This window comes from Ammospiza caudacuta, chromosome 7 (assembly GCF_027887145.1).
Source record: "Ammospiza caudacuta isolate bAmmCau1 chromosome 7, bAmmCau1.pri, whole genome shotgun sequence".
Lineage (NCBI taxonomy): Eukaryota > Metazoa > Chordata > Aves > Passeriformes > Passerellidae > Ammospiza > Ammospiza caudacuta.
The window spans coordinates 30,358,942-30,431,030 of NC_080599.1; the positions used below are offsets into that span (position 1 = coordinate 30,358,942).

At 39.1% G+C, this 72,089-nt stretch overlaps 1 protein-coding gene across 1 annotated transcript; it reads right to left on the reverse strand.

Annotated features, from left to right (window-relative positions):
• Window positions 1–6,252: 6,252 nt before the first annotated feature.
• Window positions 6,253–35,383, reverse strand: SNX7 (sorting nexin 7). The gene is made up of 9 exons (XM_058808676.1): window positions 35,045–35,383; window positions 29,160–29,342; window positions 27,232–27,342; window positions 26,661–26,825; window positions 25,493–25,694; window positions 23,411–23,610; window positions 19,969–20,055; window positions 14,404–14,556; window positions 6,253–6,638 (listed from the first exon to the last, which is right to left on the reverse strand). The coding sequence occupies exons 1-9, from the start codon at window positions 35,216–35,218 to the stop codon at window positions 6,558–6,560; spliced, it is 1,356 nt and encodes a 451-aa protein (XP_058664659.1). The 5' UTR covers window positions 35,219–35,383; the 3' UTR covers window positions 6,253–6,557.
• Between the last annotated feature and the right edge of the window lie 36,706 nt (window positions 35,384–72,089).

Genomic DNA, 72,089 nt, shown 5'->3' on the forward strand with positions numbered 1-72,089 from the left:
TACCAATAAATTTGTAAAATAGCTGTACTGCAAATAATGAATTAGAACAATCTAACATCTGGATCCGTGTTATTGGACAGGGGCTCCAAAGAATAATCTTCAAAACCCTGCTGTGTGTTTGTTCTGAATAAATACTTTTGATAAATGAGATGACATATTACGAAGCAAAGAAGAAAAAGTACTTTTGTCCATAAAGGTCTTTCAGAAGACAAATGTTTCTGAGGGCAAACGAACACATATAACAATAGCATTGATGAGCTTTGTCAAATTGCAGATGATTTTCCAGGCATGGAAGCCAGAATTCCCATGGCAACCCTCACAAACTTCATATACACATTCAGTGTAGGTAGCAACCCATATAATATAGGAACATTTCAAGTTAAGTGTTAAAAACTAAGCTAAATATAATTTAAACCATGAAAGCAAATATCCTTCTAATTGTACCCAAGTTATTCTTTTCCTTCTGTCCTATTTTCTGATTTTCTGTATTCTGAAATCTATGTCTAGATTGCAATCCAAGTGACTGCTGCCAGTTATCTTTGTACCACTCCCAGAATGTGAGTAAGAGACAAAGTGCAGTTCCTCCTTTTGCTCCTCAGCATCTCCTGGCAGTGGGGTGGCCAGGAGAAAGGGATTGTCCTGCCCAGTGTGTGCCTGGCTCCCAGCCCTGCACACCCCTCTCTGTGCCACCTCCTCAGTCTGGGTCCTGTGCTCTCTGTCCTAGCATGGCTGTAAAAGTCCTTATTAAACTGGGGCCAGAAGGGGCTTTATGGAACAAGGGGAAAAGGGGATGTCTTCTATTGGCATCTCGGCATTTTAACCAGATAGGTCTTTTCAGTTTGGTTATAAGAACCTGGCTGAGACTGGCCAGGTTGACCCAGTACTGCCATTCTGTATTAGATATTCTGGATAGGGATGATGATCATCTGTACTGAGAGTCTCTCTGCTTCAGCAGGAAGTCCCACATGAAGAAAAGGCTAATAGAAATAAAAGGTTCTAGGTGCAGCTTGTAGCAGGAGGGTATTTTTCATTTGCTGTAACACTATGTGACAAAATGAGGCACAACTGTATTTGTATAATATTTTAAAATTCTTCTAACATTTATGTGTCACAGTGTACAGTCATCATCACAGATTAAAAATGAGTTGATTTTTCTGCTTTAGTGCCTCCCCTTTTATACTTCTCCATTTATTTTCTTTCCTACAACAAGATGCAACAAAATGAGATACAACCTGTAACAAAACAGGTGCAATCATAGGAATAAAGGAACATCTGCAATGCACCAATAAATATTGAACAACTTACTCTACAGTGTTAAGCTGTCACAATGAATTCATTTATAAAATTTGTCCTGTCAGTGAATGAACTCTCTGATGAGCTATTGTCATTTAGGTATTTTCTCTCAAACCAAATTACAAATCTTCTTTTGACCTTGCTTTAGATTTGCTTTTACCTCAGCTGAGTATCTGCCAGGTTGTTTTGTTTATTGCAAAAGGTATTGCTGGTGGACAAAAGCAGGAGAGGATGTACTGAATTCTTGTAATAATTTTTCTCTTAATAATATAATTACTGTCAATTTCCACTCTATTTCATAGACTCTCATAATATTTTCTAGGTTCAAAAGGACCCTCACACATTTCCCTCTTTAACCTTTTATTAGATACAAATTTTGGACTCTTGTGTTATTGAGGAATCAAGCAGTGAAAGGAGATGAAAAAGGAGTGATTCTGAAACTTCAGTGAGCTGCTGCTCCTTTACAGACCCTGCCAGCCTTAAGGGCTCAGGGCCAGCTTTGTGGGGCCCAAACAATTTTTATAGGCTCATGGGCAGGAGGTCCTGATGTTCACAGCAGCTCTGGTTTGTCTTCTAACCTGACAAATAATGCAGTGCCTGAGTGAAAAAACATTTCTCCACTTAGAAGTGAGGAGCTTTGTGACAGTTGTACATGTACAGAGCAGCTTGCTCAGCTCTTATTTTACGTATTATTTCTTTACTTCCTGGTGAAAGCTTTATTTATTATTTAAATTAACAAACTCCAGAGTACAAATTAAAAAAAAATAAATATCTTATTTGTTTTCATTTGGAAAAAGAGCCTGGTGAGATGCTTCACTTAAAAAAAAAAAAAAAAAAGAAAAAAGAAAAAATCATATTGTAACATTGCAACTACTTTCTTTTTTTTTTTTTAATTAAGGAAGTTAATTCAAAAAAGCCGTTCAGTTGCTCTTTAAGCTGCCATGGTGTTAAAAACATTATTTAAAGAACAGTCAATCTTCCCCACATCACATATTTACCGTTACTTTGATTCCAAAGAAACTTTTTAGTTTGGTTTTAAAAGTTAATGGCTTTCTGGTAACTCTTGGTTAAATATTAATGCAGACATAATAATGCTTATTCCTTAAGTAAACTTTTAAGCAATACAACTTTCAAATTAATTATTCCTGCTGAACACTTACTGTCATGTCCCAATCTAGGTAAAAAATTTTAAACCTCACATATGACTTTCTGCCTGTAGGAAAATGAATACAATGTTTTTTGCTATAGTTTTTCCAACTAGGTTTTGGACAAGGACATCCTCTTACTGTTCATTTCTTCAGATGTGTGTGTACCTCACCTAAACCAGGATATACCCTCATTTTCCAGGTCTCCAGAACCTCCCAAATCTGCTGAAAGTTTGTGTCCATCCCTTTCAGGTTCAGATGAGTTGTTGCCTCTTCCTCCCAGTGAGGCAGTGGCACCAACACTGGGGGCTGCATCCAAACACTGGTGCAGCTTGAAAATTGTAGCACAGGGGGTTTTCTGAAGGAGTTCATGGTTCATGCTGTTGGCCAGCACTTTCAATCACTCTGTATTCAATAAGGAGCCTCTGGGGATTGCATAGATAAGGCTTCTCTGTCTTCATGGTGATTGCAGGAGTACAGTAAAGATGCTGCCTGTGTGACACACAGCAGTTAACAGCAGGTCCACACAGCAAGAGCTGCAGAGCTGGCAAGTGCTTTATGAATACTTTGCTGTCCAGGTGCTTTCTGCAAAGGTTTTACAATCTCATCCTCTTCTCACTCAAGTCAGTTGCACAGCTGGCAGGTAGGAGCTCCTCCATTTGTTAGAAACAGGGTTATTTAGCAATTTTCTTTGAGTAAATTTAAAACATATCAGAGTAGCTAATTTTACACACCTCTACTTTCATCTGTTCTTCATGAAGTTGTAAGGGACTGTTTGTCTAAAATAGTGGGCAGTGCTGATGTGTGATATTAAAATATTATTTAGATATATGAAACAAAACCACTTGATACTCCTCATGGCCTTCAAAGCTCCTGCTCAAAGGTTGATTTCATGATTAATTTATGCCAGCATTATCCTAATTTTAGTGATACTAGAAGTGAAATCCTGTCCACAGCTATCAGGAAAATGAATAGAATTCAATACATAGTGCACAAACCTTTTTGAATGATCATTATTTTAGGCATAGGCTGACAGCAGCAGGGGCCAGAAGAACCTGTATTTATTTCCTCTTTCTCCAGACAAGCATGTTGCCATAGATCAGTTGTGAAGAGTTGGTATCAGGCAACACTTTAAAATCATTCAGCTTAGGGCCACTGATTTTTTACACACATCCTTGTTTTACCTTTACTGCCAGCAATTTGCTCTGGTGACAGCTCCCCTGTTAGGTACCACAGAAGGCTTTTGTTCTTTTCTTTGTATGTGTTTTCAGTCTAATGAGAGGGAGGTGCATTGTTTACAGGCCCTGGATATGAACCACTGAAATACACAGAGCATGAAAATCCAGTAAGGGGCAGACTGATTTTCAGTAATCAAATAGCTTAAGCACTTTCCAATCATAAACCTAAGGAAGGCTCCACAAAAGAAGAATCTTTGGAAATAAGTCTAAATAGGCAATAGATTTTCTAAAATTCTAAGTTTCAGAAGTATTTCCATGACAAAAAGACAATGTTTGATCTCAACAATAGACCTTATTATTACATGATGATAGAGCTACTAAAAAATCAGGAATTTATGGTCACAAGAAGGCCTCTATAAAACTGACTGCTAAAGTCTTTCCCACATAAGTTACGGCCTAGCTAAGAGAAAAAGAAATGAAAAATACATCATGAACATAATGAACATTTTTACCTAGAATGCAAAATGTCCATTGGTGCTTCTCATTTCCAAATGTCTCAGGTAATAATGTTCTAGTCATATATATACAGGTAAAATCAATGTAACACACATTGGCACTCCCCAGCTCAGCTAACCAGACATTGTATGTCCTTAGAGGTGCCTAAATTAGCAGCATGGTCGTAATTTTTGGTTACACTCAATAATTTCTAGCCTTCCACTAAGCCTCTTCAAGCTCAATTCCTTGAACCTCCACTTATCTGGTATTCAAAGTGTTACTGCTGTCTGTCTTGTTGCAATCCTGTTTATAGAACTGTACATTACAGAGAAATTAGGAGCTAAAAACAGCAGGCTAAATTGAGTATTAATAAATGCAAATAAATGCTCACTGGGGAAAAGCCAATTCTCCTATATATACACACTGATGGATATTAAATTATTCAGTAACCTTCAGAATAGCTCTGTGGACAGTTCTGTGGAATGGCAGCTCAGCATTCAGTGGTACTTCAAAAAATAAATTAGGAATATGATGACAAAAATCAAAGCATAATTATGACAACATGTCCATTTCTGGTGTGTCTGCATTTTGATCACTGGTTGCAGCGGAACTAGAAAATACAGAGAAAAGCAGTAACAATGAGCACTGATGTGAAGTGCCTTTTGTACTATATGGTATTGAGCTATGGCTTTTCCTCTGGGAATAGAGGCAGCACTTGGAAAACATGCTAGAGCTCTGTAAATTCTTGAGTGGCACAGGGAAAACAAATAGGAAAGAGTTGTTCATCTCTTCTCACAATTAAACAGGCAGGAAGTGTTACCTAAAGTTGTTGGGCAACTGGTTTAGATCACAAAATTAATTGATTTTTCCTACATATTAAGTTGTGGAATTCATTGATATTCATCATGGTAAATCCTATGAATTTAGAAAAAAAAAAAAGAAAGGGAAAGCCATTAAGCATATTGAAAGAAGCTCTGGTGTTAAAAAAATCCTCAGGAAGGTACAGTGGGAAAAGAGCACATGGCTGGAGAAGAGCCTGTGAGGCACAGCCCTCCAGCACTGCACTGCCCTGAGCACAGACTCACCTCTGCACAGCGAGTTGTCCACTTTGGGAGAGATTGATGCTCCCTGCAGGATTTCAGGAGCACCTTAACTGACACTTCATAGATGAAAAAAAAGAGCTGAGCTTTCACTACCACTTCATGGGGCGGCAGCATGAGAGCACTTTTCCTAGCATTGCTGAAAAGGTCATGCTGGTAGTCAAGGTCTTACTTGCAATATGCATTTTTTAAGATGAAAGCCACAAAACCCTTGCTCAGCTTAGACAGCTCCACAGCCACCCAGGAGCAGCAGCCATGTGCTCTGGAATTGTCCCCTGCAGCCATTAGGAGACTGACCACAGCAAGCTCACAAAATGCCACCACAAAAGGTGCAGGTGATGGCTGAAGCCCTGCTCTTCTGCAAGGCCAGAGCCCTGGTTAGGCTGTCTCTGATCCCTGGACCTCGTTCTTTCCATATAAAGCCTGTGTCTTGCTCAGACCTTAACCACCAGGGAGAACTGCAGAAACTACAGCTGCAGACTGGATGACCTTCTGGGTGGAATAATTCAGTGACTGGAAGACTTTAATGCATATTGCATGAGTGAATCAGCTGATCATTTTAATCCAAACCTCTTATTTTCTTAACTCCTCCTCTTCCACACTGACTATCTAAAGAGTTTCACCCTGCAAACTCCAAATGGAAGTTCTTGTGTTGGCAGGATCGGTGCTATGACTAATGGTATCACTGTACATACAGTGTTTCATGAACTGTCACTTTTTTCTTTATCCTTTAAAAATGTCAAACTGAAGATGTCTAACAAACATGTAAATAATGCAAACTGAAAACTAAATTATCAACACTTTAAAGCAGCATTAATCTCACAGAACATGTTGGGCATCTTTATGTCCTATGTTGCCATTGGGCAACTAGAAAGATCTATTAAAATAATACTAAAGTACTAGTCCTTGAGGACTACATAGCATAATTCTGTAAGTACAAGAAATTACTCAAGAAAGAGAATCTAAAGAAGCAGGCTAAAATACCAAAATACTTCTAAAAAGACAAGGATACAGACTGATGACAAACTTTCCTTAGTCAACTTTTTATTAAAATGGAGCTATTTTTACATATTTAAAATACTTTATATCAAAATTACTCAATATTTATGAAAAAAATTGTATGCAAATGCATAAAAATATGTAAAATCACAGCTAACCAATATAAAGCAATATATAGCATGTTTCAAAATGTATTTCAGGACTAGAATACCTGAGTGTACAATAAGCTGGTTTCTTGCATTTCACTGATTTTAACAGTTAAATTTAATAATATATCTGATCTCATATAAAGCACTTTGGTTGGGAGAAACTGCATGGAAAAGGCAGAGATCAAGCAGAAATATTTCTCAAGGCCTGTCTTCAGAATCTTCATCCACATGAAGATCCACTGTTTGAGATGCTAGGAAGGACTCCCATGTAGCAAGGCACTGAAAAAACCAAAGACATTTATGTGAGTGCAGCAGAGAGATTTCTGTGAACTGTTAGCCAAGGAGAAAGAGAATGAAAAAAATAGCAGAATAAAACACATTGTCACAAGCTGCTTTTGTAGGATCATGGTAAGAGCAAAATACGGTTTCCTAGGCAGCTCAAAATGCAAAATGTTAGCTAACATGCTGAGTGAGCTGTAAAGGTCAATTTTACATAATGACAGGCACACACTGTGAGCACTGTAATTGTATGTTGTAGCATGGAAGATGCTATCATTAATTATGCTCTTCTTTAATCTCTTCCTTTAGTTACAGGCAAAGATCTCTTCCAAATAGAAAGCACATTGTCAGGCACTGTTCTCTTGTAATCTCTGTGGATTCCTAATGTATACCCAATTTTCCTTCCAAGTTAAATTAAACCATTTTTTTTTTCTAAATAAGGAGAGAATTCACTTTCCCCCAGAGTAATGGGAAAGAAATAGAACCAGAAAGACAGAGGCTGGGAGTAGGGAAATTGTTATCCTTAAGTGGTATTTCTCGGCTTATGGAAAAATGTATTTACAATTGTAAAAACTATTTTTTTAATCTGAAGCGTCCTGCAGGCAGTAAAATGAAAAAAACAGAAAACCAACAAAACCCCCCAATTACTTTGGTTCAATTTAGCTTAAATGAGTGTTGGCAGCTTGGCAAGCCATTCTAAATCAGAAATTACTGTTGAGAGCCATGGCAAGGCTGTCACAAGGTAACCTGCAGTGAGTTGATGCTTGTTACCCAAAGCACCAGGTTTCTACTATTTCAAGTCTGTCAGTAGAACAGGACAGGCAAATTGCTGCAGTAATTTCCTTGTTCTCAAGCTATTGAAAAAAAGCCCTTGAAATGGAAATGTTCTTAAAAAAATTTGACTTATACATTCATACCTATTGTTCTTGACAATGCAGCTGATTTACTACTTCCTCTACACAGTTTTTTTTCCATGAAGAATCTTTATTATGCACCATAAATAAGTCTATTGAAATTTCCCAGGAAATATATATTAAAACCTGGACAGCACACTCCATTTACCTGAACTTTCAATTAAATCAGTACCCTGAAAACAGTGTTATTTGCTAACTGAAATCTTCTGTCAACAACTATTCAAGCCACAGCAACCTGCTAAGCCCAGCTCATTGAAGCACCTTGTATCCATCTGTCATTGCTTAGGAGACATGAAAATGACCCTGCTTGAACTTGCAGCCACCTAACTCCATTAGACATTTCTTGTGAATGACTTCCAATCTCTGCCATGAAATATGGAGATTTAATCATTCTACACTGAAGAGCCAGGTCCTGGTATAACTGCATGTCTGTGTGTAAGCAGATGAGTGGGAGGATCTGATAATGTTAAATATAAGCTTGAAGAGAAAAACAAAGAATACAAACAGGATGACTGGAGCTGGGGGAATCCATGATGATTCAAGGATACAGAACCAGGGATACCCAGAAAATTAAAGGTGACAAAAGTAATAAGAAAAAGAAAAAAAAAAAAAAGCAGTACCTTTGTCTCTAAAGACATAAGAAAGTAGAACAAGTGGGTCTTCAGGAAAATGAGAGCAGTTAAAACCCCAAGCCAACTGAACTAAAAGATCACAAAGAATAAGCATGAGCTTACTATTGCACGGGTTTTTGGCTATTATCAGGCACGAGATCATTCCTGCTATTCACATTTAAATTCATGGATACCATGAATTTACTGCCCCAGTCTTTCTCTTCAGATCTTGCTGACAAAAGCCCCAAGTAACTTCTGCTGCTCTTGCACACAACATTACTGTTCAGAGTGTATCTAAGGTCTGAATTACTGTGAAAAGAGAGGACTAACAGGATAAGATTCATGTGGAAATCTGCTTTCTTCATTGACTTTTTGGAGAAATGTTATTTAGAAATGGTACACCAGGGAGAAACAGTGACGATACTGCCAGCCTGAACAGTGAAATACAATGTTGAAAACTGACTTCTGATTTAGAAGGTCTTTTTGACCTTTTGTATAAAGCCTTAAAGTTTGATCATTAGATTCTCCCCTACTTCACTGTGGCATCTGAGTCTATCTGAGAGGCTTGAGCTGGAATGTGGCCTCTTGGTTTTGAAATGTCAGTGAGGCAGCTACTAGCAATGTGTCTTCACTGTGCCTCTCAAACTCCTCAATTTCTGTTAGTTAGAGCCCAGCCTGGATCACCATCCTAGAAAGCTGCAAGGCACAGCTGCTTTTCAAAGCTTTTTCTAGGTGTGGTACAAGAAAACATCACTTTTTCTTGAAGAGTCTTTCATTGGAAATGACAGATTTTTTTCTGAACCACAGTTTAACTGAATTACCACATAAGTCCAAGTTTTGTTATTCCATAATTTCAGTAATGTGAATTAAAACACATGTATTGTCATTGGCTGCAATGTAAAAATGGCTTTGTGTTATCTTTGCAACACTGAGCCAAGGTGCACATGTTAAAATGCAATAATACATTGCTTGACCAGATAGATATGATCTACTCAAGTCTGTCCAGACAAAGATGCAAAGCATTTTTTTCACACAAGTTATTCAGCTTATAATTTATCCCTCTTTATGGAACCAAAACACATTTTTAAAAATGTAAGAGCAATGGTGGCTCATTTCACTGTCAGACATCACAGTGCTCCTACAGCTGACAAATTTTATAATTAACCACACCAAAACAAAACTAGATCCCTGTGCCTTAGGGCCAAGCTTTTCACATTGTGAAGCATGAACTGCATTAACAACATTTTGTTAGTGATGTATACTTCAACATTATTACCAAATGATTTTACTCCATTCTCCTGGGAGGTTGAAAATGGAGATCAAAATAGAGGATCAGCCAGTTTTCACAAAGGAGACAGAAATGAAAAAAACTCCAGAAAATCCAAACAGAGGAAATTAAATGTGTTTGCACAGGATTGAAATTCATAATCCAATTACTCGTAAAAGCCCAATGGAAAAAATAAAAAAAAAGTCTAAATACACAAAATGAAATAGCAAGAACTTAAATAAGGCTACTTTACCTGAAATATTCTGATTACTACTGGACGACACATATCTATTCTGCAACATCATTCTTAGAAAAAGCAGCAAAAAGTTTTTCATACAGTATAATTGCATATATAATGAAAAGGAGATATAAAATTTGAATATGTAGTAAGGATGCTAGCAGAAGCAGTGTGTGACATGCCATGTGTGTTTCTGTTCCAGTTCCCAGTTATCCATGGCTGATACCTTAAAACCAGCAATTGTGATGGAATTTTTTGGAGTAGAATCTGAAAATGAAGTCTTGTTTGTGTCTGAAAGTATTTTCATTATTTCTGTGTGCAGGGGAACAAAAACTAGACCACACAGAAATAGTAATTCTCACACCAAAAAAATCTTCCTGAAATTATTAAAAAAAAAAAAATTAAAGGCTGAAGTGAATGAGGGTTCGAAGATGGACCTGCCTTTGAAGCAACAGGGACAAAGAGGCTCAGATTTTCAGCTTTTGAAAATCTCATGAAGTTTGGTAGCTGAACTCCCAGGCATGGCTAAGGTAGGATGTGATCAACACACAGGAGCAGCCAACTTTCTGCTACACGACTAAATGACTGCTTAAATGCATCACTACAGAGGCCTATAGGGCAAATAAAAAAATCTCATCTATTTTTCTGTAGCTTTTACAAGACTGAGAGGTTCATAAGGGCTTTGGAGTTAGAGGGAAGTTGCTGTAATGGGGAACAAGTATTGCTTTGCCCTAATGAATCTTTTGGATCCATTTATGCCTGTACAACAAATTGTGCTTGAAACACTTAAGAAAATCAGGAAATTATTTATTTTTTTGAGAAATAGTAAGATGTGCCAATACTAACAAGAATCTGACTATATCAAAGGTAACTAATTATCTGATTAAGATGCGGGGATTAATTACCCATGCAATAAATAAAATCAAATTATATGCCTTAAAACCTTAAAAAAGGTTCATCCATGCTCAAGAGAAAACAAATTCTTTCAATGCCAAAACTATCATCCCATTTTAGGAAAAACCACCAATCTGTCTGCATTTCCTGGAGTACCCAACAAGCAGTGGAAACCCAAACTCTGGTATATTTGCTGGATTTGCAATCTATAACTAGTCTTTGGGTTGGACTGTAACCTAGCCACTTATTCTGGTGGTTTTCCTAAAAAAAATAGGTTGCCAAAATTCATTGGCTGCATATGTACTAGCTATACTAAACACATGAGAAAAAAAAATGAAAAATTTAGCACATGTTGAATTGCTTCTATTCTTTGAAGCCAGAGTTCAACAGGGCCTGGTTTGGTTCTGCTAGTCTGCAGCAGCAACACTTCAAACCTGCCAGCTAAGTAACACTGCCAACACCACCACTAACTCTGCATCCTGCTTTGGATTTAGTGATGCTCCATCTTTAGAATATCTATTTCTAAATTTAACAAAATATTCATGGTGGCACTCAGTTTCTCAGATGAAAGCTCCACCCTGTGGACAGTTTGTGATTCCAGCTGTTTGGCAGATACCTCTTCTGGACTAGGCTGTCAGACCATGGTGTCATGCCTAAGACCTCATTAAAAGGAACAAAATAAATGGTGTGGTGTTAACACATGCTGAATCAATGCCATTTATTTCAGAAATAGAAGTAAATTGATGAACTTTTAAAAACTAAAACCGTTTCATTTTGTTTCAGAAAATCCTCCTTATTCTAGCAACGCATTTACTGTCATTGTAAGTACAATATTATTCTGGATTTAAGACTTTGTGGAATACAGAGAGACTTAAGGATGTTTTCAACTCTTTTCCAGAGCAAAGAAAGTACAGAACTGTATGAAGCACTGAGACCAGCTACAGGAATACCAAATGATTGGTCAGTCATGGTAATTCTTGGCTCCTAAATGATTTTAAATATATTATAACAAACCTTGCACATTATCAATTGAAAGCTTTCATTTTCACAGTCCTGCACAGGAGCACCCTGTAAATCTGCAACACTGGGATTTTATTCATGTCTTTGTTACCACAGCATTGAGAGACACAAAACAGCTGTAGAAACAAAGGAACACTTCCTATTCAAGTTTAATAAATGCAGATAGCCAGTGAACTGGAAGACTACAGGAATAACTTCTAAATTGTAAATCTGGAGAAACATAATTACATGTAACACTTTGGAGTAACATTTAATTCATGTGAACACTAATTCAGCTTAAGGAAGAGGTACTCTTTTGTGCTAGCTAAGTGATGCTTGACAAGTTGACAGCAGAATCCTTAGGAGGCAACTACAATTAAGCTAAAACCCAAACAAATGTAAGGTCATATTCTTTGCCCATTGTGACAAAGATGAAATAATATTTTGGAAATTCTAGTGTACTTTGACACGCTACTGTGTTGTGTTTGACCACACTGGCTTGGGTTTATAGTTTTGAAGGGCTGCATTCTGTACTGCATCAGCCATCAGAAAGTACAAGATGCCTGTCTCTCAGTACTTTGTGGTTCCCAAAATCTAAGGGCTGCAGGGAATCACTGTGAACAGAAATCTCTCCTCCTTTAGTTGTGTGCCTGGTAAATGCACTCAGCAAGGGAAGTAATGAGAAGCACAGTGAAATGCTGCTGTAGAGAAGAGAATGGGACACTGCTCGTGGAGAGGCACAGACAGTTTAACTGAGGGTAGGGGGAAGTTGTGGAAAGGATGAGAAGCAGGTAGTGACTAAGTTAGAAAGCAGGAGATGATTTCTTATAGGAGCTGGACAGAAGAACTGGGTGACTGAATCACATTCATAGCATCCATGGTGCCTGGGAAAATGCACAGATCATGCTTTGGGGAAGAGAAAAGGCAGGAAATAACATGTGGGATGTTACAGAAGAAAAGGCTTAGTAAGCATCAAATGGTGCATCAAAAGTCTGAATGAGTAACTTCAGACATGTGAAAGAATGCTAATGAAGCAAGTAATAACTGAACAAGTGAAAAACACTGTAACAGACACTGTGTTTGTGCATGAGTTTAATGAGTCAGACTCTAACTATTACATTTAAGGCTGGATTCTCTTTCCTACTGAAAGCATAAAAACAATATTCCCCTTCTCAGGTTTCTGAGATTCCCTTCCTGAAGTTTCAGTCCCAAACAGCAGGAGCAGATGCCAGAACTGCTTTTCCTGCTGCTTTCTGAAGTATACACTCTTGTAGTTTAAATACACAGGCCTCTGACAGTAATCAGTAATCACTTCTCTAATAATTAACCACCACTGTTAACCATGGGTCTCAAATAAACAAATTTTAGGTGAAAATTCCCAATCAAAATATTAACTTTATCAAGTTCTTTTGAATATCATGATTGTGATGGTGATTTTCTGATAAAACAGAAAGAGATTGGTAAGCTCTATCTTTGCAAACAAGGAGTGATAGAGTTAGCACAATTGTTACTTATTATTGCAACTGCTGTAGTAAGATAAGGTGCTTTTTCTAAAATGTAGATCTACAAAGATGTAACAGCAAAACCACTTAATGAAGATTTCATTATTCAAGAAAAGCACCAATAAAAGATTGTGCCTCAATATAAACCAACTTGTCTGGTATTTCAGAGGCTATTTAAGAACCTCTGGCAGTTAGAGAGAGAGCTGAATAATTTTCTACAGTTTGTGGCTTAAGAACAGTAATTTAATGTATAATATGTGCTTTAGTGCTCTGGATTAAACTTCTAATTCAGCAAAAAAACATTTCTAGACAGGAAAAAGAACCAAATAATTATTTTTATATTTTAGCTAATCATTCACAAAGAAAATATTCTAATATATTCAGCATTGTTTTAACATACATATTGCTGCTATAGAAGTCAGAGACCATCAATAAACGAAGACAATGTAAGAGGATGCCAAAAGCTTGCTGCCTGATTTCTGAAAATATTTTGATCTTAATATGTAACAACAGATTGTCAATGTCCATGCATCTCACAGACTGCATGTTAATTAATTAGACTTGATAATCAAGAGCTCTGTCTTTTCAATTATGTTTTAACAAAATGATTTGTAAAATCAGAGCACTGCCATTGGCTAATGTGCAATCCATAAAAGGCTCAGACTACAGGACTGAAGTTACACATATCAAAATATATCTGTGAAAATGACTAATTTATGATTAATATATAGCTCGGTGCATTCCATTTTTTCCCCCAAAAGTAAGGAGAAATTCTTTTAAAACCTTCAAGACATGTGGGATATTTTCAAAATGCGCATTTCAATCAACAGGGTGTTCCCCATGAGGAAACTTCACAGAATGCTTAATGTATTTTGTTATATGTTTTCAAATTCTCCTTCCTAGCATATATTCTTGGAAATTCTTACCAAGAATATTACCTGAGGCGTTTGAGCTGAAAATAAAAATCTGATGGAATCACACTTAAATGTTTTCCTCATACAGGTCTGAGCCTTTCAGAGGGCTTCTTCTGAAATGCAGCAAAATGTTTCCAAACTGAAATACAGCAGCTGACACTGAACCAAAAATCATGTTCCAAGTTGTTGTGGTTAGTAAAACAAGAGTGCCCTCTGTCGATGATGAACTCAGGATCAATGACTTGGGCACAATAAAATATATTCTGCTTGAAATCTGTCAAATTAAGCATAACTGCCCCACTATTCCCACAGAAACTGATTCCAAAGTTATCAAATATTTGAACTAAAATGGAAAAATTCCTCTTTACCATGGACTTCTTCACTGAAATAATAAAAAAATAACATTTTTGGGAGAAAGAGTTTTACCTCTTCATAGTAACGGAGATTATTCTCAGCCACATTTGTGAATGTTGATCTCATATCCCACTGCATGTTCTGCTTCCATCTGTCCCAATCCGCTTTCAGAGCATTATTGGCACGTTCAACTTTGTCTTCAAGTTTCCCAATCTCTTCTGAGAACTAAATATTAATTTTAAACATTAAAAAATATTAGGAAAATCACCATTTCCAAAATTATTTAAACCAATTGACTGTAGTGGAGATGAAGAGAACTGCAGAACCAAGGCTAGTATTTAACTTAGCAAAAAAAGTCTTTTCCCAGGGATAAATTTAAAATTAATTCTTAATTAATAACTCACTACAATTTTTGAAATATTAATAAGAGAAAATATAGATCAGAATGAAAGTATTACTGGAGATATATTTTATTCCTGAAAGAATTACAGACTCTGGCACCTCTTTACTAGCACTTGACATTAATGCATTAAAACAGAAATACATAGAGGGCTTTACCGAAGCAGAATCAATTGTACAAATTAGATTTGGCGAGGAAAACTGAGAAAATCCTGTCAGAATCTTTGATAACAGGAGAAAACAGAATGGGGAGAAGACAGCAGAAATCAAAATCACAAGCTTTCTGATTTCTTGCCTGTCACATTACCATCTTTTCTTGTGGAACTGTGTGTGACCATATGAGGGAAAAAGAAATACAGAAGCAGAGAAAGAAATTAAATGAAAGGACTCCTACAGAGAAGAAACTCTTTCACAGCAATCCAGGACTCAAAACTTTGAGGGCTACTCTTCAGATATTACTTGCTTCTCATTACTGTAGATGCACAAGCTGACTTGCCAGCTAATGGGAGTAAGTGGACAGCAGCCCTGTCTTTAATGAGTTTTTCTGGTCTTCTCAGTAATTTGGTTACCTATAGTCATTTACTCATCAGCTGCATCTGTTCTGGCTGGCACCAGGTCACAGAACATCTCCTGTCACATCTCCTGTCACATCTCCTGTGGCTACAGTGCAAAATCCCCTGCTGGGACTGCAGAGCCACTGTCTGCAGCAGGAGGGAAGGCAGGCACAAACACCACCAAAATAAGGAACATCAAGCAGGAAAACTCAATTCCTTGGATTGCTTCCATTGCAACTCAGGTTCATACATTTCTTCTTCATCCTTATATTCTGCCATAAAGCAAATTGTTTCCTCCTCATACCACACCCGTGTGACGTTGGATAGCTACTTTTACTTTCTGCAGAGCTAGTGTTTTCATTGATAGGAAGTTCAGGATTCCAGGACTAACTTCCAGGATTTTAAAGGAATGCTTATGCTCCTGGTAGAACACAGAAACCTCAGAACTCAGAGCAAGACATGGAAAGCCTGGGTGCAGAGCCTCAGCTTGGACCATGCAGGGGAGAACAGTGATCGAGCGCAACAGCAGTGATGCTGCCATCAGACACAAACTGAATCATCAAACACTGCCTGAAAGGGTCACAGAACCTGGATCCCATTCTGCTCTTAAAGAAGCCAAGAACTCCTTAGCTAGTAAAACTGAAAATTTCACCTGAATCAATGTTATCCACAGTCAATAACAAACATTTTTAGTTAGATTTGATTTCCACACTGATTTTCTTTGCCACACTTCTAGGTTAATGACATACTGGTTATTAATGAGGAAGAAAATGAAAAAAAAAATTTCTACTTTACTGAAAAGCCCAAGTTTAGTTATCTGGCCAAACCACTAATCAAGCTACAGACTATTAACACTGCGTTCAAAATGAAAAGGCTAATCCAAAGCTTAAATGTGGGGGGATTACCTTTAAAGGAATTACAGACAACTGGATTTGGTATTTTGACCATGTTCCATGCTAACTGCCTTTCCTTCAAATACCAAAAAATGAATGTGCACAGAATACTGAAAATGATGATATTTTAAAGATGATTTAGAGCAGGAAAGGCAGTTGAATCCATTCTCTGCTTTTTCAAAAAAAAAAGTTCCTATGTAGGAATACACTACTCTACACACATAAAGAACTTCTCTGACTTAGAAGTCCTGGCTGGAGCTTCCCCTTACCTTGGTCTTTACAACTTTACAACTTTAAGTTATTTTACAGTTTGTTTTTGTCTAACCTTTTCTAGGAACTACAAACTTCTTCCATACTGCAGTCAGAACATGATATGGACAGGCAGACTGTTACACAACTCTGCCTGGATATGCAGTTTAAACATCCCACTCCAAAGCCCCAAAGAAATCACATGTTGTATTAAGCAGGGGTTGGACTTATGGTCTAAAGGCAGCATTATGCCACATGTCACCATGTCAAGTAGACACATTCAAGGTCTACTTCTTCAAAACTGAAAAAACCCAGCAATGCTACTCTCTTTAGCTGCCATGACAGCAGAAATTGAAGAAGAATGGTTTGGAGTTAACTAAAACATCTAGTTTTTGTTAAGTCCAAACCAAACCACACCTGGCGTGTTCCTCATTTACAAGGTGTAAATTGTTACAATTCATCCTGCAAATTAAACAGGATTCTGAATCCATTTTCTTACAAGGATCTCACTGAGGCAGCCAGTGTGAGAAATGAAATCTCCCACCACAGCACTAATCAGCCAGGGGACCAGAGCTCAGGAAGGTGGGAGCCAGACATTGCTAGGGCAGAGTGCTGCAGACATGGACTGTGTGACTGTAGCCAAGGAGACATGGCCCAATGGACAAATTACATGGTGACAGTATTTTACACCATCTCACTAAGCAAAATAGCACAAATTTCTAGCTGCTATGTGAATTAATCCTACAGCTTGGTGATACTAACCCCTTTTTAGCCTGGAGTTAAAACACAAAATATATTCAGAATGTAATAGATTCAGCATTTCATCTCTTTACTACTCAGTTTCAAGCCTGAACACTAGAATCCTTAAGTTGGCATTTAATGCTTATCTTGCTTTGTCAGAGCACATTAATACCAGCCTTTTTTTCAGAATTATTATCAGCCCTAGTGGCAAGACTAAAACCATTAAAAATGCCCAAACCATAGAGGGATACACCAGCATTGCTGTGTAACCTTCAGGATGGAGTGAGGGAATCATGGAGCAGCATATTCCACTATCTTTTCAGCCACAGCTCTGGAGGTAAGAAATGTCTGGTTAAGCAGGAGGGTACCAAAGTTGGGCACACTCTCTCTGTCAGAGCCTGCATCCAAAATCAGAGTCTTCAAACCACCCATACCTTGAATAACAGCCTCCTTTGTGGACCAAATTTGGGAGTAGAAATCAAGGTTCTGGCTTTTGTAGCAGCACCAGCAGCAGCTGGTTTCTAACACAGCTAAAGAAAACATTTTTTTCCCAGCTGATTAGACTAATGTCCCATAAGGTTTAATTTGCAATTTCAGCCTATTTCATCTGCACTGACCTTAGGGATGTTTTACATTCTTCTGCTGTACAACCTTGTATTTGTTAAATCATTTAATGTTTGCCACGACCAATGCTAAATATCTCACAGCCTTTTATCAGCTCTAATGACAGTCTGAGACTTCTTATCTGTAGTGGAAATGTATTTCAAATGAGATTAGGGTTCATGCCACTCATTGTCAGCAAAATTTCTGGCTACTAGATTGCACTGACAAGTTCAATCTGACATCTGTGAGATCATTAGAAGCTACAGGAGGTCTGCATAGGAATAGATATGTACAAATATACCCAAACTTGGTGTCTGAGACCTGTTCCAACAACATACTTGTGTTATGACCACCTTTATAAGAAATAAGTCCGATTAGAAGTGGTAGAAAATATTTCAACACATAATAAAAATGAAAACATATTAAAAAAATGACCAAGAAAATAGTTAAGTCACTTGAATGGTTAAAAATAGCAGTACACCATTCTCTGTTGCCAAACTATTCTTACTAGAAAAAGGCTTCAGCTTCTAATTAAGAAAAAGTCTTCAGGATACAGCTGCCACTCAATTAGAGAACACAGGATTTTATTATCAGATTAGACTAACAGACATCTGTTTTACCGCTCTTCTGAGACTGCAAGAAGAACCAGACTCTCAAAAACAGGATTTTCTGAAATTAGTAAGAAATAGAGGGGTTGGAAAGATAAAGCAAAGATCTGAACACCTGGGGAATCAGAGTGTCCAAAGCCTTTACCAAACTGTAAATGCAGATATGGAAACATACACACAGTGAAAAAAATAAGTTTGGGCAGACTGATTTCAAAATCCTCCTGGAAGCAAGTACAACCATCTCATGATGGAGTAAACCATTGTCAATATCAAATCAACATGGTATGATCAGTACTATGCTAAAATAAAGATATCCCTTTTTTATTTGTAACAGTTCAGGAAAAGGGAGTGCATGCACACTGTCTGAGAGCTCCATCAGATTATAACAGGAAATGCATCCTGAAAAGAGAGCACATCCTGCCAGGCTATGGTGTCTTTTCTACAGTAAACAACAACGAGTCTGGCTGCTAAACAAGCTGTATGGAGCTGAATTCATCTCTGAGTGCACCTGCCATGGCTATCCAACTCCCAGCCTAGGGGGCTTCTCCAACTCACCATCCTCTGAGCATTTTATAAGAGCTTCAGGCTTTAAACTAAGAAAAAAGGACAGGAGAAATAGCAAATAAAGTAAAACAAAAAAAAATTACAGAACACAAAATTTCTGCTTCAGGAAAAAAAAAAAAACAAAATCAGAGATATTTACTTAATGTCCCACTGCATTACACAGAGGCAAATTGTTGTATAATATACCATAGCCATTGCAGATATCAGAGTTCAGCAATATATTCTTATTTATTCATCTCAGTGCCAAAAAAATCAAATGAAAATATGCATTTAAAGTGCCAAAAAGTATCTAAGCAGCTCATCTTTACATGGAAACTAATTAGAACAAGCCCAGTAAAAAGTATCTGGAATGTTTAAGATTTTCTCCTTTGATGTACTAAAATGGTATTAGTAATTCCTACATATTATTTACACTGTATAACACTTGGTGTTAATACTGTGCTAAAAGGACATTATTTAGACTGGAGAGTTTAACTATCAAAAATTTTTAAAAGGCCAATTCTCATCCCAGAGGTTGTTTTTATTTGGCTGCTGAGTCTTGCTGGTGGTTTTGGGGATGCCTGCCCAGTTGGAGTCTGACTTAACTGGAATGAATGAAAGTTTCATATTGGAAGACAAAAAATATCCCTGGGCCCAACTAGAAAAACCAGAAACCCGTAAGAACAGAACATTTTACTTTGAATAAGTTTAATGAACAGTTTTGCTGATTCTAATCTCCTCCTCTACCTCTCCTACATCAATGAAGCAGCAGCTATGAGAGCACTGCAGCAACTGTTACTTTCTTTTAATGCAAAAATGAGCCGTGGTCAGGTCTGTGTTGACAAAGGCCAGTGGTTGCCCACCATGACCAGCAGCCCAGCTGCTCAGTGCTGCTTCTTGCTGGTGATGGCCTTTGCCTGGCACAAGAGCTGCCAGAGTGGGGACAGCCCCCAGTCCCAGCCCTTGGCCTCAGAGGACAGCGTCCTTCTGCGCCTCCCTGCTGCTACAACACGGCCTGGAAGAGGCCAGCCTTCTGAAAACACTTACCAGGTCCTTCTCTGTCTTTTTATTGGCTAAAGCATCAACTTTGGAATCCAGCTCGCCTTGAATTTGGTCTCTCCTTTTCAAAACACCCTTAGTAGGGAAGGAAAAAAAAATAAAGAAGTAAACTGCACCAAATTTTAGCTCTTTCAGAAAACAATCAAACAAGTTGGCTATTTGATAAACAAGACCACAGAATGATACCATTTAATAATTTAGAAATTATATAAGTTTTATCAAAAAAACTCCAAACTTAAAATAATGAAGACTTATTTTTCGAAACATACCTGTATTTTATCTTACAGGTTTTTCAATAATCTTACTAAATCCAAAATCAGTGCCACAAGAATCTGCCATACACAATATCACTGCCAGCTGTATAAACAGAACTGCTACAGGAGTTTACTTGGTATCAACTTAACTTACAATATATTCATTTAAAAACAGCAACATGAGTTTACCAAATCTCATGAACAGAAGTATCTTCTTTGAGTAAAATTTACAAAATAAAGCAGAATGACTAGAAACAGTATACAAGGCATTATTGAAATTGTGACTTTAACCTTTAATATTATTTTGTAAGTGCCAAATATGGTTCTGGCAAATCAGAAAAAAAATATCAGAAAAATCAGTTAAAATTATCACAGGAATGAAAGCTTTTCTACCATTAATATATGTGCTTATTTTCAGAATACATAATTTTTACCTTTTTTGAAACTATCTTATCAGGTATTGGGTTTTTAGCATAATGTCAAAAAATAATTAGAAAGGGGAAGCAATATTACTCATTAAGCTACAAAACATGAACAGCATTTCCAATGCTCATTTGCTCTGAGACCTTGATGAAGCATTACAAATGTCTCTTTGCCTTAGCTTCCTCATCTGTAAAAGCACACTCAGGTATGCTTTTCTTCCAGAAGTGTTGCAAGGCCTTAGTATTTTTGAAAAAATCAGAAGCAGGACATATATAATTACAAATCTCAAAACCTTCTTTTACATTACCTTGCCACAACTGGTTTTACTGCTTCTTCTGTAGAGATGTTCAGTATTCACCTCTAGCATAGGGCATGTTGAAACAGCACAGGGCACAAGCAGCTCTACCTTCTCTAGCTCTCTTTTTGACTGAGTTCTCTCTGAAATTTTGGCACTTTATCAAACATGATAGAATAATTTAAGAGCTTAATTTTCAAGTAATTTTGCAATGTTTCTTTTTGAATAGGTAATCACTATAAAAACCTGGTAAATCTGACTTTGGGTTTTTCTGAGCAACAGATCAGCAATATAGATGAATACTCATCAATACCTTGGAATCTTTTGGTTAGATAAATACAGAAAATGTTTATCTGGAAGCACAGAAGCAAAAAAATCCAAACTGTCTGGAATAGCTTTTCTTCATAAAGAAAAGCTATTTCTCTTTTTTCCTATTTCTTTTGCCTCTTTTAAAGCTTTTAATGATAGCTTGGCAACATTTATCACACATACACTTTAAATTACAAGACAAAACCAATTAACATTAAGGTGCTACATCAACAAGTGCCGAGTTCTAATTGCAAACAAAGGCACTATCCTTTTAAAACATATTATTATACTTCTGCAGGGTTTTTGTACAATACTTAATGGTATCTTGCCACAAAATACACAAATAATTTTATGTGGACCCATAACTAATTAACGCTGTAATTTGTACCCTGAGGGACAGCAGATCTGTTCTGTGGGTCAGTTAGGAAGGGGTTGGTCCAGATGTAAATATTTTAGTTATGAATCCAACTCTTTTCCTAGTTACAGGCTGGACTTTCAACACTGGAAAATACAAGGATTGTATTGTATTGATCACACCTTGTTCTGCACATTTGCAAGTGATCTTGGCAGCACTGCACCAAGGTCCCTGTGATGAGGGGTTAAACACACCTCTGAACGGCTTACTAGTGGGTGACTTCCATAGAGTATTTTGGGTATTTTATTTTAGTGGCTAGCATTTCCCTGGGGAAGTAAGCAGTAAGTAAAATAAAAATCCATGGTGAACGAAGGGAAAGGAACAGTTATGGAATAGGAATGAGCTACTGAAGGAAGACTTCTCCCCTTGACAGGACCTCATGGCAGCCTAATACTGTGTTGCAAGTGCTGCATCAAGAAAGCTACAAGCAGAAAAATTATGCAGTGGGCAACAGTAAGGTGTGCAGGAAGAGCTAGGTAATCATCCTGGGGCTTGCCCCCAGAAATCTTTCTGTGCTCCGCACAAAGCAGAACGCCTGAGAAAGGGTGAGGGTGAGCCAGGCTGCAAAATAGAAGGCAGTGGGTAGGCAGCATCTCTTCAGTAGCATAAAGACTACAATTGCTTTTGGGTAACATAGAAATTCTGAAAAATAAGATTGGAAGTGAGGGAGAAGATGACCTGCTAGGACAGTAATCTCTTCAGATCTTTAAGCAAAGCAGTACCTACCTCCATCTACCAGAAAAAAATGAGGACTGTGAGATACAGGACATTTTTGTACGGCCCCTTTTTCTGTGAAGCTTGTTTTAAAGACAGCAGTCATTGCAGCAGGAATTCCTAACTCTCAGTAGCTAAGCCTTACTGAGAAATTGGCAATACCTTGCAGAGAGCCACCAAAGGCTCAGTTAACTTGGGTCTTGCTCTATCTATGGACTGTAAGACTCATGCAGCCCCTACCCAGAAACCACTACAGCAGGAGCTGGGTTCCCAGCAGTAACACAACAGATTCTGCAGCTGGCATTGCTCAAAACCTAGACAAAGAGGGGTTTGTACACATGTTCTGCTTTCTGTAGGCAGCAAAGTGGGAATTATGACACACTGAATTCGGTTGCTTTATTATGCTGATTATCCACCAGCACTGACTGTATCAACTCTGGAGTCTGATTTTTTACATCCTCTCCAAGTGTAAGCAAAATACATACATAAAGGGAACTGAGAGCAGTAGCTTATGGCAAAGACTAACACATGCTTATATAATGGTGCAGGGACTGGAAGTTCCCAGATGTTCAGGAAAAGGAAAACATACTTAGGAAGAGCTCCTAGAAAGGGAAAAACCTCTCCACTCCTTTTCCCACACACAATCTGTTACTCAATGAGTTCATATTTTGGCAGTGCCAGGGAAGGTCTTTCTCAACTGCTGTTCCCAAACCCTCACTGCTACAATGCAGAGCTCACTGAAGATGACAAAACTAGATACCCTAGCACAGTTACCCATGGCTGCCTGCCAGGCAGAACTATCAGACTTTTCTTATTTGGAAGGAGCACTTCTTGCCTGATTAGCAAGAGAAACAGGACCAATTGGATTCCCAATAATGGACAGGTATCATATGCCGTGTATGCTTTGTACCGAGTAAATACAGGGACATTTTCATCAGCTACAAATTCTCCCCTGGACGTGGTCACTGGCCTAAGTCAAATTTTATACTGAGCCATCAGGAGTCCTTCAGGAAAGCTTACCATGAGAATGTCACTGTAGAGGACGTACTCATGCAGCATGGGCAGCAGGTGCTCTGAGAGCCCTGCCATCCTCCTCTCTGTGGCCCTGCAGCAGCGCTCGATGCAGCCGGCCAGGCCCTTCAGGGAGTCACCTATGGCCTCCTCCGACGCCGACCACAGCGTGTGGATGGGGCCGTACTCCTTCATCTCACTGCAGTAATCTTAAAAGGAACAGATACACCTATTACTCTTCATTCATAGAGATCTAAGGGGTACTAAGTGCAACTTCATATTTACTGTGAACCAAGCAAGAGACTGACACTAATTTTCAATTTGCTCAAATGACCAAGATAAGTAAACTCCAGTTCACTGTTAATGAATAAACTAATCAATTAATGTATTGTATTTAAGTAGCTTTGAGAAATTTATCAGCCAAAGTGCCCCGCACATTTCACAATGACACACATACTCAGGCAGACCTGAAGAGCTGCATTCAGACACCAATGACCTGCATTACCTTACACTGTCTTCAAAAAGAGCAACAGGAGCCACGGCAGCTGGTCTGACTTGATGACTTCTACTGCCCTGAATTCCTCTGCTTCTTGGTAACAGTAATGTTCCAAATACAGTCTCAGTTATTGAAACTAGACGCTTTGTTATGTCCCAAAAGCTTCAGAAGAAGCACTGAAGTTCACTCCTGCTCAACAGGTATCTCCTTCAGTAGTTTTTATTAATTTAAATACAGAGATATCTTAATAATTACTTCTCTTATGTAGAAGACATAAGAGAAGTAATTTTCTAGACCAAGTGATAATCCATAAACAGAGAAGGCCCACAAATCACTGTGCCATTTGGTAGAGCTAAACATGGGCAAGTTGCAGTTCACAGGAGAGACTGTGAACACATTGGTCATGCACTGAAAATGCAATTTTGTCACTACTAGATTTATAATGAAGAAATGTCCTAAGAGACAAGAAAGCAGTTGTGTGGAATAAAGAGTGTAATGTTTATTTTGAGGTTATTTGGACAAAAAAACCCTCTATGGAAGATGTAATCAGGAACCCCATGTTAAGGTACCACAAGCAGGAATTCTCTGTATCACAGCTATCAACAATTCCTATTCACAACAGTGTAGCCCCGCACACAAGTGTTCTGACAAGTGTTGTTTGGAAAATCTAGAAAGAAGATATAACCTACCACATTTGGGAGCATGTCAAAATTCTTAAGCTTTCCCAAGAAATATTTTGGTACTGATACCTTGAACCTACAGAACTCGGACAGCTACTTTCACTGAAGGAACAATGTCAATTGTTCCCTCCAGTGAAAGAGTTCCTACTCTTTTCACCGACGTGTATTTTTCTTTTATAACACCCTTTCACTGATGACACACTGAGATCTTCAGTGAGGACACACTGAGATCTGGTATTGCACAAGAAAGCTATAGGACTCAGTTATTAACACAATGCAGCTCTTCAATTTATATTATATAGACAAGTAAATACTTTAAGTGCTGCCCAGTGGAAATTCTACTGAGCAGGCATTGTCTGAGATCAGGATCATCTCAGAATCTCAGGAAAGTCAGTAACTTAGCATTCCAACTAGATGTGTGAACTGCTCTTACTTAAGGAAAAAATTCAGATTAACCCATCCTTCTTGAGAAAACTCTAGTAGGCACAGCTTACCATGACAGAAATTATCATCAACAGTAAAGCTATTAAAAAATTAAAATCTACTTTGTCAATGGAAAAAAGGTGCAGAACAAAACTAAACAAAGTTTAGAGACCTAGAATCAAGACAGCCTCATGTCACCATAAGATTGCACAGAAAACTGCACATTGCCTTGGAAGTTAAAAACCAAAGGTCATGCAGCTTTCCAAAAAGCACATCTTAAAATATTCTTCTAAGTAGCTGAATGACATGTTATAACTCTTCATATTAAAAAATTATTCAAACTTGAATGTCTGTCAAAAACATGACCAGAAAGAAAAACACAATAAAAACACCTCCCTTTTTCCTGGAAAGAGTATTTTTCCTGCCACAATGAAAACTAATTTACTTTTAAATGTCTTAAATCAGTAAAACAGATACATGTTTTCTACTTACCCCTTTCTTCCTTGTAAATCCTATGAGCTATTTTATCTAGTAAGTTTATTTTCTGACTAAATGTTTCCATGTAATTGTTCATTTCTGTAAACATTTCAGGACGATTTTTAACTGCTCCTCTTACTGAGGATGCTACAGCTCTGACAGTCTGTCCCATCCTGCTCAGCAAACCAGGACCTTGCTTCTTGTGGGAGGAGAGTTCCTAAAGACAGAACAAGCTCTCTTTACTGCAGGTACTTTTGTTAATTCTCTGAAAATTATAAATAAAAGCGTGCATTTTCTTTTTTTACAAAAACCAAAACTACATACATAAAGCTCTGTCTTTTTAGTGTATAAATCTTATCATTGCTAGACCAGTGTCAGAACCATCCCTGTCTTGTGCATGTATTATTAGCTAAGCCTTTCTGAGCAAACACAAGCATGCCATGTGTGACAGTGTCACAAGAATGGCTGAAGACGGCAGAGAACCTTCACCCCTGTGCTCCTCAGGGTGAGTTAGCCAGTTTGCAATTTAGCTTTTTGAACAGGAAAGCAGAGGTAATGATTGAAGAAATAAGTCTTTGAGAAAAGCAGACAATGCTCCTACTGGAGGAAGTAATCCATCTATTTTTTAAACTTTTTTAATACATTGCTAGAATAACATTTGCTGAAATTCAGAAGCAGGCTTTTCTGAGTACAAAACTCCTATTTGCAACTGGACACAATTTTGCAACAATGCAACAGGAAAATCCTGTATTTTTATTTTATGAGATTAGTAAAATTTAAAAAAAAGAAAGAAAAGACATTGCCATGCCAAAACAACAATTAATTAATACCACTGTTTTACTCATAATCTTGGAAACTTATTTGTGTACCAAAAAATATGCAGAGTTGAAATACTATGAATTTTCTACAAAAATCCAAAATGCAGTGACAAAACCAACTTTGGATGGTACAGCACCATTTATGGTCATGATTATCAAAACCACAGAACCACATGATTACCAAAACCAACAGAAAAGGTTATCTGAGGTTATGAATATTCCACAAATCCCTGCCTGCTTCTGCCACTTCTGTAAAAAGCCATGGGATGACACTGCTGAATACTGAACCAGGGAGGCTCCTGATATACCCTACTAACATAACATGTGGCTTCACGTAACTGTAAATAACAACAAAGTCATTTTACCCAGGCTTGAGCAGTAAGAAAAATTTTGAAGTCCTCATTAAAAGTTAAAGTTGGATGATCCGCAATACGGTTCAAAAATTTATGTAAAGCTTTTCTTCGAGTCTCAATGAATTCATCACTAAATCGTTCCACCATTCCTCTCATTATGAATTTTTCAGGCAATGGCTAAGGAAACAAAAAGAAGAAATATATTGTATAAATTGCATAATGTTTGGAGTATTATAACAGGTCTTCTGCTTACTAAAAAACATAGGCATACCTGGTAAAATCCACTATGCAACAATCCAAAAGCTATATAAAGTTATTGTTTTCAACTAAGGTATACCATTTTTTCTTGTAATATACAGTGCAGAAGAACACAAGTACAACTAGGAAAGGACATAAATTACTGCAAATTAACCTAAGAAATACCTTTATGTGATTTTTGTCACATATATATAAAGCTAAGGAAAATAGGTTGGCTTAATTTTTGTGAAATTTCAGAAGCTGAAGAAAGACCTCAAACATCTCTATATAAAACTGGAGCCATCTTATAAACAAAGAAAAATAACTTAAGTTTTAGCAAACAAACAGGAATGATCAGTGTTGGATGTGCTTCTTCAAGTTTGCTCTTCAACCAAAGGAAATCCTGGTATCGTCTTCGGACTTCATATTCACTGGAGTCAAATTCACCACGGGTTGTCTGAAAACCAAAGGCAGAAAAAACAGGCTTAGGTTAGAATACCAGAAAAAAAAAGTTTTAGATTTTGGAGAAAACTGAGTACTTGAGGGAATGCATGCATTCTATTTGGTCTCTGCTACTGGTTTGCTGTTATGTTAAAGAACAATGATCAACTCCTTGAAGAGTTAACACACCATATTTCAGCAAGAAATCAAAGTTCTATTGGGGGAAAAAAAAAAGCACTAAGCTGCACTTTGGGCAGTGACATATAATGGTTATCTTACCACAATTTTTCCAAATTATTGCAATAATTACTTTAGTGTGGCATTTTTCTTTCAGCAATCACAGTTATGTTTGGTACTCTGGGCACTTCTCTTAAACTGATTAGTAATCTACAAGTGAGGAAAGTCCATTTTATAGCACTCTGAACAAAGCCCAAAGAGCTGACACACCTCCTTGTGACATTACTCAATAATCCCCACATTCAAAACATGAAAACTTCAGCATATCACAGCAATAACACTTCCTGCATTGCTTAATGGATTCTGCAGCCTATCATTGATTCCAGTTTTGAAGCCCCCTGTTAGAATTTGCCATCAAACATTTAATGCCTACAAAAAATGCTTATTACAGATTAAAAAATTGTCAGATCCTGAGATTGATTTTACCACTGCTCTGTCTTCTGGAGGCAAGCCACAAAGAGCCCATGTTTTCATTTACATGTGCTTTTCAGCATTCTTTGTTGCACAGAAATTTATAACACGATGCAAGTAAATTCTAAAAACCTCAGAAGATGCTTGGTAATCCAAACATTTTTGAGGGCTGAATAAAAATTTTTCAAGGTGTGTGGGAGGAATGCTATTACTTTTATCATCAACAACCAGCACTCCAAATTAAATATGATAAGAAAGGATAGAAGAGATAAAAAAGCAAGACCAATGCAACTTACAGCCCTTTCATACTTGCCTGAAGAAAAAAATGTTCTTTCGTCTACAGAAAGAGGCATAAAGTGAAAATTATTGCTAGCAACATAACAAAGATAGCTCTCTTCCTACTCATTAAATATTTTATGAGGAATTGATATATCTTATTTAAAGAGGAATAATTTCCATTTGAAAATATGCTTTTAAATGAATATTTTAAAAAGAACTCAAAGTAAAATAAATTAACAGTGCAATTCTCAAAATGGAGCCAGCAGAATATTTACTGGTAATCTCAGAAGATCTGTCTGGTCTCACAAGGCTGACTTTCTTCCTTATTTTCTGTAAATAAGTTGCATTCAGGACAACTAAAAATACACTTAATTGTTTCCTAATACTACTTTTTCATTAGAGAATTGTGGCAGTTCCCTCAGAAATCACGTGCAACTGCACATGGGAAGCAAGCACCATGTGTTAATGGATGCAATTAGAAAAGAATGGAACTGAAAGACTGTTGGAGGTAATGTTTATGCAAAATGTAAGACTGGTAGCCTGTAAGTTATCCAAAAGTCATCAATACTTGTGCTAATACAGTGTCTTCAAAGTGGGTCAGTCCTTTGGCTGTTTCCTGCTCCTGCTGAAGATCACAACAGAAAATGTTATTGCCTCACAGCACTCATTTTGCCATTGAAGAATTATTAACTACTTTCTCAACATAAAGAATCTAAGTACGTGTGTATACAGACTCACACTGAATTTTTCCATTACATAGCACAGGTTTCATGCAGTTTTGGTTGTCTATAACTCCTGGCAAAATTAAAGTTTAAATTTAGCAAAAGGCCAGAGAATGGTGTGCAAGAAGAGTGAAAATGCCAGTTGTTATCAAAGCAAGCCATTAAACCACAAATAGATACTCACCTTTGTGACTACTCTGTATGTGATAAATGTTTCAATGGCTGTAATGTGGCTTTCAGGATCATCCACTGTAATGAAGAGATCTCTTAATTCTGGCCCATCTTCAAATTTATACTGGTTTATCATTGATGAGGGGGATATTGGCACTGAAGGACTGAATGAGTTTACCTCAGTCAGAGATGTATCCTACAGATAAGACATGAGGACATCCATATCAGTAATCTTTGTATACAAACACGTCTCTGATGCTAAAATGGCAAGCTTTAAAATAATCTGATAGAACAGATACAACTCAGATCAAATGAATTATGTAGTACATAGCAAATCTGGTATCCTTTTCAGTATTTGCTTTGGTGAGGATGTAAGAAATGAGATTTATTCTAAAATGGATGAAAGATCAAAATACTACTATTTGAGAAAATGTTATGCATAGGTAGAAAGAGTACTTGCTATGAATAGTAAAATTAGTTATGAACCAAGCACCCATTAATTGTGTAGGGTACTTACCAGTTTTATTAAAATTGTTAGAAGCCAATTATTGAGGACTTATGATGTTTGAATTATCTCTTATTACCTGAACAGGATGGATAAAAAAATTATGATTCAAAAAAACAAGGCAAAATCCAAATCAGAATTTTTACTGGAAGTGGATATTTCAGTTGCATTTATTTTAAATAGTATTTGAAATGGAAAACAATTAAAATACATAAATTATTTTTTTTTTCTTGAGGAAAACAGTAAGTAAGGATGCAGTACAAATTTGCTGCTTAATTGCTAAAAAAAAAGTCAAACCACTGTTTTGCTGAAGTGAAAAACCTCTTTTTGATACCATTGACCACTTCCACACAACTCAATAAGAATATAGCAGCTGCTTCTGCTAGTGCATTCAATGGTGTTCACTCAACTGCTGAAAAACAAGGTGGAAATTGGAAATGGGCCAGAAATCTCATTTTCTTCCTCAGATACAAGTCTGGGTGAAATCTACTAATCTAGAATCTTGAGGGATACAGTCACCATGAAAAGAAATTAAATTCACTTACTTCATAAAAGAGCATAACAAATTAATAAATCATTAGAGATAATAACAGAAATTGAAACAAATATTTTTAATATCAAATACTGTATATGGCTTTTTAAATATAAGCAATACAAAGAATTCTCTTTGTAACAAACTTTAATCTATTTCCTAGAAGTTTTCTAAAAGGCTGTTAGACTACACAAACTATGAGCAACAAAGAGTTCCCGTCTCCAATGCCTTGTTAATTATGGAGGAAGGAGAAGAGGGATGCAGTTAAAGAGAAAACTGCTCAAATGCCAGGACTGGAATAGTTGAATCCACACAAACTGGAGTCACAGCATCATCCCAAGGCTGATCTCACAGGAATGAAGGGAACCTCACTTTAGTGCTGCTGAACTGTGTCAGTTGCTTTTTGCCCTTTGAATTCAACTGGATCAAAACTTTCGAAACACCTTATCTTGTTCTTTTGCTTTGGATTTATCAATGTCCTCCTACAAATACGGAAGAGACATTTATACTAGAAATTATGTCCAGAAAGTGCTTATGTACTAGCTCTCCTCCCCTCCCTTACATGCAGCTCTTTGAACAGGGAGACAAAAGCAACACAGAAGACTGAAGACAACACTTTAAATATTACACAGTGGCCTTCTTGTATGCCTGTCAGTCATTTTACTTTTTCTCAGTGTGTTTCTACACAACTTCTATGCAGCCAGCACTATCCTGAGTAGTGCAGAATAAACAGAGCCGTTCCCAGAGCCTGCTAGCACTGGCTGCCCGTGGTCTAGGTGAAGAATGAGGACTGCTAGCTCAGAGCAGCCCATGCAATTCAAACTGCTGAGGCAATGGGAAATTTCTATGGAAAGAAAAATGGATGTGAGCAAGTAAGCGACTTGAATGGCCATATAATTTGAGCAGTAATGACTCTGCAAAGCCTAAATTGGATCAAGGTAAATGTGTTTCATATTTTGTCATTTTACATAGAGCATTAATGTCATAATGCTTCCTTCTTCTAGGTTGCTACTAAAAATTGTTCTATTAATGCAGGCATGAAAGTATATGTTTATGTGGAAGGGCTTATGAATATGTGATTTGAGAAACAAAATATGGGTAACAAAAATCCATAGAATAAGCAAGTCTCTGGTTTTGTTTAATATAGCTCTAGTATTCACATGCACAGGAATGAATACACCTGAGTTTTAAAGAAGCATCTATCTCTTTATCCTCATGATAGTTCAGGTTTACTTCCAGTAATTCTTGAAGTTCATGTGACCTAAGCCTGATGTCATCACAGAAACACAGTTAAAAAACCTCATGATAATTTTCTGTACAGCTGTAATTTTGTGGCTGGAACTATATTTTTGTGTGCATACAGATGAGGGCAGGAGTTTTGTAGCACAGGAAAAACAGACAGCTCTCAGGTCGTGTAACCTTCTTCCTCCTCATCCATGCCAAGAACATCAAGGCCCTGTCCCAGAAAATGACGTCCTTTCCCACACGTCCCCCAACCCCACCTACCTGCAGTACCCCTTCTCTTTCCAAGCCCCTTCCCTCCTGACAGAGCAGGTGGCAGAGCTGTGTGTGTGCCAGTCCACAAACAGGTTCATGCCTTTGGATTTACTGGCCAAGAGACCAAAGCCATGGAAAATCAATGAGCTCCTCGCAGCATGAGCACCTTTTTCTGTGTCTCCTTCCTCTAACACTTGCAGTTACCTATCTCAGTCTCACATTTGATTGCAGTCCAAAATACATAAGGGAAGAAAACACTCCTGCAGCCAGAGCAGCCTCAAAACAGGCTACACCCAGAGCTGAGACTGCAGCTCTTTGGAGACAACACAAAGCCTGGGGGTTTGTCTAAACAATGTTCTCTCCCACAGCATAGATCCTTGACCCAAGGTTACCTCTGTGCTCCATCCATCCATCCATCCATCCATCCATCCATCCATCCATCCATCCATCCATCCATCCATCCATCCATCCATCCATCCATCCAAGCAAGGATCCAGTTCTTGAGATAAAGGACATGGGGCAGAGTTTATCTTGTAAGTGAATAGCTTGGTTGTTGGAGAATTCTTCAAAGAGCAAAGAGATTCAGGAGGACTGATTTATAAGTGCATTTTTTGGCCAAGAAACTATTCTGTCTCAAATCCTTGATGAACTTGAAGAAAAATCTTGAAGAAAAATTTGTTTCTATGCAATTATGAAGTGGTATATACAAGTTTTTTAGAAATATCATTAGGTATTCTGTAATTATGAAATGCAGACAACCACTGTAAAACAGAGTTTGAAAGCAGAGGTGCTAAAGATTTTAAATATTAACCAAACTGCTGACAGCTTTGTCAATGCTACATATCAGTAATCAAAGAATGCAAAAGATAACTGAATGGGTATTTGTGATACAGGCAGTACTCTATACTTTGAAGCTAAGGGAAGGAAGCAGGTTGAAAACATTCCACCTGTCTGACTCATAACTCAGCTTCCAGAATTTGTCTCTGCTGAAAAGAATTACACACTTTTTCAGTGGCAGTGGAAACTAGGACAAAGTGAAATGCATAATACATCATGAAATGCTTTATCAGAGCTGCTGAAGATGCTGGTCTGTAATATTTGAGATATGTCAGAGGATACCGGGTCAATGGTTTATAGCACTATCAGGTTAAATGTCTATGGATTTTCATAAAATAAAAGCCCAGTGTTTACATTCTGAGTAATAACTCAGGGTATTGAGGTTGACAATTTTTAAGAATCTCATTTTTCACCATTTCGTTAGCTGGCACATTGCACTGCCTCAACTGAGAAAGATGAAGCTGATGAGAGTGGCAGGCAGCGAGCTCTGCACGGCTGCCTTGGCCTGCAAAGGCTGCACCACTGCCTTACAGACACTGCATGAGGAACCCCATTAGGTGCAATTTAAAACAGGGCAGTCCTGGAACACTATGTTATGGAAAAACTGGTTTTACAAAACTTAGCTGTAAGCTACATTTAGCCTGTCAGATTTCTCCGAATATATGGAACATGAATAAATAGGGTGGAAAGCCCAACCACCCTCACAGATTTTCATCAGCTCAAAAGATCAGATCTCAAATTGCACTTGAAAATAAACCATGAATTTCTGGTTGATATATACAACCACTACATGCAGGTATCCAAGCTTTGGACGGAAAGCTGTATTTTCATATAATATGACAAATTTTCTTGTTTGCAGGAATAACTTAAGCATGCATTAACAGTAGTTAAGATTTCATATATGTAAGAAGTATTTGGCATGAATCCAGGGAGAAATTTAAAGATCTCAATATCTGCCATAAAGCAGGAGTAACTTGTATCAACTCCACTTGGTTTTATTTCTTATTCCTAAGGAGAATTGCTCTTGATAAGGAAGCAGCATAAGCATCAATACACTGTGTTGATAAGCAGATACCTTCATGCAGAAATGCCTGAACTTCACTCGTAAAAGGAAATGGATGCAAAGTGAGCACCAACAACTAAAATGATATTTTAGCACTATTTCTGCATGCAAGTTCAGTGAATTATTCATCTTTTTAAGTAAAATCAGGACTGGTGCTTTCCAAGAAAATATAATTCAGCTCGGCCCTAGTTATGCTTCAGAAAAACACAGGTAAACTTGGTGAAATTTAGTCTAATCTCTTGCATGTTACAGACTATTAAATCACCTAAGAGTCCTTTCTGGCCTTAAAAGCCATGAGTTTCAAGAATTCTATTACAGTTTAAATACACAGCAATACATACATAAATTCTATTACAGAGTTTAAATACACAGCTCCTAAGAAGGAAGTCCTTATCCCAATAGTAGTATTCATTCATACCACAACAGTGTTTCTCACCTACAGAAATATAAAAACCACACATTTACTGCCTTTGACAATCTGTCCTATTGAATAGATATACACTGTCACTTTTTCAAATTGTAAATGTAACTGCTATTTCTCTCCCATGGCACACCACACATCCTATCACAGCAGTTCACAAGTCTCAGATGGTGAATGATACCCTAGCCCCATAGACATTTTCTCCACCCTACTTCTCTGTATGCGTTTATATTTTAGATGCTGCCTTGATAAGGCAAATAAACCCATGGCATGCCCTCTTCTTTAACTACAGAGGAGACAGAGGTAAGTCTGTCAGCAACAGACTTCACCTGTACTAAATCAGTACTAAATGAGAACGATACACGTGGAAGCCATACCCCCCTCCGCTGGTTTAATTAAAACCAGCACTATCAGCCAGACGGGCACGCATCTACCTGGCTGTGTGCTCTCTGAAGGTGGACACCGATACATTGTCAGTTAGGTTCATTTTATTCCCTTCATCAAAATTCAAGTATTATCGTCTCAAATCTCCCATCTGAAGGTATGATACTTCATCTTTTAAAAGAAAACTCAAACTGAAACTTGGAAACATTTATTTACACTCAAACACAAGTGCAATTACTAAACACGATTGTTTATTTAATTTACAGATACTTATATGGCACCTGACGAGCATAAGTGATGGTAAGGGTACAGCGAGTCCAGATTAGATGGCACATGCAAGGTAAGCGCAGTGATGACTCGCACTGCTGGTCCAAAGCAGCGACTCCACGTTTCGTGCCCGAGAAGTCACCCGGGACTGCCGATCGCTGCCAGCGCCGCGCCCTGGGGCAGCCCGGCCCGTCACGGAGCCCCGGCGGCACCGGGGAGCGCCGCGCGTGCGAGGGGCGGGCGGGCAGAGGCCGCGATCGCCGCCCGGGGCGGAGCCGTCCCGTCCCGTCCCGTCCCGTCCCGTCGCGCCACCCCGGCTCGCCTGGCGCCCACTGGGGCAAAGGACCGGCGAGCCCGCCCGGCCGCCCCCGGCGCGGAGGGTGCTGCCGTACCTTGCTGAACACCTCCAGGTCGTCTTCCTCATCATCCAGGGCCAGCACCTCGGCGGCGGCGAGCAGCGGCCCCCGGGCCGTGCCGAGGGCGCCCGCAGCGAGATGCGAGTCGGCTCCGGGTCCTTCCCCGCCGGCGGGGAGCGCCGGCTCCGGTACCCGGCCCTCCGTCTCCATCCTGCCCTGCGAGCGCGGGCGGCGGCCCCGCCACAGCCGCTCCCCGCGGGACCGCAATTGGCAGCTCCCCGCCCGCCCCTAGCCGCGGCCGGCCCGGGGGGCGCGCCCAGTGCGCAGGAGTGGAAGCGGCGGCAGGAGGGCCGCGCTGCCGGGCAGGGCTGGGAAGGAGCGGGGCCGGGGGGTGTCAAGACTGCCGGCAGGCCCGGACAACGGGGACTGCGGCTGCGGCCTCTGCGGAGGCGGGACGGGGCGGCTCAACGCCCACAGGCGTGTTCGTGGCGGCGCGGGGGACGCCGCCCTGGCCGCCCCCGGGGCTGCCAAGGGACTGGGCGAGCCGCCCACGGGGTGCCGCTGGCCGCAGCCGCTGGAAAGAGTATGCAGGGTCTCGGTCGGGAGAGCTCCGTGCGCTCCCAGGCAGCCGCCCGCTCTGCCCTCGGCAGCCCCCGGGCCCGGCAGGGGCGTACCCAGGCTTGCTTTTCTGCGCTCTCCGGCTTGGACTTTATTCCCTCTTGGCTGGCACTCAGTGCCGCCACCGGGGCAGCAGGCAAAACCCACGCGTTGCTGCTTTGTCTCTTGCCTCTCGTACAGCTTCTCTTGAGCAGCCGCTCTGTCGCTCGTAGCTGGACCCCTTCGCTGTGAGGTCAGGCGTATGTCCTGATGCTGGGGCCAGGGACTCTTTGGTGTCAGAAATGTGAGAACAAAGTGACGGCACATTACATCAGAAAAGCAGAGGGGAGAGAAACACCAAACATTTAAAAGCGCAAAGCTGTCCTTTTCTGTAAAGTAAAACCATCGGAATTGTGGGATTTCGAAGTTGGCAGTGTTGAACTGGAAGTAATGGCCGGCGCTGTTCGTTGCCGGAGCCAGGGCCGAGCAGGGAGGCGGCGGGCGGGGAAGGCAGCCCTGACCTGCCCTGGGCTCCAGCGCTTCCCTGGCACCGACCCTGGGCCGGGCAGGGAGCGCCGCTGCGGGGCCGGGCCCGCGTTTGCTCAGTGTGGAACAGGGCACATCTCTCCAGGCGCCGCCTGAAATAGCTGAAGTCAACTTTGTTGTTAATGTAAATTTCAGGAGTCGTGGGCGGGTTCTTAAACAGGCAGATATAACATTGTCTTTGTGTATCTTGATTCCCTTGCTGTCAAATTAGAAAAGGCAAACCCCGTAATCAAATGAAAGTATTTTGAAAAGTATTCCTTCGTGAAGCGCTGCCGGCAGCTGATGAGGAAATACATTTGATATTTCACGGTTTTCGGCGAAGTGTTGAACCACAACTTGAAATAAAGGGATTAAAATAAAAACCACCAAATAGTCACTGAACTGTGAAAAGAGACAAAGACTACGTCTGCCTAATTAGAGAGTGTTTACTGAGACATTTTAATTTTTGTTTGAAAATACCCTAAAATTCGCGAGGAGCCGGGGGCAGTGGCCCGCTGCACGCCTCAGGCGCCAGCAGCGTTTGCTGCAGGGGTCTCGCCCGGAGCCGCCGGCAGAGGGAGGCGGGATGCGCCCGTCCTGGAGCCTCGCACGCCCGCCGATGCCTGAGGAGCTTCCAGTAAGTGCAGATAAACGGTTCCTGTAGCATTAAAATAACAACTGCCCCTGGTACGAGATGCCCAGGCTTCTTTTCTTTCCCGCCCTGTGTAGCCTGTGCCTGCCCTACAGCTCTTTGCTGTGCCTCAGCTCTGCGCCCCTGAGGGGCCCGGGGCTCTTTGGGGCGCTGCGTTCCTCGCAGCCTGCCAGGGGCCCTGGCCTGAGCGCTGCTCCCCTCCAGGTGCTGCCAGGGCCCTGCTGGGGCTCCTTGTGGTGCAGGTGCTTCTCGTCTGGTGTCAAATCTCCGGCTCTTCCTACCTCTGTGTCTTACGGCTCCTTTCCAGTGTCGTCGCTGCTCCTGTCCCTCTGATTACCTTCAGGTACCAAAGACTGATGAAAAGTGACTATTACAATATAAATTTTCTACTCTGTCTTTTGTCCATCAGTGAGAAGTGTAGCTAGTTTCTGACTTTATCTATAGTATACAGATTCCAGTGGCTTTGCCCTTATTTCCACATGTTCTGCTATAGGCCTGCAGGTTTTCTGAATAGAATAAGTACCTACAACCTGTATAATGCCCAAGTTTTTAATATGTCTGTATTTAAATTTAGATTATATACTTGTGAGGCAATAACAAAACTAACTCAAGGAACACAATTTCAGACAATGCACATCAGAGATGATAAAGAAGCCAGTCAAAGAAAGGATAAAATTGATGTACTGTAGGCTTGCATATTAAGGCTGTTGTCTGAGTCATACTAATTTTCCAAAGTTTTACCATGCTCTTAGAGTTTTTTATTTCTGTTTGAGAGAAATATTGCAAGATGCTTTAATTGGATTTTTTTTCTTATTATAGCTTTTTATTAGCTCATTAATCAAGCTTAAGAATATTTTTAGATTCCTTGCTGGCAGTGCTTATCTTTCTGTGCTTTTTATTTGAAGTATCAGTCTGTAAGGAAAAGGTATTCATTGTCCTTCACTCTAGAAAAAATATGCATTGCATTTAACAGTCAGTTGGAGGTTTAATCGTCAAAAGGACCCCTGCTAAAACAAAATAGGAGACTGCTCTGTGATTACTTTCAGCTTCCCACCCCACCCTCTCCACCAGTTGTCCCTAATTTCTGTTAAAAGGGCTGAGTAAGCAAATGCATCTTCAGGGCACCTTCCCACCCATGCTGAGTCCCAGGGGCTTGCCAGCACCTCTCCCCTGCATTGTTTAGCAAAAAGAGCATTTTACAGACTCAGGGATTTTGAGCTCATTTCCTGACCAGAGATGACTTCAAATAGTTGAATAGTTGTTCAACTCAAAGATATTGCAGATAGTGTAAATACAGACTGCACTTAGCAAAGGGGATTTGCAGGTTTCTCTTGAACTTTTATTTAAGAATTACATTGCTGTAGATCCTATTTTTTCTTCATTTCCATGTGTGTATATTCACAGGCTGCATGTTTCCTGGGCACCAGGGATTTACACATTTTACTGCAGATAACCTTTACTGAACCTGTGGAATGAGATCTTGGCAATAATTAAGTCAATATATTAGATGTTGTACCATTAATATTGTTGCCCCACTTATTTAAAGGAATAGGTATTGCACTGAAACAATACTTGACAATATTTTGCTAAAGAAATTGTAGCATTTTGCAAAATATGGGGGTTTTTTCTAAATTCCTATGCAGTTTTCATGAAATACTGTAGCTTTCCAGGCTCTCCTACTCAAGAACACTAAGTGGAATATTCTCATATGCTGGGGTTGAGCTGCAATCGCCTCCAAATTTTATTTATTCACTTAAATCCAAAAAGCTATTTTGTATTACAAAAACATCAATATTATTCCTACTTGCATTTTCTCTTTTTCTTTGGTAAGAGTGTTGATCTTAGCTAGTAATCCCTTCCAGAGTTGCTTTTCCTTGAACAAATTAAATTTACAAACACCGAAGCAGAACCAAGCTATTCCTTTGCTCTTATGTGCAGGCTGCATGTGATCCCTTTAGGCCACAATACCACGTTGAATACTTAATGTTGACTTGTCAAGTTTCACCAACTGCACAGTGATATGGACGGGATTAAATCTTGTTTTATTTCACCATCTCCCTAGCCAGGCAGCAGCAGGGCATGGAGGGCTCCTGGTGTTTTACTCTGTTCCACCACTGCAGTGCAAATAAGCGTGTTAGTGAATCTGCTGACATTCAGCACCTTGACGCAAATGAGAACGTTTCTCTAGCTCTGAAATGGATTGTCAAGTAGCATTCTTGTCAGGGTTGTGTAGTGCATAAGCAGAAGTCATTATGTTTACACCCAGAAGATATTTTGATGGTGAATTAAGGGCTGACCTTCATATCATACCATTTATTAGAGCAAGCTTTATAGTAAGCTCCATTTAATGGCTTGGAATAAGGTTAACTATTTATGTTCCATGCCTGGACTCACAAGAAGTTGGAACATTAAAACTCTACATTGTGAGCTGCTTAGCTTTTCAGCTGCCTTTTGATTTGTGGTTGAAAGGTAATTGTTAAGTTATTGTGTTATTTTTGTTGTTGTTAATTTAAATTTGGAAGATTCTTTAATTGGAATATTGTAAAATGATTCATCTGTCAGATGGTGGATATCCTGCAAGCTTATTTGTTTCAGAGACTATCAGACTGTTTTTCCTTTCTGACTGCCCAAAGGAAATTACAATGTAGTGTACTCATAATCATGTTATCTCTTTTATAGCTGCAGATGATTTTTATGGCATTGCAGCTGTACAAACCCCTGATCAATATCTGGAGATGTGCTATCCTTTTAAGTTATGTTACTGTCACATTTTAGACAAGAAAATATTCCAGGTGAAGCACTATTTGGTCTCATATATTTTACAATGTCTAAAACCAGTTAAGCTTCATTAGATATGAAAGCATCATTTTTTGGGGAGGGTGGGGTGAGGGGGTGTAATACTTTGCATTGTTGTGAAATAGAGTCTATCTGTTCTAATATAGCATTGTCTTTTCTGCTGAAAAAATGGTTTCCTGTTTTCAAATAAATGCTGCTGTCCTAGTTTTTTGAGGAACTGTATATTTAGCAATCTGTACTGTATGGCATGAAATACTAGAGTATCTCCTAGTCAGAAAGTATGCAAAAATATTCATACATTAAATACATATCAAGGTTTATTGAAGTAATTTGATACAGGAGTTGGAATTCTCTCTGGTTTTAATTTTTCTCATGCCTACTTTGGAACTCTAGGTAAAGAGAAACAGATTAATAGTGGACTTCAATTTTTCCATTTATCAATGACCAGATGTAATCCTTCTTGTTAATAAATCCAAAGTTGACAATGGTTGATATGAATGTTATTTCTTTATAAGTGTCTGTTTATAATCCATTTCACTTGAAGAATTGTGTATTTCAGCTGGTGCAGTGTAATGGCTCTGAAAACACTGTGCAAACTGGTGATCATTTTTTGACCTTTAGGCACAGGTTTTGCCACCATTTCAAGGTTAATTAGCCCTTAAGGAATTGCTTGGTATGGATTTAGCAATCTTTAATGTTTGCACATGCTTTCAGTGACCCTCAAAACTTTTTAGTAGGTGAGCCTAAGTATGTTTGTGGTAGGTGAGAGTACTTATATCAATACAGACGATGCACCGTGGTTGAATTAACACTCCATATTTGTGATGTTTTAATAGATTTATTTTTTAGATAGCAAATTTGTGGGCCTTTTGCCTTAGTTTATTACTACCAGGATGACTACTAAGAAAGTTTTATATAAGAGATTTTTTTTTTAGTCCTCAAATACACATATGAACTATTTACATAAAATTTCGAACAGCACACAACCTAATTAACAATTTTGTACTAATTGATAGAAAGTGACATGTATATTGGTATTCATAAAACATGTAGAAAATTCATATTGCAGCTGTACTGCTGGAGAATCTCTCCATTTTATCTGAACTCTTTCCATAAAATGCTATAGTATAATACTAATTGTAAAGGACAGTGACTCAAGGTCATTCTTGCTAAAAGCTTCCACTTTTTGTTCTACAAAGATCAGAATTTTTTTTAAAAGCCCCATCATCATAATGCAGAAATAAAAGTATGATCATGTTACTAGATTATAACCCAGAGGAAAGAATGTGAACAGCATGGCTGCAGAGAGGAATTCCAAGTGATGTATGTGAAACTGCCAAAATGAGAATTGCAGCTGAAGGAAGTGAGCCAGCAGTCTAACTACAATCAATATCCAGGTTAAGTAAACAATTACACTCTGCCAGAGCTGGAAGAAAATCCACACAGCCTGACAGGGTACCTGAAGTGTCTTCAGGTGTAAATTCTGAATTTACTTCTTGGATAGCTTTCTTGTCATTTGCACAGACTGTAACTGTTGGTTCTTTGGTTTTTATTTTTTGTAATCTATAAGGGAAAAACTGCTCTCACTGTATGAAGAGCTGTTCTTAGGTCCTGGCAAACAAATGATACATTTCAGTTGATAGTGGAGGTTGTTTAAAAGGCTGGAAACTGGTGCGGCTCTGAAGTGACCAAAGAACAATGTATCTTATCAGACAATCTGATTGGTCAGGAAGGCAGGCATTTGAATAATTAAACAATACAAAGGAGTAATATTAGGGTCCTTTGTGAGCACTGAGATTACCCAGCATAGATGTCAAGTTTAAAATGGGAACAGCTGTGTTCACACTATTTGAGGACAGTTTTTTTATCAAAGATTAATGTGGAAAAGCCCTTGTGGGAAAACTTGGCAGTTGGTCTAAGATTCTTCTTCCCTTTGACATCCTCTTCCTCTCCTAACTTTATTTATTATGAAGTTGCTAAATAGCTCAAAATAGTTTCAACATCGTTAAAAGAGCTGCCTAAATCTCAAAAAGAGCTAAAATAGACTTATAGAAGAATTAATGTTTTTTATACTGTGCCTTAAGTAAATCTCTTACCCCTTAGGTAAAACTTCACAGGAAACCTCAAAATTTTCCTGCCAGGATACATATATATATAAAACTAGCAGTATAGTAGACAATTGTTCTACTCATGTGCCCTAATTTTATATTTAATCCCCCCAAATGTCTTCATGATTTAAAAATAATCTGTTGCTTCTAGTGGACAGTCAAACGACAGAGTATTTCCCATTGCTCAGAACACATAAAAAGGAACAAACCAGCTACTGTCTGCTCCCTCACCACTGCATGACATGCTTGGGATTAGCTAAGGTTTGTGGTGTGTCTGGTGGGAATGCTATATAGCAAATGTGTGCATGAGCACAAGTGCACAGGGAGCAGACTTCAGTAATTTTGTAGATTGGAGTTTTTAAGTTTCCTCTTAGCATATCTTAGTGTGTTTGCATTGTGTACAATTTTGGAGGCTCCGTGTCTTGAAAACTGAGAAGTATTTGTCTTCAGATACTAAGAACTATTGCCAAATTCTAGAAAAGAATAGCAGGGGAAACAAATTTCAAGACTTTATACCATGATGTAGTCCAAGAATAGAGTGACTTTGGACAGTATGGTCAGACTGCAGCTGCAAGAGCTCTAGATCAGATGGGAAGGAAGTATTCCAGCAGATGTGATTTACAGTGGCAACACAAGCAGTCATTTGCTTCCTGCAGTTTTCTCTTTTGTGAGAAAATGAAAGAGACCAGATTGGTCTGTGTCTTAGAGGGAAAACAATGGGATTAATTAGGGATTAATTATTACATCCAGCAGATTTTCCACTTAGGGATGATGTGATAGCAAGGCACTGATGATGTTGACCCTGTGGATTTGCAAGAGAACTTCTGTTTAAAATGAGGTTGGTGGATAGACTGTGACATTGAAATATTGTGTTCTGGCGAGCTGCAGTGAGCTCTGTAGCTAGCATTGATACTTGTTTACCACAGAGAGAAAGAGAAAAGCTGTTAGGCAAGATGAAACTGCAGGGGAGAGTAGGTGTACCTCCCCAGCTCCTAGGAATTAATCCCTATCATATTACATGAAAGCTTAAATACATCAAATTTCTCTTCTTTATTCATCTTTCTGATAAGCAATTGCTAGAAGGATGCTGTAGACTTCAAAAAGGAAGACTATAGGAAAGAATATATGAGAACTTAAGAGGCATTTACCACAATATTTACACTTTACCTACTCCATACTCTGAAAAAGTTCAGAAATCAGAGAGGTCAGTTCCTTCTGCCATAAGTATGTAATTTTGCTTTTGTTTTTAATCCATGAAGCCAGGTTGCATACTATTTTTGGCTTTGTTGAGCTTCTGAAGCATCAGCAGAATAATATTTTCTTTTCTATATGCCCTATCACTTAAGACAGCAAATGACCATCTGCTAGATTACATTTCTCAGCCTGTGGCCACATATACTATAATAGTTGTTTTGGTGGTCTGCAAAAATTTCTCTTCAAACTGACTTAATGATTTACGCTGCCAAATTGTTCACATTTCTAAACTGTATATGAAACTATTGAAGCAGACTAGAATTTGAGATTTTTCTGTTCTCATGTGATACACATGAGGAAAAAAAGCAATGAACAGGGCACAACTATTGGAAAGGGTACATTTTCCATGTGCAACATCTCTGAAAGCACCTTTGGTTTTGCTCAAGAGATATTCTAGTTTAACCATTCTAGCACCTTTGAGACTATATCTTAGCTGGGCAAACTCTGTTGAGGCCAGACTCAGTAGCTGAGTGTAGGGGGAAGGGTCTCAGTGATAAACTCATCTGTTTTGAACCAGCTGGGAATTACTCCAGCTCTTCAGAAGGCTGGAATACTTTAGGAGTGCCTTCGTGTGAATTTGTATCTCTGTGTTTCAGAAAGCCCTCCAAGCCACCAGGAGGAACGATACAAGGCTTGGAAGACTTACATTTGGCTCCCATTCCACCAAAAATATCTCATATAATTTCCTATAAGATGTATGGATTGTGTTTGAAGCCCCATGCTGATAAGGCAATACAGAAGTGTTTTGTATATAATGCTGCAGCCATTCTTCCCTCTAGCTATTCCCTCTGCTAAAAAGAGTCATTGAGTAGGATTGGAGCAAATCTCCTTCAATATCTCTCTGCCTTTTGAGGGCCTTAGGAGCATCCCCCAAGAAGATTTCTAATTCCTGGGCTTTAGCAGAACCAATTCAGATTATTCACGAGACAACAAATTAGCTGAAGGTTTCCATGAAAAGATGCTGCTGCTTTTAGGATGCTTTAATTTTACATGCACACTGGAACACAGAAACATGCCTAGGAGTAAGGAAAGGAGGTGAAAGGCAACAATAAAAGCAAACATGGAAGTTATGAACTTAAACCCAGATGAAAAAAGGTTTCAACAATCCCATGTTTATGAAATTTACTTAAAGGTGTAATCTAATCAATTAATCATTTTTTGCTCATTATTTTTAGTACAAAAAAGCCAGGTAGTGTAGTAACATGCAGATTAGCATGTTACTGGAGGAATGAGTCTCCAGTAATAGTATGGCCTGAAATCAAATTATTTTTAAACAAAATTATGTCTATTTAAAAAATGAATCAGTCAGTTTTTAGGTAACCACAATGCAGAGCAGAATGGATACAAATTCTCTGGTAGATAATGGTATGAACTGCTGCATACTGAAGAAGCTGGAAATAGGAAATAGCTTTGGTAATCTGCCTCTGGGGGCTGAAGTTGGCTTGATGGACATAATGGGTCTGAAGCCAAGAAACGGGGTAAGACAGATTTTTGGACTGCCCAACTTACCTTCTGTTAAAAGCAAAAGTCAGTTCAAGTGTTTTCCAATGATGATGGAGCTGACAATGAGCAGAACCAGTTCAGAAGGTGAGGGGATGTGTCACTGAGATAGGCTTTAGTGGGTGTGGTGCATTAGGGCAAAGGCTGGACTTGATGATCTCGGAGGTTTTTTCCAACCTTAATGAGTCTATGTTAGACGGATTGCAGGCGTGTAGTGGAACCACAGGTGAGAAATCTGATGTGCTCATCGCAAAAGGTAGAATTGCACGAATTCTTGTCAATAGCTCTAGTGTAGCTATGTCTTTTGAAACAAAAAAACTCAAAATCAGAGAATGATGGCAGAAGTCTATTAGTTTGGTGAGTCTGTAGGATATTGTAGGGTTGAATTTGCATATTAAAAGGGATCTTTTTAAAGCATTTTATGTTTTAACATTCTGTGCGTGGTTAAAGCTTTTAAGTACTACTAGGAGTTGTGACCAGATGGGTGGGCAGCCCTACATATGGAAGTATTTAACTTCTTCAGAATAGCTTGGAGAACAAATGCTGATAGTACTGGTTATTTCTGCTGATAATAGCTGACAGTTTTTTCACTTCATCAATAAGGTTTCATTTAAGTAATGAAGATATTCTAGATGAGCTGATTAAAGAATGTATGATGTGTGATTTGGATAAAATTAAATGACAAGAGGAAAAAAATCTGTATGTAACTGAGGATTTCAAAGCTCAATACTCTACAGATGTGAATCAATCTACCAAAGAAGCCCTGAAACTTAAACATGGAAAAGGTCTGGAATTTCCTTATTCAAAAGCTTTAACACTCTATAGTATTAATACCTGGAAAAAAGAAAGAAGCATTGTAGAAATAATGTAACTGGATCAATAGCCAGATAATCAAAGGTAAATTAGCAGAATGTAAAAAGATTGCAGAAAGGACTGACAGGCATAGAAATGTATGCAAAAGAGTTAAAGATAGGAGTAAGGTGAATTAAAGTCAAGCAGAGCTAGACCTTGCACTGGATATTAAACACGATAAAATTAATTAGCCTTAAGCAGTTTTAGAAACAAACTCCTAAGAACAACATGTAGTCACTGTTCAGGGATTAAATGTATTGCCCTAAAAAAAAAAGGAAATATTTTATTCTGTCTTCATTGGAGGCATTGATGCTGATTGTGGTGAGAAAGGGAGGTTACATAGTAGGAATAAGTCCACAATCTTAATAAAAACCATTGCAACTGAGATCCAAGGAGTTTGGTGGACTGAAGGGTGGTGACCAACAGTGCCTTGGCCAGAAAGATACTGGCTCATGAAGTCTCATACCTGACCATATGGCAGCAAATACACAGTGATTAGGGAGCAGGAATAATGACCCAATTGGTTATGGGTGCATTAGTCCTACCTTGAGGCTTCAGAACAACTTGTAAAGGAAAGCCTTCCTGTAGCTGCAAATAAATGCTTGACTGATTGCAGCTTTGGTTCTGAGCGTGGGCTATCAGAGGACGGCAGTGCTGCAGGCAGTGCACCCACACACCTCCTCAGACACCACGTGTTCTTAGGGGCCACTTTACCCCAGCTTTGGGCTGGAACACTTCTGTACAATTTGGATCTTTAAGTAGTATTAGATTTTTTTTTTTTTTTTTGTGTCTAAACATGGCTCAGTCTAGAAATTATTCTTAATTCCTTGCCTGTAACTTAATTTTCATGCATACTGGGCAGATCTAGATTTGCATAAACATGAATTTCAGTTGTAGGCTTAAATTGTCTCATACAATGCACCAAAACTTAATATAGGTGCAGAACAGAGATTGTGGAGTTTTTGTGAGATTCCCCTCCCACTGACTTATGAGTGCAGTGAACTCTGTGAAATGATCTTGACTTTCTTCTTGAGGATGAGAGAGATTGTGAAGAACACACTTGAGTCTACAAATATTTTTCCATAAGATTCAAGTCCACTAGATGAATTTCAAATTTTGTCCTGTAAGTTAAGGGCTTTGGACCTCTTCCTAGCACTAGGCATAAATTGTGAATTGTAATAGTTTCAGAAAAATTAAATTTATTTCTAAATTGTATTTAAGAAGTGAAAAGACCCACAGATCTTTTACCAATAGGTTTCCTGACAAAGGAATTTTCTTCTTGACCATCAGAACCAACAGCTTGATAAAAAGCATCCTAAATACCACATTTGTTCCACCATATCTACAGAGACTGTAAGAAAAATAGGCTTAACCCAAATATCAGGGATAAAGTCACATTTTGTGACCTGTGGTCTTCCCCACAGTTTAGGACTGCCTGTTGAACTGAAGTTTGAGAAGTTCTTTCCAGAACTGAGATGAGATGAGATAGGGGTGGGCATTTTTACATTAGGTAATTTTAGTATTAAAATTATTACTTAGAGTGCTTATTCTCTCTGAAGAGTGCTGGAAGAGGACTGTGTGATGAATAAAAAGCTTAGGCAATGCTGATAAATTAAAAATAAAACCTGGCTTTAGAATTTGCTCAGAGGAGCTTGTTAATCTTTAAAATTTCCCAAAATTAAATATGAAATTATTGGTAATGTCTGGCATCCTTTAAAGGAATGTAATTCAGATACACTCACCAAAAGAGCTCACATCATTAGCGGGGTGATTGTGTCACCTTCTGTTGAAATATTCCACACCATTGGTGTTTCTTGGCAGACTGACATGTTTTCACTTGACATTGCTGTAACCTCTGGGAAAGAAAGCCCTACCTTTCTGTGAATAATTCATTAGTGAGCCATCATACTGAAGTATTCCCTTCTTTTGAGGGAGCAGGGGAGGGTTACCAAAGCTACTTACTTTTGGTTTGGGTTTTTTTTTGGTTTTTGCTTTTTTAAATGCTACCTTGCAGTCTTAACACTTCTGAAGTATTCTTCCATAGGCACCTTCTCTCCTAACATAGAGCTAACTCTCAGTTCTGATCCTTTGGTTTGTGAATTAATCCATATAATTTTTCCAAGGGTTCTGGCTCAGAGCAGTGGAAGGCTGCTGATGCAGTATAACCTTTCTGATAGTGCTGGGTGGTCTGGAACTGGACAATAATGCCAATAAATCAAACTGCCAGAAATTCAGCTAAGAAGCTTGGCTGGCTGTTTAGTAAAATGTGCTAAAATATGTTTGAAGTGACTGTGTAGGCTTCCATTGCCAGCAGTGAGCATGCAGGACACACAGTACGCTCCTGGCAGAGCCAGGGGAAGGAGCCCTTTTGTGTTTGACCAGAGAATGGAGGGTTCAGTGTCCACAGGCATGTTTGAAGCACTGGGGAAAATGTTTACATGGAGTTGGTTTGTCTGACTTTTGAAGTGTAAAGTCTGTATCTTCACTTCACCTGGATAAATGGTCCTGTTGCTAGCAATGATTTTAAGAAACAAGGTGAAACAGAAGACCCAGTACAGCTTTTTTAAAAATTTATGTTAGATAAGCCTTTTTTTAGGTAGCCTGTTTGAAGGTTCTACCAATGACTTTTTTCCCTAAAATTGTATCAGTAGCAAGTGTTCACTTTGTTCTTTACTTTTTCACTTGTAGTATGTATTTTTTCATGTCTGCTGGAAAAGCTTGACTCTCAGTTTAAAGCATGTTCTTGATAACAGACAGGCAAAGGCTGGATGAGCTGTTCTTCTATTCTTATGTACAATATCTTGGGTATTTGAAGGGCTCTTTAGTGATCCCTTCCTCTAAGAAGCTCAAATAATTCCTGGTCTTTTATTAATCTGTCAGAGCAGGGGTTGCTTCTGAATTTATCTTAGTATTTCTGTCTGAAACAGCTGTGCAGCCTATGCTTCAAATTGCCAGCATTAAATCAACATAGTTTTCCTCCTCATTCTTCATCAATTTGTCATATAGATAAGCCCACTACCTGCACTAGCAATCTTCCATTATCCACTGTTCTTGCTGGTTTCTTCCACATACTCCCATCAACACCCACAGAGGCTTTTTACCCTCAGATATATTCTGTCTTTCTCTCTCTAGGTTTTTTAATTCCACTGCATAAGACAGTGTCTACAGATAGCTAATGACTCTAAAATTGAGCATGACATATGACTTATTTTGCCAGTGATATAGCTAGGTGATTTGGACTTTAATATCTTGAGATAGTATAAAGGAAATTAAAAAAATTATAAAGCTGATAAAAAGAAAAAATATCACAAGAAAAAGGCATGTTGATGGTTTTTGTTATTTATGTAAACTCTAACATCCAAATTTCTTTTCTAATTGCTGAAACTGTATGCACTGAAAATGTATTCATTTGAGGAATATAAAAAGAATATACTGTACCCTCCATTATGCACTGTGCAGAAAGTGTCCTTCATGATGAGATTTCTACCCCCTGAAATTTAATCTTCATTCAGATTCTTCTTTTTTCATTTATTTGCCTGTCTTTAAGTGTGCTTTTGTGACATCTGTATATGTAACCTCCATAACTAAGATGTGCTTATTTGCATTGTAAAAGAGTAAAGTGTTTCCAGTGCCAGTTTTATAATGAATACTATGTTTAAAAGATCATGCCTCATTTTTCTGTGTGCTGTGTCGGCAGCAGTGTTGTAGTCTGTCCTGATATTTCACTGTATAAATTAGACAGCTAAGGAAGGGAGAAGGAGAGCAGCAGATACAGATTGAGTGACCTGTTCCATATCACAACACACGAGTTTGACAGCATGAGAAGCAGATTCCTAGCCCAGCCTACTAAATAAGGAGTCATCAGAAATGTAGTCCTGATTATTAGAAGGAGGTGAGGAGTTTGGAATTGTCTTGAATTTTATTTTTGTCCTTTTTGTGCCTCTCTACCAAAATAGTTATAACTATATACAATTATAACTGTTATAACTATATACTACTTATTACAGTGGCTGTTGTAAACCTCTTTGAAATGTTTTCAGAAGCTACTGCTTCCAATTGTCATTCTGTAATGTTTTTTTAAATTAAAAAAATTACTTTTTTCATAGAAAGAAAGAAAAACATTTCAATGGTTTCTGGTTTTCCTCCATTAGAGCTCAAGAACAAGTTGAAAAGGGGCATATGTTTTTCAATGTGTAACTTCCATGTATAAACATACTGGATGCTAAAAAAAGAACTGATAGACTTTATAAAAAGGAATAGATCTATTTGCATGGAGAAGGATTAGCAAAATAATCTAAGCACCTGAAGAAATAAACAATTAAGAATAGAAAAAATGGAGACTCCTCTAAAAATTTTGGCAAGGTGTTTGCAAATAAATACTTTAAAGGAGGTGAATCCTGTTTCAAATCAGAGCAAAGCTGCTGGTTCCCTTTGCTTCCCTGTGGCTGCTGCAGGTGCCCCAGGCTTTTTCCTCCAGAGCAGCTGTGCTCCACTGACACAAATGGCACTTCCTGGGGACTACATCTTTAGTTACTGGTGCATCACAATGTGCAATAGGATATTTCAGTCATGCTTTCAAATGGCTGCTAAAACACAGCAGTGCATAAGCAAATCACAACTGCATGCTTGCAGATAGAGGTGCCAGTGACACAGCTACCTATGTGTAATTCCCTTCAAAGAGGAGCTACTAGAAAAATTGTAGGGCAGCAAGGAAACGTGTGAAAAAACCAGATGCTTAGTGATGTAGTCTTACTGCTGCCTGTCTTCCCATCTCCCTCCCAGCTTTCTCTTTCAGCTCATGATCTCCAAAATACTGAGTTTTCATAGCTCAACTTATTTTTTGCCTCACATCACAGAGAATGCCTAACAATGTCAAATATGGAAAAGCTGATTCAAAGTATGCCTGTCTTCAGAAAGGTCCCAGTTTTTACCTGCACAAAGCAAACATTTTGCTTAGGAGAGTGCAATATGATGTGCATTAACAGGATGCTTTGCCTATTCCCTAACAAAGATCTCTTAATTTAGAATTTGTGTATTAAAGCAGGGGTAAACCCAAATAAAGATTGTAAATTCACAGCCTGTTCTGCAGGATAGACATTAATAGGATAAAGAAAAAAGTTAATCAGTGTTGAGGAATTGGAGCATAATGTTCCTTTCTCTTTCCTAGTATCCCACAGTAAATACTAAAAAGGAATCACGTTAAAGTTGACTTTGATGCAGCATGTGTTCCTGGCTTCTCAGGACCTCATCCAGGACATGCAAAATTTATCTGCCAAGGAGTTTGCAGCTGTGGAGGTTCTTGATCTCAAAAGTGGTGCAGGAATCTTCACCTTGCTCTAAGGGCTTGTGTGTCATGGTGGGATGCTGTTGAGTGAAGGTATTGAGATAACCAGTAAAGAATAATGTACACTTGGGGCAAGTAAAGAGGGATTTAAAAGTTCTTCTGAGTGCTTAGAAACTGAGCCCCACCATAGCCAGCAGCATCTGGTCCCAGGCTTTTTTATTTTCATAGCTTCATGATTTGGTCATTAGCTTATTCTGCCCTTAAATACAGTTTGCAGCTTGTCAGGTTTTTCATTTGAGGAGGTAAGCTTGTCATCCTGGATCCATGAAGTTGTATCTATAATATGAACAGGTGACTAGTAACACTTCAAACACCAGCATGTATTTCAGGCAGACCCTGTATACTGATAAAATGTTAGAATTTAGGGTCTTTCCAATGACAGCCATGACTGCTTTGTTTAATGTCAGGCTTCTGAAAGATCCTTTCCTAGCCAATGCTGTTTACCTCTCTGTCCCTTAAAGAAAAAGGAGACACAGATCTTAAATTTGAGTTACTCTTTCCAGCTGGAAATGTAGTGTAGGACATTCTTTGCTGTATTTATTACAGAATATGTGGTACCTGCTTGAGTATCCCAAAACCACATACTTGAATTGCTTTTTTAGAAAATTGTTAATGACATTTCCCCAATGATTTACACTCAAAGCTTATTATTGCAACAGAATTTCAGTCCCATCTTGCATTCTCTACTATTTATTTTGTCATCAGAACTGTTAAATTTTATAATAAGTGATTTGGCACTCTATTTGTTAGGCAGTTTATTTGGGAGCAATTATGGTTATCTCCTAGATATTTCTAATATGCTTTTTTGAAACACAGCATTTGGCTCTACAGTATTTGAAAAAAACATTGATTGAAATCTGAACTGTATGCTACCATGATAGACAGTATATCCTGGTTTTGTTTTCTGCTTGGGGAGGAATCAGATTTCAGCTCAAATGGTCATGGCTGTCCCTCTGTGTTTTGTTTCTGATAGGTTGTTCTACAAACCTGCAGATTAATGATACAGAACAAAAGCCTCTTGAATACATCCTAAATGTTTTCACATGTATATATTTTATAGACATGTAGATTTGCCAGCATAGAATATTTGTAATTTCAGGGTTTTTAGTTGCCTTATAGTTTGGATAGGATTTTTGTGTGTCAGAAAAGAAATGTCTGTCTTTATCATCAGCTGATTTTTTGCAGTAGTGTAAGGCAATTATAAATATGTCTGGTAAAAATAGTCTCCTTTGATTCTTTAGTAGGTGTTGCTTAAATTCATCAGTCTCTTTATATATGTATGTGAATTCAAAGACAAGATCAATATGTTTGGGAAACTTAAGAGCTGCTGGAAAGGGGACAGTGGACAGTGACTCAGATTCAGCATAAGTGAGACTGGAGATGCAAACAACTGCATTTAATATTGATAGCCGTACCTAATTTTCTTCTGATGATTTGTGTCATTTCAAAAACATGATTTTAAGGGTGAAGCTTTCTGTGGAGCTTTCAAAATTTTATATTTCACATTTCTGAAATAATCAAATTACATCTTCTTATACATAACTAGAGAGACTGAGGTGCTTTTCACATGCAGTATTGCACTTAGCACAAAAACAAATGCTAATGTGACTATCAGTACAGGACCAAACTTTATCTGAGATCTGGGGTGTTGCCATGGCAATTCCAATTGTTGGAAAAAAATTCTCTTTTGTGCTTCATTCTGACATTAGATTGCAAAATGGTGATTATGAAGAAACATACAACCCAAAAGGAGGGTGTGGGGGGGAAATCTCTTCTCGAAGATATAAAACATACTTTCTATCACATTTACTTTTTCTGAAACACTGAGTGTATGCCCAGATTGTTACAAGCTGTGTTTTTTGCAGATTCAGATATATTGTTATTTCTCAAGCTGCCATAATAATACTCAGTGTTATTTCTCCCAAATGTAATAATCAGCATAATAAGGAACTCAGAGACATATATCCCATTTCCTATACAAAATATCAGCTTCTAGTTATGTTATACTGCTGCTGTGGCCCTTTTGCTTTTAACAATACTGCCTATGTTAGTTGAAGCATATCTAAAATACAGACCTTGCTTAAGTTATTTATATAAATCAGCTCTATAATCTATGTATAATAGAATAGCTCATACTAGCCAATAGATCAGTCATTTCTGTTTAGTTATAAAATTGTTTTTCTACCAATACATCTCACTGTGAGAAAATTGATATGGCTATTACCTGTTCCTTGCTAAATCAATACACAACAAGCTTTAAATAAATCAATAAATAAATAAATACACACTCCTATGCCATCCCCCAAAAAACCCCACCAGCCAAACAACAAAACCACACAATACTTCCTAAAAAGAAGCAAATGAAGGAGTGCAGTTAAAATGTGGTTTGCAGTGCAATTCATGCTGAAGTTTATTGTGCATTCTTTTATGTAGGAAATGTGCAAAATGGGAAACATTTCCAGAAGAGAACTAATTCTTGCAGTGCTGCATTGCTGCTTTATAAATAAATCATTGTTCTTTCTCTATTGATCACTGGAACAATCCAGTCGAAGAATGCTGACTTAGTGCAGCCCTTCGCAGGATGGCTGGATTGAGAGGAAAAGCCGGGTAAGTGGGACCCAGCAGCAGGGAATTGGGAAAATCCCAGACTGGTTAGAGATCAGGTTTGGTGCATGAAATCCTTGACTTGTCTTTTACCTCCAAAAAAAACTGGACAAAGCAGCTGATTTCTACAAGATATTCTGACTTTCCATAATGTCATTGATCAGGAGAAATTAAATATAAGATAATACTAGTTGTAATAAGTGGATGATGCTGAAAATCCGTGTTTTATGTATTGTGATATATATATATTTTTGAGAACACACAAAAAAAAGACATTCCAAATTTATTTAATGATCTCAATTATGATATTTATTTGTTAAGAAATAAGGGCTCAAATCTGCCAGAAATATGTTTGAGTTTATAGACTCTCAAAAATAGTACTGCATTCCTGTGAGTTGAGGTGGAATCTGAATTTTATTTGGTTATCACAGATAACCAAGATCACAGCTTGCCAGTCTGACAATTGCATGATGTCTGATGTTTCAGGACTTCTGGTATCAAGCCCCAAGGCTTTTCTGTGAATAGGAGTAGCCTGTTACAACGAGGAGTGAGAAATACTATTTGGGTTTGCATGTCTGACCAATAAGATCAGTATTGGATCTCAGAGGCATATACTATTTAAAACACGGCTTTCACTGATGCCTGTGGTTGTCATCTATAGCAAGAGTGTATACTCACAATGTTTTTATCCAGAACATACAGCTAGTTCTAGAATATAAAGTTCCTATTTTTCATAAAATGAGATTTACTGGTAAATGCAGCGCTCAGCTGATGGCAAGTTAGTCAGGGTCATGGTGATGCATTGCTTTTAGAACACGTTGTCATCACATCATTTTTTTCTGTTTCTCATTAATTACAGATACTTCCAGGATGCAGGTCTGTAAAATGTAATTATTTATCCCACTGGGTGTTTTATCCCTAGTGCTGCAATCAGAGGCAGCACATGCTGCTGTGTTCTCACCGGGGTGCTGTTGGGTGGCTCACAGGAAGCAGAGGGGCTTGCAGAAGCTTTCCCGGCTGCAGCCGAGGCGCGGGCACGGAGCAGAGCAGCTCCATGCGGGGCTGCAGGGCCGGCTCTGGGCTGCGCGCTGCTGCCGGGGCTGCTGCGGGGCCGCCGCATCCGCTCCCTGTTCAACGCCCAGTTGACGGCAACAGTTCTCCAACTTGAATGATAAACCTGGACCAAATGGGCTACAGGGAACAATTCTGGAGGTACAGGAAGAGACTACATGTGTCGGTGTTGCTAGCATGGCAGAAAGCATCTGGCACAGCCCTAGTGTCCATTGGACTGGCAGTGGACGGGCTTTCCCTGTCCTCTCCCAATGTCCAAGTATCAATCGGTTCGTGCCTTCTGCTAGGATGCTAAAGGGCCTGTAATTAACATGAGCATAATAATCCATATAGTATTTCGCTATCTGAAATAATGCGAAACAAACAAAAACCCCGGCGGTGTTTATCATTACTCCTGCGTTTGACCGTCTTCCTCTTCCAGCTGGAGCAGAGCCTGGCCGCTGGCCACTAGATGCCACTGTTGTATAAGGACATGTTGGGCGTAATGCCTCAGACAATGAGTAATTTGCTTAGAGAACATGTATGTGTATAATTAGGAGTCATCAATGCCTTTCTTTTAAAATAAAATAAGTTTACCATATCTAATTAGATATTTCTTATAAGATGGATTTCATTCTAATTGGGTAAAGCTATGCTGCTGGTTTAAAATACAGCAAAGGATGTATTTGTATTCACTTTCACAGTTTCCATATTTTTTTAGTCCTTGCAATAAATTTATCTGATTACACCTTTTAAATCGATGTTCTCTCAAACTGGTATGACATAAATGATTGTTCTGTCATTGTGATTTTACTGCCATTGTTTTCAGCATGTGAGGTTTTCTAGTGATATCTCTCTTAATCTCATTCTGTCTTTCCCTGTCCTCCTATTTGTGATCTTAGATCTGCATATTCTTTCCATCCAAACTCAAGTAATCTATTTAAAGAGCCAACAGTGGCCACCACGGATGACTCTGGCTTGACCATGACAGCACAGGCTTTCCAGCAGCAGTGAGCTAAGTAATCCACAGCTAATGAGCCAGAGCTCCAAAATGTCCGTTGTGCAAGGATCTTCTTTAAAAGCTCAGATTTCCTGTAGCTGAGTGTTGACAATGGAAGTCTAGATTTTTCAGATGTTGGACTGTATCCAGCCTAGGTAAAATTCAAATTCAATGCTTTTTTTGCAGGGAAAATACATGCCTTAAAGCTTCAATATGAATTCAGAAGGCAGTGGCTAGTCAGTGTGACACCCAGTGTGGGTAAGGCTTGCACCCCTTCCCAAAGCAGTTTCATTAATGCCTGAATTCTCTTCACCAACCTGAGTTCTGGATTTTCCCACCAAAATTCTGTGTTGCATGCTGACGTCAGAACTTTGCTGGTTTTACAGTTCTTTCAGAAGTGTGGGAGTTTTGGTGTGGGTGATCTTCCTCAGATCAGCTCTAGTGGCCCAAGGCTGCAACACTGACCACTTTCACCTTATGAGTGCTCCCATCAGCCTAGTCCTGCCTGTCTGGCACGTGAGCCACTCCTGTGTTTCCCAATTATGACTCGAACTTGTCTATTCAATCTTGATGGCATCTTTCAAATTACTTTGAATTATCTCCTGAAAGAAGCTACGCCTGCAACAAAACAGTGGCGAAGTGATTTTAGAGTAATTTTCAGATTGTGGTTTATAACTGTGTTGTACCTCAGAAATAGCTTGTCCCAGTGGGCATGGCTTTCTCTGCTATCCCTATCTCTCATATATCAAATTATGGATTATTATACAAAAGTTGTATCTCTGTCTTATTTATTGAAGTGTTGGTTCACTAAATAAAGGATCTCAACAATGATTTGAGCTGGCTGAAAACATGCTTGAAATTTATGTATTTCAGTGAAAGCTTTTCAACAAGCTCTATTTCTGAAGCTAAAGTACTTCAGTTCCCAATGACCAAATTCATTAAAATATAAATTAGCCTAAAGAAACATATGAATCACAATAGTATATTTGCATATCATCTATTTGGTGTGCCTATAACAGTTTCTTCATGTAGACTAACAGCTACTGCAATCTTTACAACCACAGAGTTGAATAAATGACTGTGGGGTGAATAAGAAAGCAAAGAGAACAAGGAAGAAAATTCTTTCTGCTGAATGGGGAAGAATACTGCAGAATTCTGCAATTGAAATTAAAACCTGTGTTAAACCAGTTTCCTCCACTAAGACATGTCTTAGCTAATCAATTAGCATTGACTGTCTCAGTATTCTAATAATAGGAAAGGATTTAAGGAAATGTCATGTTTTGTTTGTATTTTCAGAACTGTAGATAATTACTGATAATTGCAGAAGAGTGAATATCCTCTAAGAAATAAAGGTGAAGAGGATGGAACGAGAATGTCTTGTCTAAGGGGAGTTAGATGATCCTCCTGCAGTAAGACATTTGCATCCTCAAAAGGCAGCACCAGAAATTTCTCATAAGGTTTGACCTGTTGTTCTGTAAGTAATCTATCTGAGACTCCAATACAGAGTATCTTGTCAGTTCCTTTGAATAAATGAAGCTGAACTGATGCAGCAGCTTGGCTAGTTTCTCTGATCTGTACCAGTTCTCTGCTCTATGCCTTCACATGTATTTCCATGAATTGTTGATACACTTGGCCAGTGAATTTTCTGTGACTTCAAAGCTAAGCCTTTCACTTTGCCTTGTATAAAACATGCCCAGAAGCTGGATTTGGAAGAAAATAAGTAGAAGGAAAAATATTGATTTTAGATGTTAGGATAATATAAGAAAAATGGTTCAAAAATAAAAGGGGAGGGGAAGCCTGTTTTCTTTTTCTTTTTTTTTTTTTTAGATTTGTCATTTGTTGCAAATACTTCCCAGAAAATTATTTTGTAGTGAAGTAATTATCTCCATATAAATGCAAACAATAACAAATGCAAATATTGCATTTGTGACATCCAGAAAGTGCCATAACATTCTTAAGAGATGTTGTTGTACATCTGTTCTTCATCTTTCCAGGAGAAAGGAGGAAGAAAGGATTGGTTAGTCTTCAAGAATGATGGGCATCAGGTTCATTGTTGGATTTTCTGCAAAGGCTTATGTTTGATATCATAGAGCACAAACTCAATTAGCTCTAATGTAATTTGTTAGCTGTTGTGATGCAACTCAGTGTGTGTCATTGTGCATTGCTCTGATCAAGGAACGTTAGGGAGACAGTCAAAAGAACCAAATAGTCACAGATTTATGCCCTTTCTAGAAGAGACTAGGACATTTTGAATCTTATAGGAGAATAGACCTTTACACTTCTAACTTACCTAGAATATCTTTGAAAATATGACCTTTAATATAGTCCCATCTTTCTAAACAGCTGCAGGGTCATCCCAGCATTTCGAGATAAAATTGAAGACATATAAAATAAGGAATTGCTGAGTTTTCATCAAACTGAGAAAGAATAAATCATAAGATGTGAAAAAAAAAAAGTTTCATGACTAAAGCTTTACAAACAATGCAATTTTACTGTATTATGATATCCCATTAGTTCTTCAGTCACATGAGAACACAAAGCATGTAGGTAACCTAAGCATGACTATTGCTGCTCTCTAGGAAAATTGTTCAATAATTCATTGACCTCCCATTGCTTAGGTTTTCTGCCTAAAATATAATCCTCCGTTTTCTTGATATTGTCAATTTTTTTTGTAAGTGGAAGAATTTTTAATATTCAACTAAGTAGCATTTGAAATCAGCTTGAAATAGAAAATTTTATGAGAGTTTTATAAACTTCATTTAAACTGAATCCTAGGAAAGGTGGAAAAAAAGTATTGCAGATGACTAATTTTTAAGGAATTGGGAGGAAGAGACACCATTATGTAAAGGAATGTTTAGTATCAAAGCATATAAATAGCTTTAGCTGACAGCAGAACAATAACTTCAAAAGTTAACAAATCATTCTCAAATTTTGATAGAAAAGGAAGCTAGAAAAAGAAAGCTAGATTTATACCATTCTGAAGATAAGAAAGGCTGTTTTAATTGTGATTTTTAAGGATTTTTCAGACATGCTCAACTTTTGATTTCAGTGTTTTTAATCCTGATTTGCACTAATAAAAACTAGGTGCAAATGAGTGCTGATGAGTCTGTATTGAAGTTAAACGAATAGTTGAAAATGTCTATGAATATTCATTTAAATTCAAAAATTAACTCCAAATTGATCGTGCCTATGACTTTGTGAATTTGCTTTCTATGAGCATGCTTGCACTTGAAATTACCTTTCATGAATATTTGAAAAAGCAAATTTTCAATTAGATATTTCATATACTTGCAGAAAATAATTTTTCAGTGATATATTTAATTGTGAGATTTGGATTTTACATCATGCTGCCTGATATTTGTGATCTGTTCTGTGGGACTGCGTATTTGAAGGAAGGTTTTAGCTGGATGGAACACTTTGGAAAACCTTTACCTTGTGAGTTACAGGATTTATCAAGAAGCAGAAACAAATGAGAATAAACAATAAAATAAGAAATTCTGCAGATTTCCAATTTCCATTTGAGGATTTTAAAAAAAACATATTGAACTTTGTACTTCAGCATGAAGTGAATCTTAGAGGCCAATTTCTCCTCATTTGTGCTGTCAGGCCATGATCACGGCCAAGTTCAGTGACTATGTCCAAGCAGAATAACTTTAAGGAAGTGGTTGTTTGGATTTTTAACCATTGAAGACGAGAGTCATGATAAATTGCAATGGCTGATAGTTTGGGGTAGCTTAGAAAAAGTGGTATACATGCAATGACTGTCACTGGAGCTCCAACATGGGATGTGTGGTTTCAATTAGAAGCTGACTTCACAAAAGAAGTCCTAGATCTAATAAGGTGTTTATTGTATAGAACTGTTCTCATTGTGTATCCAGTTTAAACATTATCTAGAGCCCGGTGACTTGCAGGAAGAGCTGAAGGTGAAAATAATATTCTTACTAAGGGGCACAAGAGAAATTATTGTTTGGCGAGTCTTCCATATCAGGAGGAGAAACCAACACCAGCAAGTGAGAGGAGAGAATGGGGTGTGGGCCTGCTTGGCACAGGTTGTTTTTTGTGTTCCTAGGAAGAAGGAGAAGCAGGAAGGATGCTTGACCCCTCCATGGATGCAGTAGGATGAGTTCTGGCCAGAGCTGTGATGTGTGGGGAGGCTCAGAGGAGACGCTGCTGGCAGCCTGCAGGTGACCACGGGACCCCATGGGCCAGCCAGGAAGGTGAGCTCGCCCAGCTCAAACAAGGGCAAGGGGTGCTCAAGGGGAGCAGCCTGAGCAAGGCTTGCACTGGCCTTAGCAGCCCCTGTGCTGACAATCTCACGGGGGGGAGAGGTCCTCATCGATAACGGCAGTCTAGGAACACAATTTTAAATTTCAGTTTAGTTTTTATTTCGTGGCTTCATCCATTGTTGTGCACAGGAGTGTAAACACTTATTTTGCTGGGCTAAACGTATCCTGATTTCATCTTTCACCTTGGCAGCTGAACAGAGTATTCCCTATGGCTGATTCAAGGCACTTTCTTACTGGTGGAGTAAGGAAATAGACACATACAAGTGTTCCCTCGGAGCAGGAGAGTGGCTTCCCACCTAGTTACTGGAGCCAGCTTGGGGCAGGTAAGGCAGTGCTGAGTCAGTCTCCCTCATCAGGCACAGCCAGTGCCTCCAACAAGCAGCAGGGGAGGGAGGGATTGCTTATGATGCATAAGGTACCATAAGAGATACCATACAACTCAAAAGAAATTGAATCAGGTTCTGAAACTGAGACAACTAAATTTTTCAGCATGATCAGCCTTGGCTTGCCAGGATATTGAGTACCTTGAATTCCATGTTCAAATATTTTGCAAGCTAAAATACTGTTTATTGGAAGAAATTTGTGAGTACTTTAAAGCCAGGAATTATTTGGTGAAATTTCGCAGTGATTTTTAGATAATTTTAAAAGAAGAAATGTAGGATGAATAAATTATTTTGTTATATTGCGTCTTCATCTGTAGTTTGAATAGTGAGAGAGAAATCTGGCCCCAGTGCCTAGAAGTCATACTCAAGGATTGGATTTCCTGTGTAAAAGCTATACAGTGTGATAACACAGTTGTACTGCATATTCAGTTTTGATATGTAACCTTTTAAATAAATTGGAATACTCTTTGTGCCTATACTGGCACACACACAGAGATCATAAACAATAATTTTGTAAAGGTCACTTCCTCACTAAGCGCTTGAGCTCATGGCAAGAGCAGCATAGGGCTATTAAAGGACCTTTATGCTTCTATTTTTTGGTGTCTGTTAATATTTTTGCAGCTTTGAAGCTCTGTTTAATATAAAGGCTGTGTCCCATGCCATGGGTCTGTCTGTGCAGGCCTGTGCAGTCAGACCCTGGGCTTCCTCCCTGTGCATTTTAGTAGCAAATGCCTGGTGGCCCTAGGATCTGGGGTTACTCACAGCCTGGAGCAGCATGCCCGAGGCTGGCAGCATCCTTCCTGCTGGGAATGAGGGGGAACACAGCAAGATCCAAATGGTGGAGACTTTTGTGTCAGTAGCACCTCAAGACAGCCAGGTATCAGGAACCTGGGCAATACATGAGTGCCAGCAGTGGCTGAGGGATCTGCACAAGGTGAGAGTTACCAGATGCTTGCCAAGTTCAGCTACATAGCATGTTGCTCAGATTTTCCTGCTGTTGCCCTTCTAAGGTGCTAATGAAGTTGTTAGTTGAATAATTTTTTTTTGGTCCAGTGGAAATTCTCCTTGTCTTGCTTGTCTCCAGCAAAATACTTTGTCTCAGAGGAAATGCTTGGAAATTTATAGTCCATGCAACCAACATTAAAACCACATATATCTGCTGGTCTTCAGAAACAAAAGCACATTTTGTTGCAAACTCCCTTTATGCTATACCTGTTGGACTGTTCTTTCCTGTGATTGACAACATGGCCTAAATCAATATTCTTTTATTTTCAGATCTCTATTATTTTGAAGAAATCCTCCTGACAATGTAGGGAGAGGTTATTCTTCACTATAGTGGCATCAGAGGAAACTCTTAGGAGGGTAAGTGGAGTCTATCAGATGTCATTAAAACAGCCCCAAGTGTGTTGTATTTTCTGGGGGGCAGTAGAGCAGGAGGCTGAGATGGTGCATTTTAACTCTGAGATGTTTTCTTTCCACTGCTGCCTGCTGGTGTAAAGCCACTATGACTCACAGTAGGAACAGGATGTTTGTAAGGATATTGGCCATACACAGAGGGGTTGTAACTGGAAAACACCACAGTGTGCCTGGAGAAAGGATGCTTGACGTTGCAGGCTTGGCCTCTCCAGTGGGCAGAGGTTGGTGCTGCTCACACAGGAGGTGGCTTATCCATCTGCTTGTGGGGACACTCCCACACCTGCTCTGGCACAGCTGGAATTGCCCCAATCCCAGACACAGCACTATGCAAAGCCAAGGCCAGAGCTGTGAACAGCCCAGGTACCCTTCCAGCTTCTGCTGCCACCCTCCGTGCTGCTGTGGTGTTTATTCAATATCCAGAATTTTGTTTAAAATTATTTCACTTCTGTCTCAGTGAGAAACCCTTGAATGTATGATTCAAAGCTTTGATTTTCTCTTCTGTTGAAGACCTGTGCCTAGCACCTGTCTGTGATCTTGGGGAGGTTAGATGCACTCAACAACAGAGTTATGTCAGCCTTAAAGTTTAAATCACTCAGATGTCTCTTATCCTGGAAAATTTCTTCACTCATTCTGAGGGCAAGCTGATAAAAATCCATATTTCCTAGATTTAAAGTATCAATGTTGCTAGCTCCTTCTGCATTAATAGATTGTCTGTTTTATGGGGTTCTTAATAACTCACTTAAATTTTAACCAATTTGCATTAATGAATTTTAAGGAAGGTCATAACATTATAAAATTATGTATTTGTACTTGTTCCACGTCACTCTACAAACTGTAACTGTTTTTTTCTCAAGCTGATAATTGTAGCTAGCCTTTGGCAGCATTTGTCTGACCTTCCCTACCTTCCCCCACTTCCTGAATTGAAAATTTTTGGTAAGATACTACAAAATCTTCACCAAAAAGGGATGGAACTTCAATCTCGTAATAAGAAATAAAAAAGGTAATTTCCCTTATGATTGATAAGCATAATTTGTAAATGAACCTGTTTTATGGAATGGTGAAAAATGGTTGGAGCAGTTAAAAATGAATTGAATATGCAGAAAATAGATTCCCTATAAGAAATAGTATAAATTTGTAAACGCAGAATACAAAATTATTTATAGACGTTGAATGAACTAATTAATTTGGCTGACATTACCTTGCATTTACATAGAAACCGGCTTTCACATTTTCCGTGTAGACTATTTTCTGTGTTCTGCTGTGACTGAGGGAAAAACAAAGCACATGAGTCCTTTAAGGCAAGAGGAAAATATCCCAAAAGTAATTTTAACTGATTCCAAGAGTTGTGCAGCGGGCAGAGATTCAGGGAATGACAAAGGCACATGCAGAGAGGGAGGCAGCAATGCCAGGGAAACAGCTGGTGTCTGAAAAGCCCAGTCTGCTGTTCCCCTTACTGCTCTGCCTGGAGGCTGGGGTGGAGCCCTTTGCTGATCAGGCCAGGCTCCAGCCAGGATGCTGGGGGGATGCTGGTCTGGAGCTCGTGGCTTGGGAGGCCCCAGCCAGCTGGGATCGAGTACGGCAAAACCAGGTCCTAACTCCACACTGCCACAGAGAACTGTAAAGCCAGCTTCTTGCTTGACCCCATGGGCTCAGTGGGAGTGACTGTACTCCCACTGAGGAGGAAAGGTCTCTGGGGTGGGCTTGTTTCAGTTCTGCTAGCATGGTAGACATTGCTCCCACACTACATGGATACATGTGGGCATGTCTGGGTACTTCTGGTTTTCTATCATAAGACTATCATAAGGAAGCAAAGTTTTAATCCATAGGCCTTTGTTTCTCTAATTCTTTCTGATCATCCCAGTGCTGTACACCTGGTGAAGGCCAAAGATATGTGTTTAGTGCACCAGTGCTGCAAACAAACCACGGCATGGTTCTGTCATGTCATGTCATGTCATAACAGCATCCAGCACATTTCTTGTGCAGGAGGATCTAGATGAACATCTCAGAAGATGCAGCTAAATTGCACAAGCAAAGTCCAGCTCCTGAGCCCCACGGAATGTCTTGGAACAGCCACAGGCTGGTACAGAGGCCAGGAATGGTGACAGTCTGATTCCTCTTCTTTCCTCTGCATCCTTTCCCATCTTCTTGGTGAGAAGTACATGAAACACCCATTTATTCTTCTTAGATCAAGCCGTAGCTAATCCATAATGAGACATGCTGGTATCCTTTCTTGCTACCCAGGCACATAAAACACTCAGCAAGTTTTTCCAGGCTTAAAAACTCGCTGAGTTGAGCCTTGCATAGTGACATTGTGTGACCAAAAGCAAAGTGCAAAAATGCCTAAAATTCAGGACCTCAATTTAACTCACTTTTGTTGGGACATTTCAGACAGGATAATGACATATGAATCCAAAAGACAATTTTTGTATAAAAAGAATAATAAATGTTTCCAATTTCTTCCACAAGCATTTAAGAAAAAAAATTAACAACTATGCTGTCCTGTTCTGTTTCAACATTGAAAGTAGTAGCAAACTATTTGAAATTGGCCCTTCACAGTAACTGTTGCCACGGGAAGGAAACTATAATGTCAAGGTATTAGGAAGAGAGAAGCAAAAAATTAGGTTGCCCGTTCTCTTTTCTTTCATCTCTTGCACAGTTTGGCAGAGAGTTTGGGAAGGGGCTTTTCGCCTCTTCAGGGAGAGACATAAACTTGGACCACACATTCTCAAACACTGCCAGCTTGTCATTCAGCTCATGCATTCAAGATGTTGCATATTAATAGCATTCCCTGATGACTGGTGGGTAGGGGTCTCTCCACCTATACAAAATAAGCCTCTTGGCACAACAAAGTACAAAAGAGGCCCATACAGGGAAAAAAATGCACTTGAGAACTGGTTTGGAGAAACTCTGCACAGATGCTCATGTGCAGATGCATATTTCAGATGGTTTTTTCTTGATTAGCATGCAGCAAACTCACCTGTTTTGCTGCCTGAAGGAGTCACAGCAGACATGGAGGAACACCTGCGTGAGTTCAGTTCTGTCTCCCTGTGAATATGATTTCCACCCTTATTCCGTTGCTGTTCTGCGTAGCCACTGAGACCCTTTTCAATCCCCCTCTTGGACATGCCTAAGCCAGCAAACACAAGGAGGTACTTTGGGATGGAGACAAAGCATGAACAGTGCAGGGTGCTGCATGTTGAGAAGGGAAGCAGGAATGAGTGGGTGGATTGGTCACACAGGTACATTGGGGGTGCACTGGGGATGCTCAGACCAGATGGGCTCTGGCGTGGCTGAGATAGGAGGATGAGCTCCCAGGACCTGCGCAAGAGCCTTGTGTGTGTCATCTGCAAATGATCTGACACTTGGCACATCCAGAGTTTCACCTGAGGTCTGGTCATGAGATTGAAGAGAAGGAAGCAGGCTGTCTCCCCCCTCCCCTGCAGTGTGTTGGTTACACGTGTCTGCCTTAATTCTCACACTGCGCTCTACAGACAGATCCTACACACGCATGGGGAATGAATTTCCTTTGTGCTCTGCTCCATTGTAGTTTACTCCAATGGCAGAAAGCACAGCTTAGTTCTAACCATGTGTTTTGTAAAAATGAGCCTCAGGAGGAGAAAGTGGGGAGAGAGCTGCTTATACATGTGTCGATATCTGATGCAATCCGCAGTGTGAGCCACGTTTTTCTGGATATTTCAGCATACACTGAGAATGACACATGAGTAGTCCAAGCTATTTTCAGAACTGACAGTTTTCCTTTTCACTCCAACAATTGCTTCTTCAATACACTAGAGTATGCAAAGTGCTTCAATAAACTTTTAATTGGGAGTAGGAGTAACACTGAAACTAAGGGAAAACTTTAGGCAAAATGAGCTGACCTCAGCTCATACCTGTTTTGTGGGCTTGTTATTAACTTTTTAAAAGAGGCTGCACACCTTGGCATTTGTTGGTTTCTGGCAAGGCTTTTCAGAAGAAATCCTTTTCAGGAGTCTTGCAATAGCCTATGAATGGTTTTATGGTGTTCTTGACCTAGGAAAGATCCAGCAGAAATCTGCGCTGGTGGGAGCCATGGGCTAAAGGTGCCTGGATGTATTTTGAAATACCAAAGCTCTTAGGTATTTCTCTAAAACAAAATATTCAAAATGTTTGGGATTTTCAGAAAATCTCCTCAGATTCTTACAACAGAAAAGAGATTACAAGCAGAACTCTTCAGATAAATGTGAAATGGATTTTGCTCTAATGGCTCTTTCATACTCTTTGACTGAAGTTCGCTGGCTGACACCAAGAACGCAAATATGCCAGGGACAGGGTCTCTACTTCTTCTTAAGCTGTCAAAATCAGTGAGGGATCTGAGGCATGGTGGAGTATTTCCTAGGAACCTAATTTCTTTCTATTACCCTTCTGACAAAATTAACCAATCTCTTTGGAGCTTGCAAAGTAAGGTGCATCCCACAGAGCTAATGCTGTGTGCACTACTTGTAGAAAGGTATTCTTAAAAAAAGCTGCATTCTGGATGCACTCCAAATATCATTACTATTGTTTAATTTCAGTTCCAGTTCAGCATCTGTTTAAGATAGTTTCAAAGATAATAATCTCACCAGACAGATACAAAATACAAAACTGAAATTACATTGCTCAATTATTTTGTTTACTAGTGGTGTTAAACCACTGTTTTTGTCTGAATCATGCAGAAGAGCTGTGATTTTTTTTTACCTTTAAGCTCCTCTGAAAATACAGCTTTAGCATCAGTACCTATTTCTTTCCAGATTACGTTATATGAATGAGTTTGATAGGAGTCACCATGGTGAGGAAAGGATAATGGAATTTCAGGTAAGAGTTCTCCATAATGAATTCATTCCTTACAGCATGTTAACACCCACCCATGGAATTAGGGACCTTTGTAACACAATGCAACAATTTACTAGACATCACAAAACACCAATTATAGAATTGGACTGAAATGAGCTGCCAAATCCTCTGTTCCTGATAAAAGAAGGATAGGTATAGTCATGCCAGCACATTTTAACTCCTTCCTAAAAATTCACTTGGGTCCATTGTGAACATTCTCGGTGATACAGTAGATTGACTGCAGTGCTATGTGTATGACATGAAAGTAAAATAAAATAAAAATGAATAGGTCATGAACAGCAGTGAAGATGAACTCAATTTGGATCATATTTATTTAAATAATTACAGCAGATTGTTAACTTTGAGAATCTCCTGATTTATGCAAGGGAAAATGAAAGAGAGTTGGCTTCTATATTGTATATTTAGCTTGATAAAAGGAAGCCAGTCTGCATGGAAGAAGTGTGCAATTGAAGTTCCTCAGCAGATATTTTATAAAAGCACAATTAAATGTCATTACTTTACAAAGAACTCTTAAATCCTAAGACTGAATCTCGTCTGTTTTTACTGGTAGCAGAGTACCAAACTGTAAGCAGAACTGAGCAGGATCTGACTTTCCATCACAGACAGTTAATAATTAAATCAAACATTATATTCAACAATAGAACATATGCATCAGCTTCTTTCAAATTGCATTTCCTTCCTGTTAGATCCATTAGTGTAAACCAGACTGCCTTTAGAAAACCCCTTATTGCTGCTGTCTTTCAGCACAGTTCCTGAAATGGATAATGTGGTGCATATTATGGGCAATTACACAGAACTCCCTAGTGACAGGGTTTTAGAGTTTCAGAATAAAACAGCTGGAACTACAGGGTTGTAAACTAATCGGAAAAAGAGACAATAGTAGCACATTTAATGCACGTTGTTAGAACATGGACAAAGACTAGATGTGAAATACTACATATCACTATACCTACTGTATTGCACAGCATCTTCACTGCAAATCCTGTTTAACTCTTGAAAGACCAGGTAGTCAAAAGCCAAAGATTTTGTCATGAACAAGTGCATGCACAGCTCTATAACCTGAGCTAATTGGAAACATTAGAGGAAGAAGCCTTGATCCAGAGCTGTGGTTTTCTCTTAATGTCAGCGTAGTTTGAATCAAATCCAGAACTCTATTCAAAAATTATAATTTATTAATGAATGCATAATGAATATATACCTACATATGCTAAAAAACTATGTCTCCACCCCTCTTTTATTGTTTCAATATACTGAGGATTTAGCATTTGTGTTGCAAAAAATCCATTTGCTCTTCAGTATATCTTGGATATTGCCACAATGCATAGCGTTTGATCCTCCATCAGTTTAAATTGATGGCAAAGCTCCCATTAATTTTAGTAATACAGCAGTGGATTTTTAGAATAGCACATGCATCATTTAAAAGCACAATGACCATGATTACATGTGTAATCACAGTAATTGTGCACACAATTACTGGTTGGGTATCTAACTGCCTTTCAAAAATCAGTTGCTCTACTTGCGTGTATACTCACAGTAGTCACTTGTGAAAATGCAGGGCAGCCCAGAGCATCCCCACCTCTGTGCCTGCCCCTGAAATACTGCAGGTGAAGTCTTGTCTCTAGCAGTAGGAATGTAGGATAGAGAAGTATATGTTTACATTGCAGTGATTTGAACCATAAACAAGAAAGGGAGAGAAATAGCTGCAGGGTCTCTTTGGGAAAGTAAAAATGTAAAATTACTTCAACTAATTTTTCAAAAGGACAGAGACTGATTTGCACCAGCTCCTGTCTTGTGAGCCTCCTTATCAGCAGTGTCCAGCAGGCATGGGCACGTTAATGTTTTATAATGGTATGGCAAAATGATAAAATAATATATCAAATAACAGCACCATACTACAATATAACAACAACAAAAAACCAAAACAAACAAACAAACAAAAACCAAAACCCAAACAAATAAAATCACACTGAATAAAATTTTGCAGCTTAAAAAATTCAGTAAACAAAGTTTCAACATAGTGCAGTGAGTTTCTTAGAATGCAGAACCCAAGAACTAACTGCTGTGGCTCCTTCTAGTTTACAGGGTGTCTCCTTTTGCTTAGAAGGTTGGTTCCTATAGCTGCAGAGGTATAGGAAAACACATCCTCCCTAGACAGGGATAAGACTTCCAGATCCATCCTTTTGCTCAGTAAAATGGTAGCTGGAGAAAGTTTTACACAAACCATTTTATCCAGTTGTGCCCCACAGTCCTGGCTTCCCTCCTGCCCTGGGCCATGGCGAGTGCGCTTTGCTTTCCCAGTTACAGCTTTATGACCCCACAGCGGAGGGGAGGGATGGGGGAGCTGGCCAGGCTGGGCCTGTGCTTCTCCCAAGGGAAGGCTGGGCCACGAGCCCCATGAGGGAAAGCACCCTCTTCCTGGGGAGGAATGGGTGTGATTCCAGGGGATGGGAGCACTGGAGTTGTGTTGAATGAGAAGTATCTCAGCCTCTCCAGGAGCTCCCCTTGCTGTGCAGTGACAGCCTACAGCACTCACTCTGAGGGACTGGGCAGGACAAGATCCCATGGCTTGTGACAACAGGTCCCCCAGCAGCACTGACCCTATGGGAGAGGCAACTGTCTTTCCAGATTAAAGACTCCAAAATTGGCAATGAATGAAAAATTAACTCTTTCTGAGGCTTCCAGTGCCTGGAGGAGGGCGGCTGGACTGAGATGCCTTCAGCAGACTACATGTTGTATGTTTACCACGGAGGAAACCTTGTAAAATGTGCTGGGGCAGATGTAGTGGTTGCAAATCACGTGCTGTCTAAATAAGATCTGAATATCAAATGTTGTAATGTTTGACAATATCTGGTTCTCGACTTACCTTGTTTTAGAGGTGGCAATTTTGAGGCTCATCCTCATATGTGGGATTTTAGTCCCATCAGAGTTTGGGAAATTTTGTCCTGGGCTCTGGTGTGTTGAGAAGACAACAAATGTATTCTGTCAGGAAGAAGAGGGAACAGTGGTCAGATGCTTGAAAAATGTTTCTTCTGCTACTGGAAAACTTCACCACCTTTTTCTTCAACAGCATCTGCTTGCAGCTGAGCTCACTGCATGCATGGCTGTGCTCCCTGGATTCTCAGAGCCCACGGCCACAGTGACTTAACATGTTTTCAGAATAGCTTTATGTAAGTTAATCCACATGCCATGTTCTGTTGCCTCTGCACAAATACCTGCTAAATAGTTATTTAAAACTTTATTGAAGCACCTGATTCCCTTCTTGATTCTCTACAACCATCCTGCTGATCACTGTAGCAGATTCTGTTCTTATTTTCATTACAATAAACGTGAAGTAACCTCATTGACATCCAGTCAGAGGGAATTTCAGCTCTCTGCATTGCCTTGGGTATACAGTCTTGTACACAGGAGCTGTTCAAGTAGATTGAATTCAGCACAGAGCATTAAACGCCGTCACTTTTGTTATTAACATTAGAGAGCTATATGAAGCCTTGAAGCTATGAAATCCCTTAAGTCCTGCAGAAAACATTTCTTTATACAGATCTGAAGTGTTATTCAAACAAATTCACCCTAAAAGATGGAGAATTGCTGGGACATGAAGAACATAAGGCTTTAAGACTGTATATTGGAGAAAAGTTCCCTCAGAAGTGTGCATTTAGTCACCTTTGGTGACACATGCTGCCTTACCTGCCACCTCTGCAAGTGTGGCCTTACTTTCACTTTTATTGCAACATGTGTCAAATGAAATGAAAACAGAGATTTGGGAAAGGATATAATTAACCTACTTGTAAACATTAACCTTAAATATCTTGCTAATTATCTCACTAATTTAATCACTGTAGATCTCAAACTTGTTTGTTAAATATTTAATTCTACAAATTGTTTTTGATACAGAGGTGTGGGGAGCTTTCTGTAAATGTAAGTTACTTTATAAAACTCTGTAAAACCATTGTTATGTTCACACTTCATTGAACAAACCCTGCTGTCAACAAGACTTTTAATGGAAATCACAAGCAACTGTGCCCTGAGGCGAAGAGATATAGTGCCCTATTATTTTAAAATCTAATGAACACATTGTGTGGAGTGTAGACCAGAAATTTCTTCCTGCACATCTTTGGGTTTGATTCTATGGGAGTCTAGACTAGAAAGCTCTGGGTTTCCTTGTTCCTTTGGTTGCAGTGAAGCAATCCACCTATTTCTTACCTATTCACCTCTTTATTACTTGAATAACTCAGCAAGATTATGCCATTGATTTTCAGCCCTTTTTATCAAGTCACTACCTTGTGTTACAGGGAACCTAAAAGGTATTTAGATGCTCCAGTTACAATGCCACCCAAAGTGCCTCTAATTATTCCTGAGAGGAAGCTCTTGAATTTGGTAGTGTTTGTTGAGAAGCTGAAAGCTCTGTTTTTGTTCCTTCCTCCCTGATGGGAAGGGGGCCATGCTTCTGCTGCCTCCTGCAAACACCCACGGCACAGCCAAGCACTGCAAGGCAGGGCATGGGTGCTGGGGACATCCTGGGTGGAGCGGATGGCTAAGCCAGGACACTGAGGAACATCCCGTGTGGAGCGGATGGCTAAGGCAGGACACACTGGGGACATCCAGGATGGAGCGGATGGCTAAGGCAGGACACACTGGGGACATCCAGGATGGAGCGGATGGCTAAGGCAGGACACACTGGGGACATCCAGGATGGAGCGGATGGCTGAGCCAGGACACACTGGGGACATCCAGGATGGAGCGGATGGCTGAGCCAGGACACACTGGGGACATCCAGGATGGAGCGGATGGCTGAGCCAGGACACACTGGGGACATCCAGGATGGAGCGGATGGCTGAGCCAGGACACACTGGGGACATCCAGGATGGAGCGGATGGCTGAGCCAGGACACACTGGGGAACATCCCGTGTGGAGCAGTTGGCTAAGCCAGCACACGCTCTGGAGGCTGGAGGCGCCCCAATCCTCTGTCCCATGGGAAGGCAGGGGCCCTCAGCTGTGCAGTGCCTCCCCTCAGACAGGAGCTTCAGCCAGCCCTGTGTTTCAGGCTGTACCCCCATGGCAGCTCTTCATCAGTGTTCTCTCCATTTTTGTTATATTTGTCTTCTTAATTGAGGAAGCTGGTGGAAGACTGGGACTCACATTGTGTTTTTGCACAGTAATTCTTACAATCAGAGAAGGTGCGAAGGTATGCTAAATTCTGGTGACAGCTCACAGCAGACCTGTGACAAGAGCCATTTGAAAAGTTAGGTGTCCATATAAATACCTATTTGGGACTATATTACTACCTTATCATACATTATTTACAATTTCATCCTGATTGTCTGTGGTTATTTATTACACACTTATATACTGGTTAGTTCAATAAAAAAACAAATTTCTGTGACTTTAGCTGAAAAAAGCTCTCTTTGTTCCTGTTAGTTATATGAAGTCTCATTCTTTCTATGCATTATCTCAATTTCTGGGCATTTTTCCCTTCATTTACTCCAAAAATTACTTCAGTACTAATGAATACTGAAAGACAGCCAAGACAGTATGAACTTTTGGACAATTTATGCAAACATGACAGATGATAATAGATTTACTGTAAACATGTCAGGCACAAAAGATTTGACTGCTTTTTAAATACAGTGATAATGGAAGAGATTTATAGATATTTTCAACTGTTCATTAAAGAGAAAAATATTTTGAAACTATAGGCTCTATCCTTTTATCCATTTTTGCCTTCCAGGCTGAGTTTGCAAACCTTTGATGTTTTCTTCACCAAAAAATAAAATTAGTTATGAATTTATTTCTTCCAAGTACTTTCATTTTTGTGTCATTTTACAGTTTTTATTACATTCCTGGCAGT

Excerpts from the sequence above, each read along its gene's own strand:
- SNX7 (XM_058808676.1), bottom strand. The coding sequence starts at position 35,218 with ATGGAGACGGAGGGCCGGGTACCGGAGCCGGCGCTCCCCGCCGGCGGG. Across the intron at positions 26,826-27,231 it reads ATCCAACACTGATCATTCCT|CCATTGCCTGAAAAATTCAT; the intron begins GTTTGTTTGCTA and ends TTGTTTCCTTAG. Across the intron at positions 23,611-25,492 it reads GATTTACAAGGAAGAAAGGG|ATTACTGCAGTGAGATGAAG; the intron begins GTAAGTAGAAAA and ends GTTCCTTTTAAG.